The 72,089-nt window shown below is 42.3% G+C and overlaps 1 protein-coding gene across 1 annotated transcript; it reads left to right on the top strand.

The window, feature by feature from the left end:
• The first annotated feature begins 59,695 nt into the window (after positions 1 to 59,695).
• On the top strand, positions 59,696 to 60,283 carry LOC121996631 (RING-H2 finger protein ATL52-like). The gene has a single exon (XM_042550657.1). The coding sequence runs from the start codon at positions 59,696 to 59,698 to the stop codon at positions 60,281 to 60,283; it is 588 nt and encodes a 195-aa protein (XP_042406591.1).
• Positions 60,284 to 72,089: the final 11,806 nt, after the last annotated feature.

Below are 72,089 nucleotides of genomic sequence, written 5' to 3'. Positions count from 1 at the left end.
TCTTCTACCTTTTTGATTCTTTTTATTCTGCATTTTAAATTTATTAGATTTAAAAAACTTTTTAAAGTTTCTTACCATGTACGCTTCTTGATCGTCTTCGGAGTCTGACTCAGGTTCATCCTTGTTGGTTGCGTTCAGCGCCATAGTCTGGGTTGTGTCCTTTGATATCTCCGCATATCTAGTTTCGTGTAATTCAAGGGTAGAAAACAACTCTTCTAAAGTACTTACCTCCAGGTCTTTTGAGATGTAGTAAGCATCGATGATTGATGTCCACTCCGGAGTTCTTGGAAATGCGTTGAGCGCGTAGCGTATAGTGTCCCGGTTTGTTACCGTTTCACAAAGGTTTTCGAGACCAGTAACTAGTTCTTTTACCTTTGCATGTAGACCGGCTACTTTCTCACCTTTCTCCAGACGGATGTTCATCAGTTTGTTGCGGAGGATGTCCCTTCTAGCGAGCTTCGCTTCGGACGTGCCTTCGTGGAGTTCCAAGAACTTCTCCCAAAGTTCTTTAACAGATAAATAATTTCTGATGCGGTTGACCTCTTGAGGCGGTAAAACGCTCAGCAGGTGATGTTCCGCACGACAGTTTGCTACCGACTCATTCTGCTCCTTCTTTGTCCAATCGCTCTCTTCTTTTTCTTTTCCATCTTTATCTATTGGAGCTACAAAACCATATTTCATAATAAACCGAATTTCAAAATCTGTTTTTAGGAATACCTCCATACGACACTTCCAGTCTGCGAAGTTCCCCTCAAATTTTGGTGGAACAATGCTTGGTCCGGCCATCTTTGTTGCTTCGATCGGCGGTTAGTCCTCCTGAAGCACCTTGCTCTGATACCACTTGTAGGTCCCTTTGCAGGCCGGCAAGAGGGGAGGGGTGAATTGCCCTACAAAATAAAACTCGAACCTTTCTCGGATTTCAACTATATAATGAACACTTGTAATAAATAAATAAAAGAGACTAAGTAAAGAAAAGCAGACACCAGAGTTTTACTTGGTTTGCAATCAGGGGATTGCTAATCCAAGGAATGTAAGCGCACTATCTGATTCTCCTCTGGGCGGAGTAGCCTCTTTACAACGTTGACAGCACAAATGAAAAGAACAGAATTGAAAGCACAGAAGGAATTGATTACAAGTTCGTGCTTTTGAATGTATGGATCAGTACTTTATTTATAGTACTGGTCCGGGCGCCTGGAAGGGGTTCCGGGCGCCATCGGGGGGATAAATTTTATCCCCCAACGGTCAGCTCGCGATTAGCTTCGATCTGGTCAAATATGAACCCCTGGGCGCCCGGAATTGATCCGAGCGCCCAGACCTGTCAAGTCAATAAAGTTGACTCTGGTCCAGGCTCTCTGCTCCGGTTCAACTCGTCTCAGTTCAGCTCATCTTGGTCCGGGTCTGTTCGCTCCGGCTCCGCTAGTTTGGGTGATCTCGGCCTTCCGGAATAGGGCTCACCCGAACCCATGTTCCGGCCTTCTCCTCGAGCAGCCTTCCTTCCCAGTTTCTCGTCCCTCGAGCGTCGCACACGCTCTTCTCATCCACCGGTGTACTCTTCCGCGGACACCTCGTCCCTCGGACGCACCGAGCCCGTCGGCTCTCTCCCGTGCCGTCCATCTCGCTAGCCACGTCTTCCGCTCGACTTCCTGTGTTCCTAAGCTCCTGCACACTTAGACACAAGGGTTAAACAAATGCAGGACCTAACTTAGCTTGTTTGATCACATCAAAACACCTTGGGGTTCCAACTGTTAGAATGTATACTAAATGCCTAGCTTTTGGTATAAAACATTTATCTAGAAATAAGAATCACATTGGTCAAATATCTGCATTTGTGATAAATGTAGTTGTTCAATTAATTTATATTGTAGATAACATGGTATGTGGTGTCACACACAAAAGATCATGTTATCAGTACCTTATAAATTATAAACAGTAGCTCACGACCAAGATGGAAAGGAACAAACCATTGGAAGGTCGTAGTGTAATTAGGTATTAGTTTATCTTAACTATATAATTACACTAGTACACTTAGAGTGTATTGAGTAGGATCATTAGAGGTCGTTTCTTTTATACTGACTTTATAAAGGAACAAAGACCTCAGTTATTATGGAAGTGTGTGCTCTTAATCCTAATATAATAACAAGCACATATATTTGATATTTATTTTTTAATTTATCAATGGGTGAGATTTAGTTCGATGAATCAATAAGCCCGATAGGTTGGGAAATGATATCACTTATAGTGTGTGTTGTTGATTATAGAAGGAAACTGTGTCCTAGTAATCTAGGTTGAGAATGCCTCCAAGAGGAGCTCATAAGGATTGTCATGTTAAACCCTGCAGGTGGACTTAGTCCGACATGACAATAAGGTTGAGTGGTACTACTCTTGGAGCTAGATATTAATTAAGTGAGTTGTCAGTAACTTACTTAATTAGTGGGCATTTGTTATCTTAAACACAGGGAGACTGACACACTCATAATAAGAAGGAGCCCAAAATGTAATTTGGGATTAGTGCGGTAGTTCAATAATAGTTCTCTAGTGGAATGAATTATTATTGATAAAATTAAGTTGTGTGTTCGGGGCGAACACGGGATGCTTAATTTTATCGGGAGACCAAAACCAATTCCTCCTCTCGGTCCCTATCGTAGCCTCTTAATTATAGAGTACTATACCCACCTATACCCACCTTCTTACCCATCCCATAGGGGCCGGCCAAGCTAGCTTGGAGACCAAGCTAGGGCCGGCCAAAGTTTGGTTTATGGGTGCTTCAAGGTGGCCGGCCCTAGCTTGGGTTCAAGCTTGGTGTGGCCGACCCAAATTAAAATAAAAGGTTTTTATTTTTAAAATTTTTCTAATGTGGATAACATGATTTAAAAGAGAGTTTAAAAATTTAAATCTTTCCTTTTATAAGATTCTACAAAAGATTAAGAGAAGAGCTAAATCTCTTTCCTTATTTGTAGATTAAAAGGTTGATTTTAATTTTGGTAAAAACTTTCCTTTTTAACCATGTTCATGATTTAAAAGAAAGTTTAAAAAATTAATAATTCTCTTTTATTAGTTTCTACAAAAGATTAAGAAAAGATTTGATATCTTTCCTTATTTGTAGATTAAAAGAGATTTTAATTTTTAGAGATAATTTTATTTTTATCCACATGTTTAAAAGAAAGATTTTAATTTATTAAATTTCCTTTTTATAAACCAATCATGAAGGGATTAAATTATTGGAGAAATTTTTATAAATTTCCAGAAACAAATTAGGAAGTTTTAATTCTTGTTTTAATTAAAACTTTCCTTGATTTGGGGCTTGAGGTGGCCGGCCATTGTATTTGAAAAAGAAAATTATTTTTAATTAAATAAATTTTCTTTTCAATGGAAAAAGAATTAAGGAAATTTTTATTAAATTTTTCTTATTTGCCAAGACCAAGGATTATAAAAGAGGGGGTAGAGGAGGCTTCAAGGTGAACGACTCTATTCTATTTTTCTTCCTCTTTTCCTTGGTGGTGTGGCCGACCCTTCCTTCTTCTCTTCTTCTTCTCTTTGTGGCCGAACCTCTTCATGCTTATGGAGTTTTAATTGGTGGCCGGATCTAGCTTGAGGAAGAAGGAGAGAAAGCCTACATCCCTTGGAGCTTGGTTGGTGGAAAAGATCTTCATCTTTTGGAAGCTTTGTGCTTGGCCGAAATTTGAAGAAAGGAGAAGGTGCTTTGGTGGTTTCTCATCTCGGAAGATCGTTTCCCACACAACGTCCGAGGTTAGAAGAGGAATACGGTAGAAGATCAAGAGGTTTTTCTAAAAGATATAACTAGTATTTTTTCTTTCCGCATCATACTAGTTATTTTTGGAAATAATACTAAATACAAGAGGCATACGATTCTAGAGTTTCGAATTTGTTTTCGATATAGTGTTCTTTTGTTTTTCTTTTCCTTGTGATTTGATTGTTCTTTTCGGTTAACCTAAAGTTATTTTAGGAAATTAAATATTAGCTTTCCATAAAAGGTTTTGTCTAGTCGGTGGTGGTTGCTCCCATATCCAAGAAGGCCATGTGCCTCACCACGTCAGTACTGGGAACCAATTATGGAAATTAATATTTAATGGAATTAATAACTTAAGGTGACTTGGGTCGAACGTGTTAAGTTCCGCAGGAGATCCAAGTCAAAACCTAAAAGAACAAATAGATTAAGTTTTGGATCAAACGTGTTAAGTTCCGCAGGCGATCCAAATTTTAATTTAAAAGAACACATGGTAGCTAGGAAAAGGTTCAGACCTTTGTACAAAATTTTTGTACAGTGGAACCTCTAGGTTTTCCGAGTAGCAACCAACACCAACACCCCCTTCTACCAACAAGCAGGAAAGAAGAATACCTCAACCACCCCCTCAACCTCTATCGTGCGCCCGGGAAGCCAGACCTGCTTTCCATCCTGGGCCGAAGATCAGACCCGTTCCTCGAGTTGCCGCTGTGCATACTCCCCGACCAGGACCGTGGAACAATCGGTATTGCACTTATCATCGGTCTCATACTCATGACACTAATCACTATTTTCAGTTTGCTCGGGACTCCAAACAGGCTGCCGAGATGGGCTTACTGTCGCCCGAGCAAGCCCCTCAGTTAATCAAGATGATGGAAGAGCAACGGGTCACCGCAGGACAAGCCGGGCAAGCTCGTCCTGACCTAGCAGGACCCAGTACTCATCAACCCGGTAGGGGGAAAGAGCCGGAAGAATCACAGGAAGCTGAGAACAGAGGTAATGCGGCCGTCAGGGAGATCGGCATGATCTCTGGTAGGCCAACTGATGGAGATTCAGGGAGAGCACGTAAATCACATGTGCGTAGGTTGGAGGTGCATACTGTCAGATGCAGTCAAGAGCAGGTTGTCGGCCCTGTTATCAGCTTCGGGCCTGCAGATCTGGAAGGTCTGGAGTTACCTCATGACGATGCCCTCATCATCAAAGCCATCATTGCCAATAGCCGAGTGGCTCGGGTTTTTGTTGATACCGGGAGCTCGGTCAATATTCTATTCAAGACCACATTCGAAGAGATGCAGATTGATGCTACTGAACTCCAGCCGGTGGCCACATCTCTATATGGGTTTACAGGCAACGAGGTGAAGCCAATGGGTCAAATTAAGCTGGCCATATCTTTGGGCACCGAGCCGTTGGTGCGCACAAGGAGGAGCACTTTTATAGTGGTGGACTCCCCTTCTTATAATGTCATTTTGGGAAGGCCCGCATTGCATGAGTTTAGGGCCGCTGTTTCGACCTTCCACCAGAAAATCAAGTTTCCTGTTGGCGAGCAGGTCGGGGAGGTTAAAGGCGAGCAAAGGGTCTCTCACCGGTGCTATATTGATATGGTCCGGGTGGAAGCTCAGAAAAATCAAAGGATGCATGACAGAGTTGTCCACGCTATTCAGGAAGAGCCTTCACCTATGGCTGAAGAGCCTATTCCCTGGGAAGAGGTACAACTATATGCTGAGCGACTCGAAAGTCTGACCCATGTGGCAAGCGACCTTCCTTCTCCCCTCAAGGAAGAATTAATTCAATACTTGATTCGTAACCGGGACGTCTTTGCCTGGTCTACGGAGGAGTTACCGGGGGTCAGGCCGGAGGTAGCCGAGAATAAATTACATCTGCTACCGGACTCCAGACCTGTCAAGCAAAAGAAAAGGAACTTCTCGGCCGACCAGAACAAAATAATCATAGCCAAAGTGGATCATCTCAGAAAGACAGGCCATGTTCGAGAAGTGCAGTTCCCGTCTTGGCTCTCGAATGTGGTTTTAGTAAAGAAACCCAACAATAAATGGAGGGTATGTATAGATTTCCGAGACCTCAACCGAGCTAGTCCCAAAGACTGCTATCCTCTATCCCGGATTGATCAAATGGTGGACTCCACGGCCGGCTGCGAGAGGATCTGCATGCTGGATGCATATCAAGGGTATCATCAGATACCTTTAGCGGTGGAGGACCAAGAAAAGGTTAGCTTCATTACGGCTGACGGTACTTTCTGTTATACTATCATGCCCTTTGGTCTCAGGAACGCCGGAGCCACATACCAAAGAATGATGGATAAAATCTTCTGGGAGCATATCGGGCGAAATATGGAGGTCTATGTAGATGATATACTCATCAAATCCCCGTTGGCCGTGAACCTGATCAAAGATGTGGAAGAAACATGTAGGACTCTCCGACAATATGGGCTGAAGATGAACCCCTTGAAATGCCTATTTGGAGCTAAGGGAGGAAAATTCTTGGGTTACCTGGTGACTGAGCGAGGGATAGAAGCCAATCCAAAAAAAGTTCAAGCCCTAAAGAATATGAAACCTCCTCAGAATTTGAAGGAAACTCAAAAGTTGGTCGGTAGAATAACATCCCTGTCAAGATTCATTTCCAGGTCTGCAGATCGGGTTGTTCCTTTCTTTAAGGTGCTCAGGAAGGCCTCCAAATTCCAATGGGATGAGGACTGCACTCGAGCTTTTGAGGAACTGAAGAAGTACTTGGAGGCTTTGCCTGTTGGGGTTGCAAGGTTGCAAACATAGTCCCATATTGGAAACACATGGGAAAGATCATGAGTTTATAAGAGAAAAGATATCTCCATGGGTTAATTTCAAAATTCTTTTAAAAATCTTTCAAAATTATTTCAAAATCTTTAAAAACTTAATTTCAAAATTCTTTTAAAAATCTTTTCAAAATTTTTTAAAAATCTTTTCAAAATTATTTTAAAAATCTTTAAAAACTTAATTTCAAAATTCTTTTAAAAATCTTTTCAAAATTATTTTAAAAATCTTTAAAAACTTAATTTCAAAATTATTTTTAAAATTATTTTAAAAATTATTTCAAAATCTTTAAAAACTTAATTTCAAAATTCTTTTAAAAATCTTTTCAAAATTATTTTAAAAATCTTTAAAAACTTAATTTCAAAATTATTTTAAAAATTATTTCAAAATCTTTAAAAACTTAATTTCAAAATTCTTTTACAAAACTTTTCAAAATTATTTTAAAAATCTTTAAAACTTAATTTCAAAATTCTTTTAAAAATATTTTCAAAATTATTTTAAAAATCTTTAAAAATTTAATTTCAAAATTCTTTTAAAAATCTTTTCAAAATTATTTTAAAAATCTTTAAAAACTTGATTTCAAAATTCTTTTAAAAAATCTTTTTAAAATCATTTTAAAAATCATTAAAACTTCATTTCAAAATTTATTTGAAAAATCTTTTCAAAATCTTAAAACTTCATTTCAAAATTTATTTGAAAAATCTTTTCAAAATCATTTGAAAATCTTAAAACTTTACTTCAAAATTATTTGAAAAATCATTTGAAATATCCTCTGAAAAATTAATTTCAAAACCCTTTTTAGAAGTTATTAAATTCTTTGAAATTCTAAACTCAATTAATTTTTAAATCTTCAAAATAATGGTCACACACTCATAATTTTTAAATCTTCAAAATAATGGTCACACACTCATAATTTTTAAATCTTCAAAACTGATATTTTCAATATTGTAAATTAAAGTAAACTCCATCTCACACTCACTCATAAGCTAAACATGCCTGAAACCTAGAATGAGTGAGATGGAAAATTAGACAAAATATAAAAGACCTAGTATATTTTATACATGCTTGGACTCTAGGACCCTAGGGATTTATGTTTGCATTAATTAAGGGGGAGTGAACGGAATCAAGCTAATTATCAAGTAACTTTTGAAGAGCTTTTCAAATTTAATTAAATATCTTTCGAAAAACTTTTCAAATGAAGATTGTAAGATTGAGCATGCTTTAGGGTTCTGATACCTGATCAAAACAATTTGGATAACTTAACATCTATTTAACCTGACTCATGCTTGGACTTAAGGACCAACTGAATTTGATTAAATAAACTAAATCAAACATTTAGTTTCCCCCTCTTCGTCCTAAAAATTAACAAGTTCTTACTCCTAATTTTTCAACAATAAGTATTGTTAAGCTAAGTGTCATTTTAACTTAAGATATATTTTCAAAATTCAATGTTTGCAAAAGACTAAGCTAAGTAGTTCATATAAAAACCTTCAAACTTTTGCAAACATAGTCCCATATTAGAAACACATGGGAAAGATCATGGGTTTATAAGAGAAAAGATATCTCCATTGGTATGAGGCCTTTTGGGGAGGGCCCAAGAGCAAAGCCATGAGGGCTTAGGCCCAAAGTGGACAATATCATGCTATTGTGGAGATATCTAAATTCTTTTCGATCCTACAATTGGTATCAGAGTCTGGACTGCCAGAAGGTTTAACCGCCGACTGTGCACAAAAGCTATGGTCTGATTGAGCCATGTGAGTACAATATTGACCACGAACAAAGAAAGTGGGGGTTCCTATGTTCGGATCAAGAGGACCAGACACCAGGCAGGAAGTCCTAGTTGCGACTAGGCAAGGAAGTCCTAGTAGGTCGGGTGGACCGAGGTGCAGGAAGACCTGGTGGGTCGAGGATCAGACGTGGGAAACCTATGGTCCTTTGTTTGAGGGGGGGGGGGGATTGTTGGGGTTGCAAACATAATCCCATATTGGAAACACATGGGAAAGATCATGGGTTTATAAGAGAAAAGATATCTCCATTGGTATGAGGCCTTTTGGGGAGGACCCAAGAGCAAAGCCATGAGGGCTTAGGCCCAAAGTGGACAATATCATGCTATTGTGGAGATATCTAAATTCTTTTCGATTCTACATTGCCATCTTTATTTAAGCCAGTTGTTGGGGAACCCTTATGGGTCTACTTATCGGCCCCCCCCCCCCCCCCCCCGCGAGGTCGTAGGGGCTATGCTTGTTAAGGAGCATGACAATGTACAACGGCCAGTGTATTTCTTCAGTCATCTATTAAAAGGGGCCGAGGCTCGGTACACGGCCCTAGAGAAGTTGGTTTACGGATTGGTCCTTATGGCTCAGTGGTTAATACCCTATTTCTTATCGCATCCTATCATGGTTCTGACCAATAGCACAATGGGAAGAGCGTTAACTAATGTAGAAGTTGCAGGCTAGCTTATTAAGTGGGCAACGGAGTTGGGAGAATATGACATATACTATCAGCCGCGCACTGCCATTAAGGCGCAGGCCTTAGTAGATTTCTTAACAGAAATTCATCAGACCAACTCCGAGGAAACCTGGAAGGTCTACGTGGATGGATCGGCTAATCACCAGGGAAGCGGGGTTGGGGTCTTGGTAATATCTCCCCAAGGGGATATACTCCAATTGGCGGTTCGATTGAATTTCCGAGCCAAGAACAATGAAGCAGAATACGAGGTTTTGTTGGCAGGACTGCAAGCAGCCCGACACGTAGGGGCAGCCCGGGTAATCATTTATTCAGATTCATAGCTAGTAACTCAGCAAGTGACTGGCAACTTTATGATAATTTGTGATAAATTACAAGTGTACCGGGAAGCCTATGAGAAGATGAAGGAGGAATTCACAGAGGTCACTGTAACCAAGATACCCAGGTCGAAAAATGAGAGGACAGATGAGCTAGCAAAGATGGCCAGTTCCTTAACCACTTGGGTGTTGGACCGGTCAACGGTGTAAACTTTTCTGATAGCTCAGATAGATCTGCAAAATAATAGAGAAGCAACTATTGATTGGCGGGCGCCCATGATCAACTATCTCAGGCAAGGTATCTTACCGACCAATCCAGAAGAGTCACGGTTGATCAGGAAGCAAGTTCATGCTTATGTCATGATCGGAGATCAGCTCTACAAGAGGTCCTTCTCTAGACCCTTACTCAAATGCTTGGGTATAGAGGAGGCCGACCAGGCCTTGTGAGAAATACATCTGGGATGTTGTGGCAGTCATGTAGGCGGGTGGACCCTATCTCGCAAAGTACTCCTGGCCGGGTATTTTTGGCCTACCTTACAAAGAGATGCTCACAAATTGGTAAATACTTGCTTGTCCTGCCAGAGACATCAAAATTTAACACATCGACCCACAACTATATTGAGAATGTCCATAGTCTCATGTCCTTTCGATCAATGGGGCATAGATATTGTGAGACCATTTCCCATGGCACTAGGTCAAAGACGTTTCTTATTGGTGGCAGTGGATTATTTTTTTAAGTGGGTAGAAGTAGAAGCCTTGGCCCGAATTACAGAAGATGTCGTCATTCAATTTCTATGGAAGAACATTCTTTGCCGATTTGCACAAACTGGTGTCAGATAATGGAAGACAATTTCAAGGACAAAAAATCCAGGCCTGGTGCAAGGGGTTTGGAATAATGCAAGCCTTCACTTCAGTAGCATATCCACAGAGAAATGGTCAGACCGAGGTGGTTAATAGAGAAATAGTACGAGGTCTGAAGATCAAGTTAGATCATGTGGGAGGCAATTGGGTGGAGGAGCTGCCAAGCATTCTGTGGGCTTATTGTACAACACCACGAGAAAGTACATGTCTGACACCATTCCACCTGGTTTATGACAATGAAGCGTGGTACCCATAGAAATAGGAGTGCCATTAGTCAGAAAGACCTTATATGATGAAGGAAACACAAAGCGGCGGTTAGCTGAGCTGGATCTTATTAGCAAAACCCGTGACAGAACGACGGCTCGGCTGGAGGCTTATCGACAAAGAATGAGGCAAAATTATAATAGAAGAGTGATTCCTCGATTCTTTGGGGAAGGAGATCTGGTCTGGAAGCAAATCAAGCCTGTGGGAGATGTAACCAAGCTAGCACTGCAGTGGGATGGGCCTTACAAAGTCATCAAAAAATTGGCATCCGAGGCTTATTACTTACAAGATGAATGAGGCAAAAAGCTAGACCGACCTTGGAGCGCTAATTACTTGCAACCTTATCGGTTCTAAAGGAGCACGCCAAGAAGAGTAAGCCGGGTGGTAAGCCGAGCTGTCACTCACCCGACAAACCAGGGTAGCAGATTGGGGGGAAAGCAGATTGGAAAAAGCAGAAGAGAATAAGAAAGCTGAAATTGTATGTCCTAACACTAATTTTAGCAAAAGTAAGCCTTAAATGCCAAAGGAAAAAATAGCAAAGAACTTTACAAGAAATTGTTAAGTTGTTATATACAAATAGCCAAGAAAGATCATTGGAAAGGAGCAAAAACTTCATCGGGAATCTCTTTAAGGATCCTATCATGATCTAAAAATTCAGGAGGGGGAGCTGAGTTCAGATAGCCTTGTTCATAAAGTTGACGCAGAGCCCCAGCCGCCCCGTAGATAACAGACGTGGAGAAACGCTGTCCAACCTGTGTATAAAATTTCGGAGAACGCAGGTACAGAGCACGGTTCTGTTGACAACGATCGTTCTCTCCCTCTTTGTAAATAGCTAGAGCTGTTGATGCCCCTTCTGCAGTAGCCTGAGCCTAAGACAATTCATTTCGAGCGGCTAATAGTTCTGCTGCTTGGGACGTCAATTGAGCCTCTTGAGATTTCAACTTCTTGTCTTGCTCTTGCGCTAGAGTCTCGCCGGCACACAACTTTTGAGTCAATTGGTCCATAGCTCGTTGATGCTCTAAAGCTTGCTGGTCCATGAGTTGTTGGTGCACAACCTCAACTTGGTTTTTTTCTTCCCTGAGCTCCTTAAGGTTTTAATCGGCTATTGTCAGGGATACTTCAAGACTTTCTTCTTTTTTGTTAGAGCTTTTATTTCAGCCCTCAGGGCGTGATTGGCCTACGCTGGGTTACTTAGTTGAAGTTCCAGCTCGGCTACCTTGTCTTGCAGCATCTTATTTTGATGATGAGCTGCGTGAAAGGATTGATTTATCGTCAAGGATTCTGCATAGGCCTGGGATATAGAAGAAACATCTGATAAGAATGGGGAAGATAATAGTTACAGTAAGCCATCATGGAAGCTGACCTTGATGTATAGCTCAGAAAATCTGTCCATCTGGGCAAGGGGCAGCAAAAGTTCCATCTGACGCCTGCTCTCTTCCCACACAGTGGCTAGGCGACCTTTCATGGTCAAGGAGCTGGTGGGAACGTCATGCCTTGATTGTAGTCCAGCCTCTGCAGGAGTGGTGGTAAGATAATAAAGAGGGACAGGTGGAGGCGGCTGTGAAGGTCCCGCAGCGGAGGTAGAAGGCCCAGCAACTGATCCAGAAGAAGCCGAGGGAGGCACAGGAGATGGCTCTAGAGGCGAGGTGGCTGGCGGAGAGTGACGCGAGGGATCGGCGTCGGTGCTCTGGTGCTACAGTGACGTAGAAGGTTAAGCAGGAGGTTGAGTTGAAGGAGAAGGTTGAGCAGTGGGAGGCTCAACTGGAATTGCGGTGGGATCCGGCGAAACATCTGCTTGGCTCGGGATAGGAGGTGGAGTCACAATAAGAGGTGGAGGAGAGGCAGCTGTAACTGGAGGAGGAGAAGGGACAGAGGACGGGACTGAGTCGGACACAGGACGAGGGGCTCGGCGTCGACGTCTCTGAGATAACGGCTGGCTATCCGAGTCAGAATCATCGGAATGTGGCCAAGCCCTACATCTAGTGGAAGAAGGGGCATCCTGGCCCAAGCGGTCATTTGTGGAGCGGGCCTGGCGAGCTGCCTGAGAAGCTTCTCTGAATGCAGAGCTTGCCTAAGGAACATTGGTGAATCTTCTACTGAGGCCGCGACCAGGAATATAAATTGGTCGGGGAGGATCCATGGACTGAAGAGGTGTTGGGGTGGCTGGCCGGGTTGTATCTGCAGGTCGGGGATGAATAGTAGGCGTAGCCCGTGACCTAACAGGGCCGACAGGCCGGGGTGGAGGCGCAGTCCGCGGGCGAGTAGGGAGAGCCAAGGGGGCAGGTCGGACACCAGAAGACCCTCGTCGAGCAGGTCGGGGTGGAGGATTGGCCGGGGAAGCCCCACCAATTGAAGTCGAAGATGAGTGGGGGAGTGCTCTTCTCTGCAAGACAACTCGACCACGCCTCATTATTTCTATATCGCTCAGAGGAAGAGGCTGAACCTCTAAAGCATGGGTTAAGACTTCAGCTAGACAGGATAGAGTAGGAAATCAACTACAGTATGAAAAAACAAATGCTTATGAAATAATAACAGAACTAAAAGGGAAGCTTACCCAGGGAACGAGGTGTCTCAGGAGTAAGATAACTTAGGCGGAAATAGGATAGCAATTCTTCAGATAACAGACATGTCAAATTCAGCTGCCAGCCAGCTAAACGAGACGAAGCTTCTATGTAGGAGGTATCAAGGTGAAATTCCTCTAGTTCTGGAGATGGAGGAAGTAACAGTTGCCATCGCAAGGGCCACTCCACCTCGTGAGGAAATCTAATGAAGAAAAATTTGTTCCTCCAGTTCGGGTCGGAAGGTGGTAGGGATGAGAAAAAAGTAGTTCGAAGACGAGGTTGAAAGCGGAATGTGCCCTCTTCCTGGCGCCGGAGGGTGAAGAAGCAATGGAATAAGTGGGCAGACCAGGATAGTTCACACACATCGCTCAACACTACAAAGCCATAGAGGATCCTTATAGAGTTTGGTGTTAGTTGCCCCAGGGGAATCCGGAAGTGGCGGCATACGTCGGAAAAGAAAGGATGAAGAGGAAGACGAAGGCCAGCCACGAAGTGCTCTTTAAAGAAAGTGCAATATCCATGGGGAGGATCAAAAAATCGATGTATCCCGGTAGGAATGACCACATGCGCATTATCCCCGACTCTGTAGGTATAGCGCAGGTCATCCCGATCTGATTCATCGAAAGTGGATGAACCAGGGTAGTACACCGCCGCCAAAGAAGGAAGAAAAGAGGGGGACGCCATGAGAAAAGAAATGGAAGGAAAGAAAAAAGATCAAGCGGGGAGCTAACAACGCAAAAGCAGAAGTTTGGGAATGATACTGGAATTCAGTGGAAGGAAGTGGAAGACGGGCCAAGCCTAGAGGCGAAACTTAAGGAGATTATTTATAGCCGCTAGGCAGAGGGGCAGTTTCGTCATACTATCATCCATCGGAGCAAAATAATTGGCGGGAACAAAGAGAATCGATGGATATTCCTTGAAAATAATGCCCAAGGGTATATTTGGAAAAGTACTGGCATGAAGTACGAGGAGACGGATCTCAGGAAAAGCCGCAACAGTTGCCTTATAGAAAAATACCTTCACATTCCCGGTCTGGGCTTAACCGTTAACTAATTTCCCAGTCTGAAGTTATCCTGACCCGGAGTATAGATGAAAGCATAGATTGGAAAGTATGATCGAGCCGGGGCTGTCAGCAAAGGAGAGCAAGTTGAACAGGTCAGGATATAAACGCAGATCGGGCAAGTGGTTAAGCTAAGTTAAGTGGTCCACAGAAGAAAGTAAGGAAGATAGGTTGGAGTAAGAGGGGGATTCCTGACTGGGGTCCAATAAGACAATATGGATAGCTAAAGCACATGTTTTCTTGGTCGTGGGTCATATTGGTCGGGTAATATACAATGCAACTGAGAAGAGGGTTAACATAACGTATCATAAGAGAATCAAGAACCAAGGGTCATGCCATATCATAAGGGTGATAAACAGTTCACAAAAAAGGCAAATCCATGATTACACAGCAAATAGTTCGAGTTAAAGTTTAACAGCTTCAGGTGTACATTAAAAATTCAGCATTAAGAGCCACATCCAGGATCATTGTTAGTAGGGGGCTCAGGGGGGCAAGACGTAGAATCGGCCGGAGGCTCAGGAAGGAGGAATAAGTCGTCATCGTCTTTGAAGGTGGGAAGCAACCCGTCCGGAATTTCTCTCATCAGTCGAGCGGTATCTAAGAAATCTTCAGAGGGAGCAGCGCAAAGCAAATTCTACACGAACATTTGTCGAGCCCTGCCGCTCGCGCCGCAACAGAGCATGAAATTCATCAAATCCCCTATCTTCCTCAAGAAGAAGGGGGAGGAGACGTATGCTTGCCTGTATGCTCGTAGACGCCCCACTTCTCCCGCCTGGTACTCAGTCAACTCTGCCTGGACCTTCTTCGTATCAGCTCGGGCCTTTTCTGCATCAGCTCGGGCCAAAGTCAAATTTTGTTGACCCTGAGAAACATTCTCTTGAGCTTTCAGAAGGTCGGCCTGCATTGATTTAAGGGTCGCTTGGCTGGCCTCCCACTGACTGCGAAGGGACTTCTCCCGGTCTGAACTGGAGGCCAATTGACCCTGGACCTCAGTTAAGGTCTTCTGAAGAGCCTCCCGGGGTTCCTGCAGACTTGCCAACCTGGTATCCTTTTCATCCATCTCCACCACCAGCGAGCGATGCCTCTTTGCCTTAGAAGCTAATTTAGACTCGCTTGTCCGCAGAGCCGCTTCCAAAGTTTTAATCTTGTCGAAAGCCGCATGAGAAATGTTGCGGGCAGACTCTGCAGACTCCCCAATCAGTCGAAGATAACTCGCTAAATCCCCAGGGGGTGGATTGAGGGGATCGCGAGGAGTTAGCGGCAACTCTAACTCCTGAAGACAAGCCTTCAATACTTCATTCTCCTTCTGCAAGCAAGTGGCGTATTGAATGGCACTCAGATTGGCAGAACAGGCCTGTGTTAGATAAAGGAAGAAAGATTACAAAAGATTTCAGCAGAGGAGCATTGAGACAAGAAGACTTACAGAAACAATCTGGCAAGCCGCTTGATCTAGCCCCATCATTGGGGGATTCTTCCAAAACTTTCGATTGTCTGAGCGCCAGGACGTCGCTAAATCGCCCTCTAATTCAACCAGGGCAACCGGGGGAGGAGCCTCTTCTGCAGTTCCTTCGGCGGCACCAGGCTCTGTGGAAGAAGGCAGGCGTCAAGAGTCAGTAAACAAATACTTCTTGCGAATTTTCCTTCGAGACCTAGAAGTAGAGGCGGGAGCAGCTAAAGGAAGGGAGGCAGATTGAGTTGCAGAACTCCCGGGCTGATCCATTAAAGGAAGGGGTAGCTGCCTGGGAGAGGAGGCTGTAGCAGGAAAAGAGGCCTGATCGGAAGTTATAGCCTGACCGGGGGTCGGGGCAGATTTCTTGGGCAACATAACGGGAACCTCCGGCCCCAAATTAATCTCCCGGTCGGGAGTAGCGGCTCTAATTTCCAAAGAGGGAAAGGCGGCAGATGAGCGACGGCAGGAAGGAAGAGGTGGAGGTGACACCTGAGTCACTGGAGTAACCTTCTTCCTTTTACGCTGGAGCTTTAGACGTTTGGCCGGCGGGGGAGAGGCAACCCGCTCTTCCTCGACCTGCTCTACAGTGGCTAGGTCTTCTACCACAATGGCCAGGTCCTCTACAGGAGCCACATTCAGAGAGAGGGCCGAGGAAGTTTCCTCCTGGATCGGTGCAAGGGGGGCTAGCTGTGAAGCAGGAGCAGACTGTGAGGCAGAAGGGCCAGACTGGGAAGAAGCTGCCAAACCCTATTTCAGCTCTGCACTTAAAGCTCTCAAATAGGAGACAGATTGGCGTTTTACGTCTGAGAAGTACGCTCGGAGCATGGCAGCCTCTGTAATAAGAAAGAAAGAAACCTCAATTAGCGAAGAGTAGCAGAGAGGAAAACGGGGTCTTACCAAACGGAGCCCCTATGTCCGCCTGAATGGGGCTGAGCCCAAACAAATACAAAAAGCCTTCCAACAGTAATATAGAAAAGCTAACGCCCACGCCTTGAAGTTTTTCTGAAGCGGTGTTACAGGAAGGCTGGTGTTGATGTACAGGAAGGTTGGAAGGAATGTCCGAGCTCCACTGGGTCAGCCTGACCAGGGGCTCAGGGAATCTAACAAAGAAGAAACGGAATTTCCACCCCTTATTGGAAGAGGGCATGTCAGAAAAAAACTTATAGTCAGGCTTAGCCTGTACCATAAACACTCCTAACTCTGAACGTTTGAAAGAATAAAAATGATGGAAGAGTTGAACAGTCAGGGGAAGTTGGTATATGCGACAAAGGATGACAATGCCGCAAACCGCTCTGAAGAAGTTGGGAGCAAATTGAGAGATGCAGATGCCGAAGTATTCGCTCAGGGAGGAAGTGAAAGGATGGATGGGAAAACAAAGGCCTCCTAAAATCTGGTCTTTAAAACGGTTATGAAGCCTTCCGGAGGGCTGGCGGGGTGTTCACAGGGCGTAGGAACTCTGAGTTCATAAGCATCACTAGGTTGCAGGTCTGATTGAATCACAGATAGGTCATGATCATTTATATCAGAAATGAAGCACGAATACCAAAGGGCGGTCTTATCGTCAGCCATTATCAAGGTAAGGGAAGTTGGAGAAGAGATCAGTCGAGGGGGAGAGGAGCACCAGGCGGGAGGAGTCTAGAAGGGGAAGGGTGGAGACGCCGGAGAAGTCGAAACAACAAGAAGAGGAAGACAGTCAAAACGTGCAAGGCAATGACTGCGGACTGCATTTAGGGTTTATAAGGGGAGTTTTCCTAGGGATTATCGAAAAGGTGTCGAGTATCTTTTTGGGTGAAGCGTCTAAAGCCGTCTGATCGCAGAGGGACGTGCTCTTATGGGAAATCGTGTACGAAAAGGAGTGGCGTCGGCGACGTCATACTACATAAGCAATAAAAGCATGGGACAGGTGTCAAGCCCCTAGGAAGCGTATTAATGATGAACGTGATAAGGAAATCATGAGATGAGGTGGGAGTACGATAACTTTTACCACGCGATTTTCTCGGGAAATGGCAAAGAAAAGTGGCGGGAAAGAAATTTGAATGTGACGATGCCACAAGACATCCTTTTCGCTGGTTAAGTGGGATTTTGATGTTTCTATCTTCACAATATATCTGATACTATGTATCTTTGGCCTGCAGATGAAACAGAAGCGGTCCCTTCACACAAGCCCCGGGTGGAAATTCACCCCCGGGTCGGCAACATTTATCTGGGTTGGGGAGTCACCCCTATGGCGGCAATATTTAGCCTGGTCGGAAAATTACCTCCAGGTCAGCAATATCTATAGCTGAATGGGTTTTCGTAAGACATCCCGGTCGGCTGTCCCAAACTCTCGCCCCAGTGCGAGTTATAAGTGAGCAAGGCTCTCACACCCAACGACCTCCTCGGTCAGTTATTCCGGACTCTCACCCCAGTGCGAGTTATAAGTGAGCAAGGCTCTCATGCCCAACGACCTTCCCAGTCGGTTGTCCCAGACTCTCGCCCCAGTGCGAGTTATAAGTGAGCATGACTCTCACTCCCAACGACCTTCTCGGTCGGCTATTCCAGACTCTCACCACAGTGCGAGTTATAAGTGAGCAAGGCTCTCACGCCCAACGACCTTCTCGGTCGGTTGTCCCAGACTCTCGCCCCAGTGCGAGTTATAAGTGAGCAAGGCTCTCACGCCCAACGACTTCCCCGGTCGGCTATTCCAGACTCTCGCCCCAGTGCGAGTTATAAGTGAGCAAGGCTCTCACGCCCAATGACCTTTCCGGTCGGTTGTCCCAGACTCTCGCCCCAGTGCGAGTTATAAGTGAGCATAGCTCTCACGTCCAACGACCTTCCCGGTTGATTGTCCCAGACTCTCGCCCTAGTGCGAGTTATAAGTGAGCATGACTCTCACGCCCAACGACCTTCTCGGTCGGTTGTCCCAGACTCTCGCCCCAGTGCGAGTTATAAGTGAGCAAGACTCTCACGCCCAACGACCTTCCCGGTCAGCTGTCCCAGACTCTCGCCCCAGTGCGAGTTATAAGTGAGCATGGCTCTCACGCCCAACGACCTTCCCGGTCGGCTGCCCCAGACTCTCATCCCAGTGCGAGTTATAAGTGAGCAAGACTCTCACGCCTCCCAGACTCTTGCCCGAGTCACAGGTTATAAGTGAGCAAGGCTCTCACGCCCAACGACCTTCCAGGTCGGCAGTCCCAGACTCTCGCCCTAGTGCGAGTTATAAGTGAGCAAGGCTCTCACGCCCAACGACCTTCCCGGTCGGTTGTCCCGGACTCTCGCCCCAGTGCGAGTTATAAGTGAGCATGGATCTCACGCCCAACGACCTTCCCGGTTAGCTGTCCCAGACTTTCGCCCCAGTGCGAGTTATAAGTGAGCAAGGCTCTCACGCCCAACAACCTTCCAGGTCGGCTGTGTTGGTGCAATTTCCAGTAGGTCAAGGTTGACCTAGTTGACCAAGCGTAAACCTTGGTCAGGGTTTCGATGTTTGACAATACAGAAAGACATGTAGACATGGACAATGCAGGTGCAGTTGTCCATGCGGAGAGATACTGATCAGGGTCTGATCAGGTTGGATGAAGAAGAGTCAAGTAGGTCAAGGATGACCGGATACTTGACTGGGAAGTCCTAACTGGGATGTTAGGCAGTTTGGAAAGTCCTGGTAAGTGAAACCAGACAGTTCGGAAAGTCCTGGTGAGTGAAGCCAGGCAGTTCGGAAAGTCCTGGTAAGTGAAACCAGGCAGTTCGGAAAGTCCTGGTGAGTGAAGCCAGGCAGTTCGAAAAGTCCTGGTGAGTGAAGCCAGGCAGTCGGGAAATCCTGGTGAGTAAAGCCAGGTGAAAATCCTAGTGAGTGAAGCTAGGTGAAAGTGAAAGTCCTGGTGAGTGAAGCTAGGCAGGGGAAAGACCTAGTGGGTGAAGCTAGGCAGATGGAAAGTCCTGGTGAGTGAAGCCAGGCAGTTGGAAAGTCCTGGTGAGTGAAGCCAGGCAGTTGGAAAGTCCTGGTGAGTGAAGCCAGGCAGTTGGAAAGTCCTGGTGAGTGAAGCCAGGCAAGGGAAATCCAGATAGGTCAAGGTTGACCAGACATCTGGTGAAAAGTCCAAGCAGGGAGCTTGTCACGAGAAAAGTCCAAGTATGGAGACTTGGCACGGAAAAGTCCAAGCAGGGAGCTTGGCACGGGAGAAGTCCAAGTATGGAAGCTTGGCATGGGAAGTCAGAGAGGGCTCGGTAGCTCGGTAGCTCGGTAGCTCGGTAGCTCGGCAGCTCGCTCTCCGGGCTAGGTCAGAGAGGGCTCGGTAGCTCGTTCTATGGACCGGATGGAGTCGAAGAGGGCTCGGTAGCTCGTTCTCTGGACAGGACGTAGCTCGGAGAGGGCTCGACAGCTCGCTCTCCGGACTAGGTCAGAGAGGGCTCGGTAGCTCGTTCTCTGGACCGGATGGAGTCGGAGAGGGCTCGGTAGCTCGTAGCTTGGTAGCTCGGTAGCTCGGTAGCTCATTCTCTGGACCGAACGAAGTCGAAGAGGACTCGGCAGCTCGTTCTCCGGACTAGGTCAGAGAGGGCTCGGTAGCTCGGTAGCTCGGTAGCTCGGCTGATCGGTCTGGTGACCGATCAGTAACCAAACAGAATGCTTCTGTGGATTATCTGATCGGTCTGGAGACCGATCAGAAAGCAAACAGAAGAAGAAGAAGGAGAAAGGCTGATCGGTCCAGGGACCGATCAGACTCCTCCTGGACCGATCAGGACATAGCCTGATCGGTCCAGGCTTAGCCTGATCGGTCCCCAATGTTGGAGCAATCTAGGTGCCCTAAGTTTTGATGTTTGGGCAAAGGTTTAAGTTAGGTTTATTGTTGTATTTGATATGCATTGTGAGTGTGCAGGATACAGGTACAACAAGGAAAGTCCAAGGGTGAGTCTTGGCGGTGTAAGTCCAAGCATGTAGTCTTGGCAACGTAAGTCCAAGTGTGATCTTGGAAAAGGAGGAAAGTCCAAGGATGAGTCTTGGCGGTGTAAGTCCAAGCATGTAGTCTTGGCAACGTAAGTCCAAGTGTGACTTGGCAATGGATGAAGTCCCGGAGGCGCGACCTCTTGGCAAAGGAAGACCCGACAACAATGACAAGGCCGATGGAAGCTCCAGAAGGCAAGACGTGAAGGATGGGGAGGCATCCGAGGGACGCAAGGCTGATGGAGGAGGCTAGAAGGCTAGGTCTAGGTTGGTCGGGCGAGAACGAGTGCTGAGTGAATGTACTCGAGGTAAAATCCTAGAATTAGGGTTTACTGTAGCAGTACTGTAGCGTTACTGTAGCAGTACTGTAGCAGTCGACTGGTGACTGTAGCAGTCGACTGATGCACTGTAGCAGAGCCGTTGAGATAGCCGTTGGGCTGGCACCAGTCGACTGGTGCAAGGACCAGTCGACTGGTAACGGGCAAATCAGGTTCTGATTTGTTCCAAGCTCTATAAGAAGGAGCTTGGTATGACCGGCCAAGGTGACGAAATTAGACTTGGTTAAGGTCTAATTAGTAGTCTACAAGTGCTCAAGAGTTTTCCTTGTGTCCAAGAGGTCTTGGTGAGTTTGTGGTGAGGTTTCTCCACCCACAAGGAGTTTTGAGCTAGCCGGAGGTCTTCCGGGGAGTAATCCACCGACGGATAGGGATCGTCCACCTTACGGACACGCCGTGGAGTAGGAGCTTTATCTCCGAACCACGTAAATGATCGTGTAGCTTGGTTTGCATTCTTTCTTGTCTTGTATTTTGTTTAGATTGTTTATTTTTGTATTATTCCGCTGCGCAAGCTAACAACGTAGGAAGCGAACGATTTGGGTGAGCCGCTATTCACCCCCCTCTAGCGGACGTCAAGGTCCCAACAAGTGGTATCAGAGCGAGGGCGCTCTTCTACGGACTAACCGCCAAGAGAGCAAGAAGCTAGAGGAAGAAGAAGATGGAGTCCGAAGGACCACTCGGATGGGATATCCGAATTCCACCTCCATACGAAAACTTCAATTATTGGAGGAAGCGGTTGGAGACATGGTTCCAAATGGATTGGAACCAATGGGTTGTCTTGAGTGACCCATTTGAAGCTCCTACGGACAAGAAGGGTAAACGCCTCGACCTCGGATTGGACCAAGAGCAACGAGAGCAATCGGAGGCAGACAAGGAGGTAACGAGAATTTTGAATAATTTACTACCTTCTAATATTTTGTTGAGTGTAGGTGAAATCACAAATGCAAGTGATCTTTGGAAAAAGATCATTGCCTATCATGAAGACCCTATAAAAATCCAAGAAGTGGAAGAGCCCAAGGAAAATGGCTCATTGGTCCAAGAAGAGAAGGACCAATCCGATGTTGACAAGAGGTCAACATTCGAGGAGGAAAAGGAAGAGGAGGAAGAGAAAGAGAAGGAAGAGGTGGAAGAGGAGAGATCTTCCACATCCTCAAGAGATGAAGAAGTGGAAGAGTCCACATCTTCAAGTGAAGAGGAAGAAGAGAAATCCGAGGAAGAGGAGATCTTGGAAGTTCAACCCTCTAGTTCAACTACCAAGAAGAGCACAAAGGACCACATCAAATGTTTTGAGTGTGGTAAGATGGGGCACTACAAGAGTAGGTGTCCTTCGCTCAAGAAGGTAAACCCTAAACTCACTAAAGTTAATTTAGAAACTAATGTGAGTTGTAGGAAGAAGAAGAAGGAGAAGCACATTAGGTGCTTTACATGTGGTGAGTGGGGTCACTACCACACAAAGTGCCCAAGGAGAGGAGAGCTCAAGAAATTGGCGCACTTGAAGAAGTGGGAGAAGAAGGGAGCTTCCAAGGTAAAAACCAAGGTATCATTTAATGAATCCATTCCGTTGACATATGATAAAAAGCATGCTAGAAATAACTCTTATCATCTTAATGCTATTTATCATGAGAATAGGAGGCATGATAACCTTACGGATAAATATATTCCTCCTTATGCTAGATTTACCACACCTAAGGTTAGGAAGGTAAATAACAACTTAGGCAATAACACCAAGGATTTTAGATATATGCCTAAAAATAGAAATGCTCAAGGATTCAATGAAAAACCAAAATCTAGAGATTTATGGGGAGAAAATCAAGTCTTGAGGACAAGACTTGATAATTTAGAAAGGACCTTAACAAGAATGGAAAATATTCTTAGGGGTCAAAATGAGCATAACCTAGGAAAAGCTAGACAAGAGCCATCCAATGGCTATAGAGGTTTGGGATACAAACCTAAAGCCAAGAAGGATGTGACTTCCTTTCATAGGGTTCCATATAGTTATGGGACCAACCCTAGGTTTAGAGGTCAAGTTAAAGATACTAGGGAAGGAATCCCTAAGAGTATTTTTGGCAAGACCAATGTGACTAAGACTTCTAAGAAGTCCAACAAAGTCACAAAGAAGGTCACAAGGGAGGCCATCCCTAAAGTTGATCTAATAAAGGTGACTAAGGCTCCAAAAAGGCCTAATAAAGTCACAAATAAGGTTACAAAGGGAGTTAACCCTAGAAGTGACCTAGTGGAAGTGACCAAGGCTTCTAAGAAGCCAAGAAAGGTCCTTAGGAAGGTATCTAGGGAAGTCATCCCTAGTGAGTACCTAGAGCATCCAAGGAGCACCAATAGGTATTGGGTTCCTAGGAACATATTCTCTACACCCTAGATGGGTTTAGAGAGTGTCAACTCCAATTGGAAAGGTAGTTAACCCAACCTTGGGAAAGTTGACACTTGAGAGCATTTTCAAGGTGATTGTTAACCTTTGAAAATGAAAAGGATGATAAGTGTTACTCTTTGAAAGAGTAAAATGTGTCAAAATTTGAGGAGTTAAATCTAATTTAAATTGACACATTTAGAAAAGGATAAGAAATGCCAAGTTGGGGTTTTGATATTTTCTTAAAAGGTAAAAGGCAAATCTAAGTTTTAATGTGATTTCATTTACTCTTGGAAAGAGTAAAATATGCCATACTTTGAGAAATTTGTTTAAGTTAAAATGACACAAATTTAGAAAGGAAAAATAAATGTCAAAATTGGGTTTTGGCATTTTCATGGAAAATCATGGGCAATTTAGGGTTAAATTTTGAGTTAGCTAGGGTTAAGAATACTTAGATAGGTAATCTAGGTAAATTTTATTTATGCTAACTTGCCATGTTTTGTTGGCCTATCATATGTCATGACATCATATTTATATTTAGCATTCATATTTTATTATGAAAAATATAAAAATACCATGTCATATCATACATACATCATGTAACTATAGCTTGCTTTTCATTTTGAAAATTGCTTATTTTGATGTATGTCATGTAACATCATGCATTACTTTAATTCCCTTGTTATTTAAGGATAGATGGCATCTATTATAAATGGTAAATATCCCAACAAGAGGGATTATATCAAGTGGCATCCTAGATGGATGATCATGATTTTTACAATGCCTAGATAGAGATGCATGATCCCTTAGTTTAGGGCAAGACCAAATATACATCTCACAAAGAACTATAAGGTGACTTGTATGTGTTTTAATACACGTTAGATACAAGTGAGATGTTAAGATGGTGAACTAAACTCAAGATGTTGATCTAGTGCATCTTGTTGAGTTTTAGGTTCATCAAAACACATAGTTATGTGTCTTCCAATCATTGGGAAAGCTAATGTACAAGTCATGTGCATTGAGCCCAAAGAACGTGGTTGGATATTGGTTTTGAAAATGATTTCAAAATACTTTTGAAAAACCTTGGTGAAGACTATCTTTTGATAGTAATCATCATTGAAAAGTTAGATACAAATTAGGAGAAAACATTGAATTTTTCAAGAGTTTTCAAATTTGTTTCAATCTTTGAAAATAGAAAGTATTTTCATAGAAAACTATTTTTCCCTGATAAAGTATACCCTAAATAATGTTTACATGAGTTTTCATGATGAAAACAAGTATGGATTGGTTAAGAAAAACTAAAGTGAAGTTTCGGTTGAGGTTTAGTTTCATTATTAAATTTTGAACCTCAAAACTTCGAGTTTTGGTTTTCCTAATTATTTAGAAACCCTAAGTCATTGTTGGTGCAATGATGGAAGTTTGACCATATTTTTAGGGGGAGTTACGCTTTGGAAACATAAAAATCTTTTCCAAGACCAAAAGGAGGTCAAGTGTTAAGGTAGCACATGACATTGGTATGAGAGGTGTTACCAAGGACAAGAGAGAGTCATCCAAGGCTAATAAGAAGGAATATGCTAGGGTAGCATATAATTATAGCAAGGATGAGGTGTCTAAGATTAAGGACAAGAAGAAATTAATCAAAGACAAGGTGTCTAAGGTTAAGAATGTGAGTTTAGTAGGCCAAGTGTCACCCGAGGTGCATCGAAGTGACCTAGCCATAGTGGATGAGTCACCAAGAGAGGTGACTAAGGTTAAGATTCCTAAGGATAGGAAGAACTTTTGGGACCCATGATAGATGGATTATCAAATGTGCCAAGTGATTAAGAGACAAACTTAAGTCTCTAACCTAGTGGGTTGGCACAATTGGGATGTGTTTCATGCATGAAAATATGACATTGGAGGTCATATTGCATAAAAATTAGCTTTTGATGTATAGATGTCATATAAACCCATGCTATGGAAGTATTGTGATTTAGTATGGGCAGATACATCAAGAGGAAGCCAAAACTAGGACTTTAGGTCAATATTCAATTGAACTTTTTAGCTAGTTTTGAATTTTGTGTCAATCTTGGGATCTGTGATAAATATATTTTTATATATATTTTTCCCAAGTATACAAGGGTACAATAGACCTCTCCACAATTTGGGGATTTTTGGAGGTCTAGGGAATTTCTGGTGCATTTCTGAAGTTGACCGAAAAGGTGATTTTTGCGAAATAGAGTGCCGATCGGTGCGTATACCGATCGGTAGTATGATTTTTGAGCAGAATGTTTCGTAAGCTCATTTTGTCGATACCATCGTGGTGCCGATACTGATCGGTAGAGATTTCGACCACGTAATGTACATGGTTACGTCGAAGGGGCGATCATGGTACCTAGTTCAGTCGACTGATACCAGCCTAAAAGTGTTTTTCAACGTTGTTCTTCACCGTGTCAACTCGTTTAAATGTATGAGATCTATGGGGGATAAATACATGAGTTTAGGGTCAATTTGGATGACATGTTTTCAATAATTGAGATATTGTTGGAGGTCTTTTTGATGTATGGCAAAGGGGGAGAAGTCTAGGTTTAAGTGGGAAACCTATACACCTTTGCGAGAAATCCTAACTCGAGGGAGATCTTAGGTGAAGGGGGAGCAATTGTTTAGGCAAAGGGGGAGAAGTTTACCTTTGCGAAAAATCCTAGCTCAAGGGGGAGCTTAGGTGAAGGGGGAGCCTAGGGATTTAGGTTCCATTATTTATGCATGAGTTGATTTGCATATTTATTTGCATATGTATTGCATTTATGTTTCCCTAACTTAAACAGGTTGCCAAACATCAAAAAGGGGGAGATTGTTGGAGCAATCTAGGTGCCCTAAGTTTTGATGTTTGGGCAAAGGTTTAAGTTAGGTTTATTGTTGTATTTGATATGCATTGTGAGTGTGCAGGATACAGGTACAACAAGGAAAGTCCAAGGGTGAGTCTTGGCGGTGTAAGTCCAAGCATGTAGTCTTGGCAACGTAAGTCCAAGTGTGATCTTGGCAAAGGAGGAAAGTCCAAGGATGAGTCTTGGCGGTGTAAGTCCAAGCATGTAGTCTTGGCAACGTAAGTCCAAGTGTGACTTGGCAATGGATGAAGTCCCGGAGGCGCGACCTCTTGGCAAAGGAAGACCCGACAACAATGACAAGGCCGATGGAAGCTCTAGAAGGCAAGACGTGAAGGATGGGGAGGCATCCGAGGGACGCAAGGCTGATGGAGGAGGCTAGAAGGCTAGGTCTAGGTTGGTCGGGCGAGAACGAGTGCTGAGTGAATGTACTCGGGGTAAAATCCTAGAATTAGGGTTTACTGTAGCAGACTGTAGCGTTACTGTAGCAGTCGACTGCATGTTTTAGCAGTCGACTGGTGCAGTCGACTGGGTGCGAACAGAATGCTTTTGTTCATTCGGTCGGTTGGCACCAGTCGACTGGTAACGGGCAAATCAGGTTCTGATTTGTTCCAAGCTCTATAAGAAGGAGCTTGGTATGACCGGCCAAGGTGACGAAATTAGACTTGGTTAAGGTCTAATTAGTAGTCTACAAGTGCTCAAGAGTTTTCCTTGTGTCCAAGAGGTCTTGGTGAGTTTGTGGTGAGGTTTCTCCACCCACAAGGAGTTTTGAGCTAGCCGGAGGTCTTCCGGGGAGTAATCCACCGACGGATAGGGATCGTCCACCTTACGGACACGCCGTGGAGTAGGAGCTTTATCTCCGAACCACGTAAATGATCGTGTAGCTTGGTTTGCATTCTTTCTTGTCTTGTATTTTGTTTAGATTGTTTATTTTTGTATTATTCCGCTGCGCAAGCTAACAACGTAGGAAGCGAACGATTTGGGTGAGCCGCTATTCACCCCCCTCTAGTGGACGTCAAGGTCCCAACACCCAAGACCGATCAGAACACTCCTGGACCGATCAGGAGTGTGCCTGATCGGTCCAGGCCCTAGCCGTTGCGACACAACGGCTAGTTTATGTGTCTTCTTCTTTGCAGGTTATATATTGAGATCGAGGGCCTCTACAGAAACAGTTCTTGCTCTTCCTCCTTACTGCGATTTGAGCTTTCCTGAGCTCTCGGTTTCCTGAGCTTCTAGCTGCTGGAGCTGTGAAGCTGCTGCTTCATCAACGGACTCCGACGAGAAGGCAAGCAAGTGTGTTTAGAATTTCTATTGTTCTTGTTTGTTTCCTCTATTGTTGTACTCCTCTGTTTTGCTGTTGCAAAGACTTTGTGGTGAGGTTTCTCCACCCAGAAGGAGTTCATATTAGCCGGTTATCCGGGGTTTCATCCACCGACGAATTGATAGGCTTCGTCCACCTTACGGACACGCCGAGGAGTAGGAGTTTCATCTCCGAACCTCGTTACATCGCTGCGTCTAAGGTTTGATCTTCTCGTTCTCGTTTCTATTATTGTATTTCCGCTGCGCTAACTAGATTTGTAGAAAGAAACGAGAATTTGGGGTCGGCTATTCACACCCCCCCTCTCTAGCCGCGTCCGTCGATCCTAACAAGTGGTATCAGAGCGAGGTTGCTCTTCGACGGATTAACATCCAGGGGAGCACAAGCTAGAGAATGGATGGACTTGGAGAAGACATCACGATTCCACCCTTCTACGATCGCGACGACTTCGCTTTTTGGAAGGTAAGGACGAAGTACTTTCTTATGACTAACCTAGTTCATTGGAGTTGTGTGCAAGTAGGGTTTACCCATCCGGTGGATAAAGACGGAAAAACCCTAGAGAAGAAAACGTGGACGAAGGAGCAAATCCACCAATCCACAATCAACGATGAGGTAACGAAAATTCTTGAATTTTCATTACCTAATGACATTTTGTGTAAGGTAGGTGGATATAACAATGCCAAGAAGTTGTGGAACAACTTGGCCAAGCTCTATGAGGGAAGCTCCATTTCAAGTCATGAAGAGGAGTCAAGTGAGCCAAGTAGCTCACATCATGGAGGAGTGGAATTAGAAGTTGAGGGCTACTCAACATCTAAGGAAGAAGAGGAGGAGAGTTCTTCTTCAAGAATGGAGCAAGAGGAAGAAGCTTTTACCTCCGGAAGGGATGAAGAAGAAAGTCTTCATCCATCCTCAACCCTAGGTAACTCAAGCATTTCATTTCAAATAAATTACACATAATGTGCTTTGAGTGTAGGGAGTATGGACATTACAAGAGTAAGTGTCCAAGGAGGATTAGGAAGACTCCACCGGCACCAAAAGTCAAGGAAGCCGGAGTCCCAACACGCAAGGGCAAGGAGCACGTGGTGTGCTTCCAATGCAAGCGAAGGGGACACTATAGGAGTCAATGTCCGAGGGGGAGGCAACCTCACAAGGACAAAAGACCGAGCACGTCAATAGGGGGTGCGAAGGCAAACCCTAAGGTAACATTTAAGTCTCACTCTTGCAATAAGACACATGCTAGTAGTTTTGTTGCAATTGTTAATAATGATAAGCATGTTAACTTTAGGAACCAATATATGTGCTTAGGTGCTAAACATGTTAGCCTAGGTAAGGACAACACTAGAAATGTCAATCCTAGGATTAACTCATCTAAGGTTAGGGAGAACCTAGGTAGAAATCCCAAATCAACTAGACACATGCCTAGGAATACCTCAAAGAAAAAGGATAAATTAAAGCTTGAGGTATTAGAGAAAGAAAATCTAGTCTTGAGGTCAAGACTTGGCTCTCTAGAAAGGCTCTTAAGGATTTGACTCTAGGGTCTAGGGGTCAAAAACCCAAGTCCAAGGACAAGAAAGGTTTGGGTCACAAACCTAAGTCCCAAGTGGTCAAGCCCACTTATCACAATGTTCCATTAGATTATGGAACAAAATCTAGGGCAAGGAAGACCATCACCAAGGTCACAAGGGGAGTCACCCCTAGAGTTGATCTTGATGAGTCCCAAATGACCAAGGCTTCAAAGCCTAGGAGGGTCATTAGGAGGGTTGCTAGGGAGGTCATCCCTAGTGAATATTTAGTGAACCCAATGGGCTCCAATAGGTATTGGGTTCCTAAGAGCGTGATTCCATCACGCTAGATGGTTTAGGGTGTGCCAACCTTACTTGAATAGGTAGTTAACCTAATCATGGCAAAAGGTGGTACTTTAGGAATTTTCAAGGTATAATCAAGCCTTGAAAATGAAAGGGAAAGTTATTCCTAAGGTGATTAGGGTGTGCCAACTACATTTGAGGAGTTCTCTTAGGTCAATCTAATTGGCACATAGTGATCTAAAAATCCTTAGTATATGATTTTAGGTCTAATACACTTAGGAATATGGATTTTATGGCAAAATGATCAAAAATGGCAACTAAGGCTAGAGTTAGGTATTTTCTATACCTTTACGTGTTATTTGCCATATATTGCTTGCCATATGCCATGTCATGACATCATATTTAATTTAGTATCATTTGAAATGTCATGATAATGCTTAGGTTATTTATATGTCATGCCTTTGTTAGAGTTTCACACTTTATGCCATGTCATCATGACAATGGCACATGTTCCATTTATGATACTATTTTATACCATGTCATCATCTTTTACATTTAAAATCAATTAATTTTATTTAAGGATAAAAATACAATTTGATATGGAGATCAAATTGTTGTTTAGAAAATGCATGAGAACTTAGCCTAAGATGACCTAAACCCATATCTCACATCAAAATTGACTTGGATGTGTTTGATACACCTTAGATGTGTGTGAGATATTAGGATCATGAGTTAGGATCAAGGTGCATAGTTCTTGTACCTAGATGAGCCTAGTTCGAAATTGGGGATCATAGGGAAAGCCTTTGTACAAGTCTTGTACATTTAGCCCTAAGATTATGATCCTAAATTGAAGGGTTTAAAATCATTTCAAAATTGATTTGAAAAACCTTGATGAAGCTTTTCTAGTGATAGCATTCATCATTGAACAAGGTGATACAAAGATGAGTTAACTTTGAGCTATTTCAAAGACTTGTGAACTTTATATCAAGATTGAAAAATGGAAGCTATTTTCATAGAAAACTATTTTTCCTTGATAGTATATGTTATGAGGAATGTATCCTCAAAGTTTTATAATTTCTGGAATTTTTTGGAATTTTGTAGGGGTTTCTGAATTTCGGAAGGAAATTCAGAAACTGATATCAGAGGTTGTGGACCGATCAGAAGGGAGTTTGAACGGTCCAGGCAATTGTGGATCGGTCACTGTGATCGATCCAGGGAAGACCTGATCGGTCTGGTGACCGATCAGGGCGTGCCAGTTTCGACTGTGCTGTCTGAAATTTCTTAAATTTCAGCAATGAAGTTGGAGTTTTGGATTTCTAAAGGGTTGAAACTCTCCAAGACATTGTTGGTGCAATGGTCAAGGGGGAGTTGACCTTTAGGGGGAGTTTTACCTATTGGTCAAGGGGAGTTGACCTTTAGGGGGAGTTGTCATGAGTGATATGGGATTATCACTAAATTGACTATTGACATTAGTATCAAGGGGGAAATTAAGGGTTTCAATGAAAGGTATGAGACTTTCATTAGAAAGAAACTCTTGACCTTGATTCACTCTTTTTGATGTGTGTCAAAAAGGGGGAGAATGGAGAATGTCTAGAGAATGTTCAAGAAAGAACATTGGAGTTAGTGGGAGAGTTTGTTGATCACAACGAGTGAAGTTGTGAACAACGGTAACTTACTCTTCAGGGGGAGAGTTTGTTGATGTGTGCCAATAGGGGGAGAATGAAGGGTTTAAGTTAGGTCTTCATTATCTAAAAAGGAGGTTGTCTTCTTAGAAGGAGAATGTAAGGTTGTAACTTATGTTTCATTACCTAGTGGCATGAATTAAGTTGAGGTTATTGGATTAGCCTAACTTAAAGGTATTTTCAAACATCAAAAAGGGGGAGATTGTTGATGCAATTTCCAGTAGGTCAAGGTTGACCTAGTTGACCAAGCGTAAACCTTGGTCAAGGTTTCTATGTTTGACAATACAGAAAGACATGTAGACATGGACAATGCAGGTGCAGTTGTCCATGCGGAGAGATACTGATCAGGGTCTGATCAGGTTGGATGAAGAAGAGTCAAGTAGGTCAAGGTTGACCGGATACTTGACTGGGAAGTCCTAACTGGGATGTTAGGCAGTTTGAAAAGTCCTGGTGAGTGAAACCAGGCAGTTCGGAAAGTCCTGGTGAGTGAAACCAGGCAGTTCGGAAAGTCCTGGTGAGTGAAACCAGGCAGTTCGGAAAGTCCTGGTGAGTGAGGCCAGGCAGTTCAGAAAGTCCTGGTGAGTGAAACCAGGCAGTTCGGAAAGTCCTGGTGAGTGAAGCCAGGCAGTTCGGAAAGTCTTGGTGAGTGAAGCCAGGCAGTCGGGAAATCCTGGTGAGTAAAGCCAGGTGAAAATCCTAGTGAGTGAAGCTAGGTGAAAGTGAAAGTCCTGGTGAGTGAAGCCAGGCAGGGGAAAGACCTAGTGAGTGAAGCTAGGCAGATGGAAAGTCCCGGTGAGTGAAGCCAGGCAGTTGGAAAGTCCTGGTGAGTGAAGCCAGGCAAGGGAAATCCAGATAGGTCAAGGTTGACCAGACATCTGGTGAAAAGTCCAAGCAGGGAGCTTGGCACGAGAAAAGTCCAAGTATGGAGACTTGGCACGGAAAAGTCCAAGCAGGGAGCTTGGCACGAGAGAAGTCCAAGTATGGAAGCTTGGCATGGGAAGTCAGAGAGGGCTCGGTAGCTCGGTAGCTCGGTAGCTCGTAGCTCGGTAGCTCGCTCTCCGGACTAGGTCAGAGAGGGCTCGGTAGCTCGTTCTCTGGACCGGATGGAGTCGGAGAGGGCTCGGTAGCTCGGTAGCTCGGTAGCCCGGTAGCTCGATAGCTCGGTAGCTCGGTAGCTCGTAGCTCGGCAGCTCGCTCTCTGGACTAGGTCAGAGAGGGCTCGGTAGCTCGTTCTCTGGACCGGATGGAGTCGGAGAGGGCTCGGTAGCTCGTAGCTAGGTAGCTCGGTAGCTCGGTAGCTCATTCTCTGGACCGGACGAAGTCGGAGAGGGCTCAGCAGCTCATTCTCCGGACTAGGTCAGAGAGGGCTCGGTAGCTCGGTAGCTCGGCTGATCGGTCTGGTGACCGATCAATAACCAAACAGAATGCTTCTGTGGATTATCTGATCGGTCTAGAGACCGATCAGAAAACAAACAGAAGAAGAAGAAGGAGAAAGGTTGATCGGTCCAGGGACCGATCAGGACATAGCTTGATCGGTCCAGGCTTAGCCTGATCGGTCCCCAAGACCGATCAGAACACTCCTGGACCGATCAGGAGTGTGCCTGATCGGTCCAGGCCCTAGCCGTTGCGACACAACGGCTAGTTTATGTGTCTTCTTCTTTGCAGGTTATATATCGAGATCGAGGGCCTCTACAGAAACAGTTCTTGCTCTTCCTCCTTACTGCGATTTGAGCTTTGCTGAGCTCTCGGTTTGCTGGTTTTCTAGCTGCTGGAGCTGTGAAGCTGCTGCTTCATCAACGGACTCCGACGAGAAGGCAAGCAAGTGTTTTTACAATTTCTATTGTTCTTGTTTGTTTCCTCTATTGTTGTACTCCTCTGTTTTGCTGTTGCAAAGACTTTGTGGTGAGGTTTCTCCACCCAGAAGGAGTTCATATTAGCCGGTTATCCGGGGTTTCATCCACCGACGGATTGATAGGCTTCGTCCACCTTACGGACACGCCGAGGAGTAGGAGTTTCATCTCCGAACCTCGTTACATCGCTGCGTCTAAGGTTTGATCTTCTCATTCTCGTTTCTATTATTGTATTTCCGCTGCGCTAACTAGATTTGTAGAAAGAAATGAGAATTTGGGGTCGGCTATTCACACCCCCCCTCTCTAGCCGCGTCCGTCGATCCTAACAGGCTGCCCCAGACTCTCGCCCTAGTGTGAGTTATAAGTGAGCAAGGCTCTCACGCCCAACGACCTTGCAGGTCGGTTGTCCCAGACTCTCGCCCCAGTGCGAGTTATAAGTGAGCAAGACTCTCACGTCTAACGACCTTCACGGTCGGTGCAATGATTTTTTCGGTCAGTATTCCGTATACTCGCAGACACAAAATGCAGCAAGCCAAGTTATCACGCCGGACTGGTTAGTAAGCCATATTGCAGGAATTCTAGCTAAACATGAAATTTTACAGGCATATTCGCAAATCACAGATATGTCTCAAGCGTCTCAATCGCGGCGGCCAAAGAATCATATGTTAGGAGGTGAGATGAAAAGGGGGTAAGTAGATTGTTTTTATTATTTTTGCTATGTTTAGATAGAAATATTAAAGGAACGCAGGAGTCCTATAAAAACACGATGATACATGAGCAATATAGTGAATAACTACAACAAGAATGGAATGCAGAAGACAAGTTTTGTTTCATTAAAATAGGAGGTACATTCTTCAGAGGTTTTAATTGCTGCCCGATACAGAGGTGGGACCCTTTTCTCCCAAATTGGCCTATGCTCGAATCAGTTCTGCCCGGACACTTTCAAGAGTGTGCCTCAATTGACAGATGGTCTCACCCTTTTGCCGGCTCTCTTCTTTCAGCAGAGCCAGTTCATCCTCATGCTTTATTTTCAAATACATGATATGATGGATTTGACTCTGGAAATCCGCTTGAGCTTTCATCTTGAGGGCTGTCTCGGCCCGAGTTCGGTATTTGGCTGCTTCCCAGAGCTCCTCCATTTCTCGACGAAGGGAGGTTTGCAGATCCCTGCTCAGGGTCATATCACGTAAGGCTTTTTCCTTAAGGGCTAGCTGGTGACGTACGGAAGATAGCTTAGCAGGCTCCATAGGTTAGAAAGGGGTCATAAGGGGACAGAAGAGACAGAGATACGGGTGTTGTGGCAAGGAGACATGAACCTTTTATAAGGAAGAAGAAGGTGAAGGAATTTCCTTGAAATTCGAGGCGGCGCTGGGAAAATCGAGTGGCATTTATAAGAGGCAAGTGCACTCAGAAGTTTAGGAGTCAACATAAGCATTAAAGGAAATCGTTCACCTCCTAGGAGGACATATCAGCAAAGGACGCGGGAACCAGGTCAGGTAACACAAAGATTGGGGTCTAGTAAGTCGGACTAGAACCTCCTTCGATTAGACTTGAGGGGGAGGCTTGTGATACAGTGCATGTCTTGTGGGGTCAGTATGATGATGTGGTTATGAGTCAATACCACAAGAGGGTCAGAAGTCAAGCTGACCTGGAGGTCAGGAAGGTCAGAAGTCAAGTCTCCGTGGCCGGTCAGTAGTCAAGCTGATGTGGAGAGAGGGAAGGTCAAAAGTCAAGCTTACGTGGCTAGGGTCAAAGTTTCAGCTAGCATAGTGGTCAGAAGAAGGAATCATAAATCGGACAAGGACCAACCCTAATAGCGGTCAAGGACCGGGCCCACGAGCCAGGTTGGAAAGTGCCAGCCCTGGAAAGCAGTCGATAGAAGCAGGTCTGGGCATAGACCTGGCGTGCAGGTTGGGATGCACCAACCATGGATAATAACAGATAGAAGCAGGTCTGGGCATAGACCTGACGTGCAGGTCGGGACGCACAAGCCATGGATAATAACAGATAGAAGCAGGTATGGGCATAGACCTGGCGTGCAGGTCGGGATGAACCAGCCATGGATAATAACAGATAGAAGCAGATCTGGGCATAAACCTGGCGTACAAGTCGGGACGAACAAGTCATGGATGATAACAGATAGAAGCAGGTTGGGATACAGACCTGGAGAGCAGGTTGGAACGTACAAGCCGAGGATTACGGGTATACAAGCAGGTCTGGACATAGACCTGGTGTGCAGGTCGGGACACACCAGCCATGGATAATAATAAGCATATGTGGGTCAGGATACAGACCTGGCGAGCAGGTTGGAACGTACAAGCCGAGGATTACGAGTATACAAGCAGGTCTGGACATAGACCTGGCGTGCAGGTCGGGACGCACCAGCCATGGATAATAACAGATAGAAGCAGGTCTCGGCATAGACCTGACGTGCAGGTCGGGACGCACAAGCCATAGATAATAACAGATAGAAGCAGGTCTGAGCATAGACCTGGCGTGTAGGTCGGGACGAACCAGCCATGGATAATAACAGATAGAAAGAGGTCTGGGCATAGACCTGGCGTGCAGGTCGGGACGAACAAGCCATGGATGATAACAGATAGAAGCAGGTCGGGATACAGACCTGGCGAGTAGGTTAGAACGTACAAGCCGAGGATTACGAGTATACAAGCAGGTCTGGACATAGACCTGGCGTGCATGTCGGGACGCACCAGCAATGGATAATAACAGATAGAAGCAGGTCTGGGCATAGACCTGGTGTGCAGGTCGGGACGCACAAGCCATGGATAATAACAGATAGAAGCAGGTCTGGGCATAGACCTGGCGTGCAGGTCGGGACGAACAAGCCATGGATAAAATCAAAATAATGGCTAGTGAAGAGCTGATCTGAATCCATCACCTAGGACTATTATTTCTTGTTGTCGAAGATCTTGCAAATGTAACGGAAGTTTTCCACAGGATTAAGCTAGCAACCCAAGATCCTTTTCAATGGGGGAGAAGAATCAAGAAAAAGAGAGCATGATTCAATATACCCTAAAATAAACCACATATCTTCTTTTATATATCTGACCCAATCTATGAGGACTATCCACTATAAAATCCATCTCTTATTAATAACCCATCAATATTAATGAATCGGGTTAATGGATCTATACATTGAATTCATATCCATTTAACCCAAATCCTTTTATATGAAATAAAGCATTAGATCACTTAATTGGGGTTTAGTTTCCTTAATAACAATTAGTTGTGTATGTGTTGATTAAGTGTAAGCTCACCTTATGAAGATTAAGCTCATCCATATGGACTTAATTAGATTTAGTTCACCCACGTGGACTTAATCCTATAACTTTTCACTTGGGTTATACTTGATTTCTTATATACCACACAACCCTTTAATTGAGCTCAACATTCCAAACTTTATGAGTTAAATATTCCTTTAAATAATCTGGTCCAATCAGTACAGGACTAAATAAGTCATAGCTACTATAACTATAATAAGACCCAAGCGTAATTAAAGTACTAATATCATTAATGACATAGATCAAATATGGATATATAGTACAAGAATGACATGAAATGTGATCTATAAGTGTCAATTCTTAATAAGTCCTCTTTATGACCCAAATCGAATCTAAATTATATTTACCAAAACCTTATGCTAAATCACAGTGGTAAATCATGATTCAACTTTATAACTCCAAATGGAGTCCACATCATATTTACAACAACCAAATACAAAATCACAACAGTAAATATGATATCCATATGTCAGAAAAAGTCAAAACCATACACACATATAGAAAATCTACATATATACAATGAGCCAAAATATGTTCATGAATATAGAGCATTACACAAAATACATATTCATATATAATAGGCACTTCATCAAAAGGAAGAACCCTCATATTCAGCACATGTTGATGAAACACCTTTGGTGACAAGCCCTTGGTGAGTAGATATGCTAACATGAATATGTTCTTATGTGCTTTATCATTATTTGACCATTTTGAACTCTTTCTTTAACCATCAAAATTTTATGTCAATGTGTTTAGATTTCAATGAACTGTGGTTATTCTTCGAATATAATTCTGCAATTTTATTATCACAGTTGATCATCAATGGTCTGCCATGTCCCGTGGTTTGAAGTTTCATAGTAAGCTATAAACTCTGCCTCCATTGTGGAAGTGGCTATTAGCGTCTGTTTGACATTTTCCCATGATATAGTCCCTCCTGCCATCATGAAGACATAATCTGAGGTGGATCTCCTGGTATCCAATTATCTAGCAAAATAGGAGTCTGAATATCCAATGATCTCTAGATAACTTGATATCCGATATGTGAGCATGTAATCTTTCATTATTTGCAAATATCACATAACCCTCTTTATAGTTTTCCAATACTTTAGTCCAGGGTTACTCAAATATCTACCCAACATCCCCATAATGTACCCAAGATCTAGACATGTACATACTAAGCATACATCAAACTCCCTACTGTCGATGCATAGGGGAATTGTTGCATTTTATTAATCTCAAGTTCATGACATGAATATTGTTGTAAACTAAGTTTATCACCCTTTGCCACCGGAGTGTCACTGGGAGCATAATTCTGCATGTGATAATGAATGAGCATCTTATTTATATAAGCCTTTTGTGATAGTCCAAATGTGTGCCTTGAATGATCACATATAATCTGTATGTCTAAGATAAAAGATACATCACCAAGATTCTTCATTTCAAATTCACAAGATAGAAATAACTTGATATCTAGCAGCAGACTCTTATCATTGCTTGCAAGTAATATATTATCTACATACAAAATTAGAATAATAAACTTGCTCCCATTGAACTTGATATACAAATATTGATCAACTAGATTTCCCTTAAATCCATATGAAGAAACCACTTGATCAAACTTCTAGTACCATTGACGAGATGCCTACTTTAAACCATCAATAGACTTCCTTAGTTTACATACTAGGTATTTTGAATCTCCCAACTCAAAATTCTCCAGTTGCACTATGTATATAATTTTCTCAATGTTTCTATTGGGAAACACAGTCTTAACATCCATTTGATATAGCTCTAGGTCATAATGAGATACAAGTGACATGATTACACTAAGGGAGTCTTTCGTTAAAATTGATGAAAAGGTCTCCTTGTAATTAATGCCCTTTTGAGTGAATTCCTTGGTGACTAGGTGTGCCTTAGACTTTCGACATTGCCATGTGAATCCCGTTTGGTTTTAAATATTCATTTACAACAAAAAAAAGTTTCACACTTTTAGGTAATTTGACAATTTCTCAAATGTCATTGTCCGTCATAGACTTCATCTCTTTCTTTATGGCTTCAATCCATTTTTCTGGATAAGGGCATTGCTTGACTTCTTGGAAGGATGTGAGATCATCTTCTAACCCAATGTCAAACTCATGCTTTTAAAGATATACATAATCACAAGACATCTTAGATCTACTTTCTCTAATTGATCTCCTTAGTGACACTTGATCTTAAGGTGGTTGGTGTAGGTCCCAGTAAGGCCGGCTAGAGAGAGAGGGGGGAGGGGTGAATATCCTGCAATAGAATTTTAGCACTTCTCTTGCTACTTACTTAGCAAGAAAACAACACATGTTAATTAAAAATAATAAAAAAAAACATGAATTAAAGAAGAGGCAGAGATTTACTTAGTTTGTAATAAGGAAGATTGCTAATCCAAAGCAATGAAAGCTTCAATAAAAAATCTCCTTCGAAGTAGGCGAAGTAGCCTCTTACAGATGTTGAAACATAGACTTAAAAATGAATAACGAAATGAAAAGTACAAGTATTGTTATAAAACTTTAGGGGCCAGAACTTTATTTATAGCCCATTAGTCAAAGTTGGATGTTGGCTGACGTGGCACCTCCTAGGCGCCTGAATGTGATCGACTCAATCCACTCCACAATGGTTTCTTTTCCAGAAGTTATCACTTCTTGGGCGCTTGGACTGCTCCGGACGCTTGGATTGCTCTGACGCCTGGACTCAGTCAACTTTTAGGTTGATCAATTTTTTTGTCTGGTCCTTGGGTGATATTTCGATCATCCAAAATTGAGCTCACCCAAACCCAACTCTGGCATTTTCCTATAGTAGTCTTCCTCCCCGACTTTTTGTTCGTCCGAAGCGCCACGTGTGTCCTTCTAGTTCGCCGGTGTACTCTTCCACAGCTCCTCGTCCCGCGAATACACAAAGCTCGTTGACTCACTTCCTGTGCCATCATTCTTGCTAGCTGCATCTTTCACTCGACTTCTTGTATTCCTAAGTCCTTGCACACTTAGACACAAGAGATCAAACTGTAGAGCCTAACTTAACTCGGTTAATCACATCAAAACTCACTCAGAGTACTTACAATCTCTCCCTTTTTTTATGTGCATCAACCCAAGTTAAGTTAAGATTAAATCAAAACAATAAAATAATTTTAATCAAAATAAATTTGTAATTATTAAAAAATTATAATTAATTCAATAACCTCCCCCTTAACTTAATATTTAATTTCTTCTCCTTTAATCACATAAAAACATGTTGGCAAAAATATAAAAAAAGTTAGAAAAATATTAAAACTTTTTCTAGCAGTTTTAAACAGAATTTTCAATTACATATCTTTTTACAGAAATTAATTTTTAAAAGGAATAATTTTTATCAATTAATCCATAGTTTTGACAAAAATAATTTTAAAGTTTCATAAAATCCTGAAAATTTTATCAATAGCTATCACAGACATTCGAAACATCATAAAAAAATTTATGCATAAAATATTTTTATTTTAACCATTATAAATATTTTGAATAGATAAACTTATTTTCAAAACTAAATATTTAAAAAAAGTTTTCAAGTCTTAAAAATCTGGCTAATTTTTCTATACATTAAAAATTCAACGGTGATCTTTTAGGCTCTTAAAAATCAATCTACCAAAAAAATTAAAAATTAAAAATTATATTTTTATTAAAAATTTATAAAATATCATATAATTATAAAAAAATCTCAAAAAATTTTAATCTACAAAAAAATCATTATGATAGAAAATTTATTTTTTTCAAAAATAAATTTTAAAACATTTTTAATCATTAAAATTATTTTTTGAAAGATTTTTTTTAAAAAAATAATATAATAGTAAAAAAAATTAAAAAAAAATCTTTTAGCATATAATATCTTCATATTTACAAAAAAAATTAATATAAAATATGAACAGTAGATATACAAAATAATTAATTTTACCTAACTATTAATAATTAAAGAAAATTCAATTTAAGCATGCATATAAAAATAATTTAACAGATTAAGCATGATTTAAAAATCCGAAATAAATTTCTATCTAATGAATTTATCTAGTATTTTTAGAATATAATTTCTAGCTACTTTTACAATTTTACCTCTATAATTCCTGATATACCAATTTAGCTCTCCATTATTTATAAAATTTAAAATTGGTGAAAAATTCGAGTATGAATCATTCTTTTTTCAATAATTCTATTTGCTCCTTTAGTTTTGCATTTTTAATTTTAATTTTTTCAAAATGTTCTAACAGACAAGCCGCTGCTAATTACTTTTAACTCATTGTTATCTTTTTTTAGATTAATACATTTAGTTCATAGTTTGTATAAGGATTTAGATAGCATTTTCACTGCTTCATAAAGTTGATCTGGAGGTAAGAGGCATACCTCACTTACCGTGTCAGACTCATAGTTCGAAGCTCCCCCTTCATCGATGCTCATCTCAAACTTGGTTTCGTTGTCTTTTTTTTCTTGGTGACTTGCCATTAGCACAAGTCTGACATATGCTTCGACTTCAAATTCTGATGATGCTTCGTACTATGTAGCTTTCAAGTTCTTGTGCTTTGATCGTCTGGGCCCTTTGTCTTTATCCTTTCCAATGCTTTTCAATTTTGCACAGTTGTCTCTTATTTGTCCTTTATTGCAATTGTAGCACCTTATTTTTCATTTACCTTGAAGAAGCTTCTTGGCCTGCAACTTGTTAAATTTGTTAGACTTAAAGAACTTTGAAATTTTTCTTACCATATATGCTCTTTAATCTCCGCCGAGGGATGAGTCTGAATCTAGTTCGTCCTTCTTGGCTTTCAGCATTAGATTTTGACTTAGCTCCTTTTCTTTTCTTAAACATGTACATCTAGACTTGTGTAATTCTAAAGTTGAATTTTATTTTCTAAATTACTTACCTCTAAGTTTTTAGAGATGTAGTAGGCATCTACTATTAATGTCCACTCTTGAGTTCTCGTAAAGGTGTTGAGAGTATATCAGATTGAGTCCCAATTTGTTACTGATATCGTGATGAAGAAGGGCCCCGCTAAAGATGGGTCAAAATAGGGAAGAACAACCGACGTGGATGTCAAAGTCAAAACAGTCAAAGGCCTAGGACCATAGATTGGGTGAAGTTGACCGAACGGGTCTCCCATGCCGGTTGGACGTGAACGACCATCCTTTGAAAGCTTGAAACTGGGGTTAAGAGACAAATAATAAGTCTCCTAGCCCACCATCCCTGTCGAGCAGACAATGTGTCCAATCGGACAAAATGCAACCCTTCGACAATAGGAAAGCCGAGTAAAGGAAAATAGCTCTGTTTAGTATGACTGAGCTGAGATGTCCCCGCCGAGCGACTTCCGATCAGCCTACAAGGGGATCCACCTACATATCTTATTGTTCTCTTTTGGAGGATTATGCCACCGATAGCAAAGCATGTCTAGCATGCAAATTGTACATTAAAAGCTTCTAGCCTACCACATTAGAGATTTGCGTATCTACTTAAGAAAAGGTGTCAGAGACACTTTTTGACTTGTCATTTTCTAGGATGCTTTGAAAAACATGCATATACTTTGAGATACGTGGGCAGACGCTACAGTGATACTATAAAGGGGATTTCCATCCATAGACGAATGTATGCGTTACTTTACTATTTAACACGCTCACTGCTACAGTCTTTCTACTATTCTTCTCCACTGAGTCGAGGACTGATTTGAGCATCGGAGAGCCAACGCCGGGAACCCCTTCCTGACCTGACACTAATGCTCCTTTTGTTGCAGGACCGCGTGAAGTCTTTATCCAGTCAATCGTAGAGCCACGTGCCTAGCCAACCATATTCTCCACTTCCAGACAAGATCATATTTAGCGCCGTCTATGGGAATCTCACCTGCATCTGAAATGTGAGGATGGATGACGCTGGATGACTCATCACCATGATGCTAACCCAAGAAGATATGCAAATAATGATAAATGCCCGAGCTGCGAGGATGGTGCAGCAACAACAAGAGATAGCGATTGACTGCCAAGTGTCGAATGACCCAGTCGTGTCGATGACAGGCCAACGAGCTGACTCGAGAGCTTGAGCAGAAGACCCCGTCGGCCAAGCCAAACAACAGGCCGACTGGTGCCCTCCGGGAAGCACTGAACACGTTGATCCCATATTACCGGACGTTATTCCACACGCCCTTAGAAGAGCAATGCCAAGCTGAAAGGACATAAGAATCCTCTTCCAAGAATGAACCTGTTCGGGATGGGCGGAAAGGTAAAGCACCCCGACTTGACGACTCTCTCGAGTGGATCAACAGGTAGTTCTCCCAAGAAATCCTTGATGATCAATTGCCACCTCACTATAGGCCTCTGATGATCGGAGAGTACACAAGGTCAACTAACCCCGAAGTCCATCTAATCAAGTTCGACAACATGGCCACACTCCACCAGTACTCCGATGGAGCCAAGTGTTGAGTATTCCTCACTACGTTCTCTGGATCGGTGCAGAGGTGGTTCAAATACTTGCCAATCAGATCCATCTGCAGCTTCAAAGACTTTCGAATGACTTTCCTACAATACTTTGCTAGCAATCGATACTACTAGAAGATGAATGTGAACCTATTCACGATCAAACAAGGGCCCAGGGAAGCATTGTAGGGCTACATTAAGAGATTCAACCAAGTGACCATGGAAGCCCCATCAACTACCTCAGAGATCTTGGTAAGTTCCTTTTCCTAAGGACTTACAGATGGTGACTTCTTTCGCTCATTCATTCGGAAGCTCCTGAGAGACTTCAACCAGCCACTCAGGCGAGCCACTAAGTACATCAACATCAAGGAGGCTCAGTCAGCTTGGAAGAAGGAAGTGATTCCGGAGCCGGTAGTCATCCTAGAGCTCTGAGTGGCCCACACCCACCAACTGCCAAAAGGGGCCCTGAGCAAGGGCAACTCAGTAACATCAGGAGCCCCTAGCCCATGCAATCCAGCATGTGGAGGTAGGGCGACCAAAATTTATCGAGCTGTGATAGTGAATTCCGCTCTTTTGCTCTTATCATCGCTCGACAACTCACAACATTAGAGATTATTACCATATCAAACCAAAGCCACGCCTACTAACTCCTCTAAGGTTTTGCCGTCAATCTCTATCTCCTGATCACCACCCTCACCGTCGATCGGGTGGACAACACAAGGAAGGTTAGCTGGTGACTAAACAACACCAAGTGTAACCCCAGCGAAGAGATTATCAGAGGTATGCTCGAGCATCTGTCGAGCGGTCGTGCTCGTAATCTTGGGAAGAAGAGAATTATAGCAACACCCCTCGGGGTGACATTGGCATGATCGCTGGAGACTCGATCGACAGTGATTCCAACTGGACCCAGAAGTCACATGTCTGACGATTAGAAATCCATGGTGTCGGAGTAGCAAAGAGAGAGCAGAGGGACTAGAGATCAGTTTTGGTCCTCAATATTTGGAGGGAGTAAAAGTCCCTCATGATGATGCCTTGATCTTCAAGGCAATAATTTCTAACTATAATATTCACTATACTTTTACAGATACAGGCAACTCAGTGAACATTGTATTCAAGAAAGTGTTTGATTAATTTCAGATTGATCGGAGTGAGCTCTAGCCCATGACGACTCTTTTATATGGCTTCACAGGCAATGACGTATTACCGATCGGCTAGGCGTGGCTAGCCATATCACTGGGAGAAGAGCCACTCAAAATGATAAGGATGATAAATTTCATTGTAGTGGATGCACTGTCTGCCTACAATGTTATATTGGACCAACTGATACTTAACGAGTTTCGAGCAGTCGTCTCCACGTTATGCCAAAAAATCAAGTTTCCTATGGATAACTTGGTCAGCAAGGTTAAGGGTGACCAGCTAGCAGCTTGCCGGTGCTACATGGAAATAATGAACACCAAATCATGAGCCGCTTGGAAGGCCCAACAGCTGGAGGTAAATGCGATTCTAGAGGAGCCTCCTATGCTAGTCTATGAAGAAAAAGAAGAAGTTCAAGTGCACCCCAGCTGACCAGAAGCCACACAACCTTTATCGCGACCGATCTGAGCACGGAAAAGAAGGCTGAGCTATTTTCTTGTATAAGGTAAAACCATGATATGTTCTCATGGGCAACTCATGAGCTCCCAGGTATCTCACCAATGATAGTGTAGAATGAACTGCACGTTCGACAAGACACCAAGCCAGTGAAGTAGAAGAAGAGGGATTTTATCTTGGAGCAAAATTAGATTATCTGAGTGGAGATGGAAAAACTGTTGGAGGCTAGGCATATCCGAGAGGTACAATTCATGAACTAACTCACCAATATTGTACTGGTCTCTAAGCTGGGTAACAAATGGAGAGTCTGCATCGACTTTAGATATCTGAACAAGACCTGCTTGAAGGACTATTACCCTTTACCATGTATCAATCAGATGGTGGACTCCACGGTAGGCAGTAAAATGATATGCATGCTAGATGCATATCAGGGCTACCATCAGGTCCCGCTCAGTAAGGAAGATCAAGAAAAGGTTAGCTTCATCACAGTCGACAGAACCAATGGAACCTTCCGCAATAATGTCTTGCCGTTAGGACTGAAGAACGTCAGAGCCACCTACTAAAGACTGATGAACAAGGCGTTTCGATGGCAGATCGACCAAAATATGGAGGTATATGTTAACGATATGTTGATAAAATCCTTCTAAGATGCTGACCTATGTACAAGTATAGAAGAGACCTGTTGGACCCTAAGAAAATATGGAGTCAAGCTCAACCCCGACAAGTGCCTTTTCAGAGTAAAGAGCAGACACTTCCTCAGTTACATAGTGACAAAGTGAGGGATTAAAGCTAATTCTAGCAAAGTAAAGGCATTATAGGACATGCCCCCTCTACGTAATTTAAAGGAAGGTTAGTGACTAACCGGACGGATCACAACTTTGTTAAGATTCATCTCCAAGTCGTTTGATTAGAGCCATCCATCCTTTAAAATTCGATGCCAAGCTACTAAGTTTCAATGAGACGCGGAATGCAACAAAGAACTGGAGAAATGATAACTATGATTTCGTTACACTATTTTGGTTCATACATGCATGATTTGATATCTTGTTCATAGGTTAAACTCATATTTACATCACATTTCATGCATTGCATTTGATGTTGGACTTAATTGTAAATTAACTATCATCATGGTATTTGATGGTAATATGTGATTATTATTTTGCAGACATCAAAAGAATTATGGACCCGATCAGATCAGACCAAATTTGTGCTCGAATCGGAGTTCAATCAAGACAATCAAGCCTTGGATCAATTAGGACTGTTCATCAAGAACAAGAAAGATCTGAATCATCCGTTGAAGATCTGATCCATCCAATTCAAGGGGAAGTAGATCACAACCATCAATCAAGATCTGAAGCTTTGATCTAGATCTGAATTTATCCAACCATTAGATGAGATCTGAAGAATTCTCAATCGTTGATTGAAATATGATGAGATTTAAAAGGATTGAGAATCTACAGTGATCGATGGAGCTCGGGCATTTTTATCTCCTCGTGATTTATCTACTGTTCATCATCGTCCCTACAGCTTCCTGTCCACATTCCAGATCCGAGAGCAATCTTCTTCACCGACGATGATCTATGAGTTGCTGGCGTTCATCCTTCGAGATCAGAGTGTGTCAGAGGGAGGTTCCCCAGCCCCAATTTGGATTTTTCTCTCCGCCGCGTTCCTGATCAAGGGAGGTTCCCGATCGGTGATCTTCGCATCCACCGGAGCTTGAAGGAAGGTACCCAAGAGTTTCCGACTCTATTTCCATCTTCAAACTCACCCGCGACTTCTGAATCGACTTGATCAGTCAATCAAAGCTTACGATTCCAGAATCCATACTCTGTTCTTCATGCATTGAGAGTTACAGCCGGTTGCGAGCTCAGAGGGTGTTCTCCAGAAGCTGTGAGCATCGGTTGCACTAGCTAGAAGCTTTGTAATTCATTGTCGATCGATCGAAGGGAGTTTCTAGAAGCGATTCTGCTTCACAGTAGAGAGGAGAAGTTTGATCTTAGGTTTGGTTGTAGAATGTTATTTTTCTTTCTTTACTTATGTTTTCAATTGTGACTGCTCAGATCATTAGATCTGACTTCTTACTTGCAATTTTGATCTTGTTGAACTTTTGCAATTCATATCTTGTTTAAGCTACATAATTAGTTTGCAATCTATGTTCTATTTTGAATTTGTAATTCCATTTACTGCTATTTTGTTAGTTTCGATTATTTAGTTAGCAAATCCTTGCTCTATACAATTGATCTTTGTGACTGTGATCATGCTTGAATGTTGAATGCTTAACTTGAGCTTTTGATTGTTACCTCTGTTCAACGTTATTTTGTTTGAGCTTTTGAGTTTAATTGTTTAATTTGACTGTGATCATGAATTGAATGCTATTTCGGGTTCTACAAGTTTGTTTGAGCTTTGAGTTTAATTATTGTTGTGATTATGAATTGAAGATATGATAATTGAGTTAATTGATTCAATGATGCATTAGAACCGAACTTAATTGATACCGATTTGATGAAATGAAGTGGATCATGTTTAGATGAGATTAACCTTTCTTTGATCCTATTCTTGATTTTACTAGTGCACTATTGAGAATTAGATGAATTCAATTTGTAATGTGAATCAAATGGAAATGCCTAATTGACCTTGTTGATGTAAGAATTTAATTTGAATCCAGTCTAGAGAACTCACACATTTATTAGTTATACTTTGAAAAAAATATGATTTGGGACTCCTTACTACAACTCTTATCTTTAGTTTTAATGAGTTCTAATCTTTATTAATTTTGAAGTGTCACGTGACATGTAAAAATGACAACATCAAGGAACTCAAGACTTGTTTAACTTCTTTACCTATACTGACAAAGCACATCACCGATGAGCCGCTCTGGATGTACCTGTCATCCACAAAGCGAACGATCAGATCGGCGTTATGTGACAGAATGCCACTAAAAAACAACCGGTATACTTCTTGAGTCACTTATTAAAAGATGTTGAATGTTGCTACACTTGTCTTGAAAGTTGGCATATGGGTTGGTCCTCGTCGTTCAGAGGTTACACCCTTATTTTTTCTCGTATCCCATAATTATGTTAACTAACAACACATTAGGGAGGGTTCTCCTCAACCCAGAAGCGTCCGAACGCTAATCAAGTGGACTATAGAGCTGAGAGAATTCAATGTACAATATCAGCCTAGATCAACGATCAAGGTGCAAGTCTTAGCCGATTTTGTGATCGAAATACAAAACACTAAGCCGAAGATAACTTGGAGAATATATGTGGATGGGTCGTCCACCCAGCAGGGTAGCAGAGTAGACATACTTTTAATATCACCATGCGAAAATAGGATGCAACTCTCAGTCCGGTTGGACTATCGGGTTACAAATAATGAAGTAGAAATAAAGCTCTTATCGTCGGTCTGCAAGCAGCTCGACATGTGGGGGCCACAAGAGTTCTTATCCACTCAGATTATCAATTTGGCAGCTTAGCAAGTTTCAGGTACTTTCAAAATGCCAGACTAAAATTATATGCCGAGGCTTTCGAAAAGTTGAAGACGAGATTTCAAAAGGTGGTCGTACAAAAAATCCCTTAGGCGAACAACCAGTATGCGGATGAGCTGACCAAGTTAGCAAGTTTTTAAAGCCCTATAATTTTGGATAAGCCAATCAAACAGGTGATGCTAGTAGCTCATACCAAGAGAATAGTTGAGATAGGAGCCCCAAGTAATTGGAGGACACCTTTGATTAAGTTCTTCCGATCAAGAAGCATGCCGGCCGACTAGGAATAAGCTCGGTTGATAAAAGGGAGAGCCGGGTGGTTCCCATTAATAGGAGATCATTTATATAAGAGAGCTTTCTCGAGGTCATTACTCAAATGTATCTGATTTGAGGACGTTCAATATATCTTGCAGGAAATATACCAAGGCTCTTATAACAGTCATTTAGGCGGCCAGTCACTGGCTCAAAAAATCTTATTAGTTGGATATTTTTAACCTACCTTGTAAGCAGATGCCGCCCAAACAGTGACAACTTACCTATCATGTCAGAAATATCAGAACATACTGCACCGACCTACTGAAGAGCTGAAGGCATCCATCATGTCTTGTTCATTCAACCAGTTGAGCATGGACAGTGTTAGACCTTTCCCTATAACGACCAGTCAGAGAAAATTTCTTCTTATAACTGTGGGCTACTTCTATAAATGAGTGGAGGAAGAACCACCCGCCAAGATAACAGGGCAAATGGTTATCAAATTCTTATGGCAGAATATTATGTGCTGGTTCGACGTCCCTCACAAGCTTGTCTCTGATAATGGAAGGTAATTTCAAGGACCGAGGCTGAGAGAGTGGTGTGTCGGCTATGGTATTATGTAGGCTTTCACTTCAATGGTTTACCCCAGAGCAATGATCAAGCGAATTCACCAATAGAGAAATCCTCAGAGGACTTAGAGCTCGGCTCGATCACATTGGAGGAAGCTGGGTTGATGAACTACCGAGCGTGTTGTGGGTGTACCGCACCACCCCTCGAGAAGCCACTAGAATAACTCCATTCCACTTGGTGTATGGAGGAGAAGCGGTAGTGCCGGTCAAAATTGAGATGAAATCCAATCGAAGACAGCTATACGACGATGATAATCCCAAGCAACGTTTTATAGAATTAGACTTGATAGATGAAATCAGAGATAAAGCTATCGTTTGACTAATGACATACCACTAAAGGATGAAGCAAAACTACAATCGGAGAGTGAATTCCAAATCATTCCAGGTTGGCGACTTAGTTTGAAAAAGAGTCAAGTGGGTCGACAACGTTAGCAAGCTGAAGGCCCCATGGGGTGGATCATATAAAGTGATTCAAAAGCTTAGCTTGAGATCTTATTACCTACAAGATGGAAATGGAAGGAATCTGTACTAGCCTTGGAGCGCAAACCATCTACAACCCTATCGGGTCGGGTAGTATGTGTACAATTGAATGCGTGTGAATTGTAAAAATAGTTGTTCTATGAATGCATGAGAATTTATATGAAAAATCGCTAAGTGTCCAAGACTCATGCGCCGCTTGGAAGTGTTATAAGCAGCAAAGCCCTTGCACTAAAGGTGTCAAAGACTCTTGAGCGGACAACCAAGTTATAAGTGAGCAAAAACCTCATGCTAAATGTGTCCAAGACTCCCGAGCAGACAGTCGGGTTATAAGTGAGCAAAGCCCTCGAGCTAAGTGTCAAAAACTCACGCTCCACTTGGCCGAGTTATAAGCCAGAAAAACCCTCGTGCTAAAGGTATTAAAGACTCTAGAGCAGACAACTGGGTTATAAGCGAGCAAAGCCCTCACGCTATGTATCAAAGACTCACGTGCCACTCGACCGTGTTATAAGTGAGTAAAGCCCTCGCGCTAAAGGTGTCAAAGACTCCCGAGTAGACAGCTAGGTTACAAGCGAGCAAAGCCTTTATGCTAAGTGTCAAAGACTCATGCTTCGCTCAACCATATTATAAGTGAGCAAAGCCCTCACGCTAAATGTCAAAGACTCTCAAACAAATAGTCAAGTTATAAGCGAGTAAAGCCCTCATGCTAAAAGTGTTAAAGACTGTCGAGCAGACTGCTGGATTATAAGCAAACAAAGCCCTCGCGCTAAAAGTGTCAAAGACTCCCGAGCAGACAATCGGATTATAAGTGAGCAAAGCCCTTGCACTAAGTGTCAAAGACTCACGCGTCGCTCGACCATGTTATAAGCGAGCAAAATGCTCGCGCTAAAGGTGTCAAAGACTCCTAAGCAGCCAGTCAGGTTATAAGCGAGTAAATCCCTCATGATAAGTGTCCAAGACACTTGACCCTTTCAGGCAAGCTATAAGTGAGCTGAGCTCTCATGCCTCCAGTCTCTTGTGTCGTTCAGCTAAGTTATAAGTGAGCAAAGCCCTTGCGCCTAAGTGTCAATGACTCTCGATCCATTCGGGCGAGTTATAAGTGAGCTGAGCTCTCACACCTCTAGACTCTTGAGTCGTTCGACCAAGTTATAAGTGAGCAAGGCCCTTGCGCTAAGTGTCCTAGACTCTTGCACCATTCGGGCGAGTTATGAGTGAGCTGAGCTCTCACGCCTCCAGACTCTCAAGTCATTCGACTGAGTTATAAGCGAGCAAAGACCTTGCGTCTAAGTATCAAAGACTCTTACACCGTTCAAGCAAGTTATAAGTAAGCACGCTCTCACGTTTAGTAAGTTCTAAGAACGGAACGTAAAGGTTAGAGGGAACGAGAACTCTAAAATATCGAATGGGTGCACATCAAATTTGACTTAGAAAATTTTTACAGAAGTTACTGAGTGGTTACAAAAGGTTGTTGATAAATAAAGCTAGGTCAGATCAACGGTTACATCGTCTTGTAGTGAATCCACGATCTTCTTTGTCTGGATGAACTTGTTTGAGACCTCGGCAGAGAGGTAGCCGCCTTCCTTTAGCTGTTGAAGGGTTCCATCAATGCCATAGTCGAACAGTCGGAAGGATCGATCAATTAACATCTCATTGAAGCCCTCCGAATGGAGATACTCAACTCCAAAGGCTTCCAATTGGGCGAGTTCATCTTCTTGAACTTGGTGAATTAGGCCTTGGATGCCTCAAGCTTGGTGATGTGTACAATATTACATGTCACGTGGTGCTTCAAATTGATTAAAATTGAAAATCCTTACAATTCATAGAATAAAGTTGTAGTAAAGAGCCTTCAAGTCGTATTTTTCTAAGGATAGCTAACAAATATGTGTGAATTCTAGATTTAAAACTAATTTTGAGTTTTCTAATGAAAATGGGTGTTTAAGTTTTGATTTATACAAAAGAAAGCAATAAAAAGTTAAATAAATAAGGCATATCTGATCACGCTAGCTCAATTAAAGAATAGAAATGATCTTCAATTCAAATTAAGAAACTTAAATCACTCATAGAAGATTGTATAGATTGATAAAGAAATACAAATTTGAACTCAATATGATCACTTATTTGACTAAAAACCTAACTGTAGTTTGCTTACACAATTCAAATTGCAACGAACCAAAGGTAGGATCAAGGGATTCAGATACAGTAAAGTAATGGATAAAATGCAACAAACAAATTGCAGAGATTCTAAACTGAAATGAAATTATAGATAAAAGAAATCAGATCATCAGATTTGAACAAATAAATGGAAAAATAAAAAATAAAGAAAACATTCCTCAACTCAAATTGTTGATCGAGCTCCTTCTTCTCGTTGTCAAATAGAAATGCTCTTGGAGAACACCCTTGAAGCAATCAACGAAGCAATTCTGAACTACCAGCTAATTCAGAAGATGCTAGTAGCTCCTGGGAACCGCTCTTCAAGCTCGCGATCAACTGAAATTCTCGACGCTCGAAGAATAGAGGAAGTGGAATCCGGAATCGTTTGTCCCGATCAATTGATTGGATCGATCCAAAAATCACAGATGAATTTGAAGATGAAGTGGAATAAAAAATATCGAGAAAACACCGCTGGCACCTCCATTGGATGATGGAAAATTCATATCAGGGAAACACCCTCTGATCTGTGCTCGCTTGGGGAACGCGAAAGCTAAAATCATGGATAGGAAAAACACCGTCTATCGCACTCTAATTCTCGAACGCTAATCACCGATTGCTCAGGACTCTCCATCGACGAAGATCTCATATCTGAGTCAGGGAATGGAGCTTGAGCCCACACTTGGAGATGAAGATGGCACGGTGAACCGTAGAGCAAGCCACTATTCACCGTGTTGAAGCTGGGCTTATAAATCCCTGTTTGAACTCGGTTCAACAGTGGCTAATCAAATGGCTTGAGTCACTTGGCTTAGGTTGGGTTTAGTTGGTTTGCATGGTTTTAGCTACTCTTCTTGGTTACACGAACCCAACTCCTTCTCAAATAGCTTGAATCCCTTGCTCAATAAATCCCATTGGTTTCCTACAAAATGAGGCAAAAAATCATGAATATAGAGCAATCAACGAAATCAACTTCAAATATTCCTTGCTTTGTAAATCCACCTAATAAATTGATTTATAAAAACATTAGTTCCCAAAAATCATACCATAGCCATCAAAATGATATGCCCAATAAACCAACTATCACTCGACCTTTAATGATTGTAGCTCAGCTTCCTTTTCAGCAATTATTTGTTGGTGTGCCTCGATTTGGAGCTCGTTGGCCATCTATTCAGTCGTTCGGCTAACTTGCTCCAAAGCCAGAGCTGCCTACACCTCTTTAAGTTTTTTGGGTAGGACCCATGCTTCTTTGTTCTTTATTTTTAAGTCCTCGATGGCTCAGAGCTTCCTAGCATTCGCTAAGTTAATCTTGGCATCAAAGTTGTAAGCCTGCTTGGCCAGCCGGTCGAGCTGGAGGACCTGATCATGATTTTTATTCATCTCAACTATCAGCGCCTGCTCATACCCTAGGGGATGTTCAGAGGTTGTATCCAAGTCTTTTTTTCAGCTAGGCCACCTCAACGGTAAGTTGATCGACTGAGGCCTGAGAGGCGCCTGTCTCTCTGACTGGGGCTTGTAGTTGTTTATTTTCATGCTCCAAGAAGGTCAACCTCTAGCACATAGTCAGACTTTCCACCCAAAACTGTGAATAAAAGAAATTAGGTATGGGTGATCGGATAAAACGAGTAAGAAACTCCAGAAAACTTACCCTAATGGAATTCTTGCTGAAACTGTCTGCAAGTTCACCGGGTGGAATGGTGGCTGCTCTATCCCTAACATCCACCCAGGTTTGGGCCAGGGGACCCTATATGCTGATCTTATGTTCGAGGGAGCATGGCTCGGTGTCGCCCGGGTGGCGCCAGGTGTTAGTAGGCAGTTTGATAATGGTCGTAATATGCCTACGACCGTTCGGTTGGAGGATTCTGAAGTCACTTGGCCCCTGGACTTGGATAGAGGGGTGGAATGGATGATTGATGTAGGGACCACTAGTTATATTGATGGGGCCATCAAGTAGGAGATCGATTGTGCTATGGTTGCCTCGACTGGCAGCTTGGATAAAGAGGGGGTCCGATCGGAAGACAGAAAAGTCGACAAATCAGCCATCCTTTCAGTGATGACGGTGGAAGAGCTCTCGCCTCGCTCAGACAGAGGACAAGGAGTCGATGCGGCCGTAGAGGTCTACGGAATAGAGGCCTTCGAGTAGGAGGAAGCCTTTGACCGGAGCCTTTTTTGGCGCTAGCGCTAGATCAGTGGCTCACCGGAGGTAGCCAACTCAGAAGGAACTACCACTGGGACCATGGAGGGCCAGGCAGGTGGAAGCTCACCTATGGTAGCCACGGTGCTGCTTCCCATCGTTTGGCTTGCTTCTCCGGTCTACTCCTCTGATGCATCGACCGACAAGTGCCCATGACTTTCCAGCTCAACAACCCGCTGGCGTTGATCTTGGCATCGGTCAGCTTACCCTTACTGCTCATCAACGACTTAAACATGACTTGGGCTGCAAAAGAGAAAAAAAATCAATTAGATTTAAAAATGATAGAAAGAGAATGACTTACCAAATGAGCCAGGTAGCCAGGCTCGGATGAGACTCAGCCCAAACATATATAGAACACCCTCTAGCAATAACTTATGGATGTGATATTTTTGAATGGCCAAGTGTGTGGCCTCTTGGAGGTATGTTGATTCCCATCGATATTTGTCCAGCATGGGGGATTTCGGTAGCTCCATTTGCTAGTCGATCAAGAAAGCTGGTCGGTTGGGAAGTCAGATGTAGAAATAGTGATCCTTTTAGCCCTTATTTGAGGAGGGCATTTTTCAAAGTAAACAGTGTCTACTCAAGCTTGAAAAAAGAAGGTGTCTGGCTCAGACAGTTTTGGATAGTAAAAATAATAGAAAATACGGGGTAAAAGAAGAATTCTGTACATGCGAAATAATATAATAATCCCACACAGTAATCTAAAGGAGTTAGGTACCAATTGATGCACGAAAATGTGAAAATACCTACAGACTTCAGGAAAGAAGGGATAAATAGGAAATCATAAACTGACATAGAATTGGTATTTGAAGAAAGGAAAGAAGTCATCCGAAGGCATATGACGGTGAGCATAGGCAGAAGGGATTGCAATTTTGTAATCGTCGGGGATATGGTAGGTCATCTTCATTTGGTCAACCTCATCACCTTTAAAATCGGATGTGGTGGAGGTATACCACAACTCGGGGACAACCGCGGGGAGGGGGGAGGAGATCGTGCCATGGGATAGAAGGGGGAAATCGAAAATCGAAAAGGAGGAAGGCAAAAGAACTTAATGGAGAAAGATCCTTGGTGAGGAGCAGAGGGCGACGAGCAATGGAGAAGGAGACGAGAACGAAGAATATGATAAGGTAAAGGAATAAATTAAGGGTTTAAAAAGCCCTATTGACGATTGGCCCGATACATCCGATCAAGGGCTTTAGAAAATGAGACTTAATCTTGACCGTTGAATTCGAAAAGGTAGTCGTCACATTAAATCCCAACAGTCGCCTGTCACATCATACATGCGGTGGCAGAGGATCACAACATGTGACACTTAATGAGGAATGGAAGTGTATGATTAAAAAGAATGGTTAGCGTGCTCTACATTAATGGCTAGGGATTTGAACGATTTCCAAGAAATCATGGTGATACCAATAGCGATTAAAAGACACTAAGTGGGGGTGGTCGCTTGGAAAAGAGATTAGAAAGAAGTTAAAAAAACAGCTATGTGTTGTCTGTGTTCCATCCGAGCGGCATCAACCTCAAGGTATGAGTGGTTGCTCAAGAAAGAGGCCAAAAAGGAGTTAAAAAAATAGCTAAGTATCATCCACGACAGATTTGAGCAACATCAACCTCGGAGTATGATTGGCCAATCAGAGTAGAATCAGCTTCCTAGAAAGTAGTAGGAACAGTGATGATCACAGCTGAGCGGCAACTTTAAACCCTAGTATGCCTGATCGGGGTGAAGTCAGCCTCTTGACAAATAGCAGGAACAGTGAATGTTATAGCCAAGCAAGGACTCTAAACCCTAGAACACCCGATCGAGAAGAAGAGTTGTGGAACATACTAATTGTCCAGTCAGTTGAACTTGCAGCCTCCTTCGACTAGACTTGAGTAGAAGTCTTGTGATACAGTGATGACGAGGGGCCCCACTAAAGATGGGTCAAAGCAGGGAAGAACGGCTAACATAGAGGTCAAAGTCAAAACAGTCAAAGGTCCAGGACCATAGATCGGGCGAAGTTGGCTAAACGGGCCTCCCATGGCAGTCGGACGTGACCTTTCCGGATGACCACCCTCTGAAAGCTTGCAACTGAGATTAAGAGACAAACAGTAAATCTCCCGGCCCACCATCCCTATCGAGTGGATGGCAAGTTTGGTCGGACAAAAGACAACCCTTTGACAACAGGAAAGCCGAGTGAAGGAAAATAGTTTTGCTCAATATGACTGAGTTGGGGCGTCCCCGCCGAGAGACTTCTAATTGGCCAAAGGGGAATCCGCCTACATATCTCATTGTACTCTTTTAGAGTTTTGTGCCGCTGACAGCAGAACATGTCTAGCATGCAAATCGTACTTTAGAAGCTTTATCCTGTTATATCAAAGATTTATGTGTTTACTTAAGGAAAGGTCTCAAGGATATTTGTTGACTTGTCTTTTCCTAAAATGTTTTAGAAAATGTGCATATGCTTTGAGATACATGTACAGATACTACAGTGACACTATAAAAGGGGGTTTTCATCCACAGGCGAAAGTATGTGTTACTTTACTATTCAACATGCTCACTACTACAGCCTTTCTACTATTCTTCTCTACTGAGTTGAGGACTGACTTGAGCGTTGAAGGACTAATGCTGGGAACCCCTTCTAGGCCTGACATTGACTCTCCTTGTGTTGCAGGACCACGCGGAGTCTTCATCCAGTCAACCACAGAGCCACGTGCCCAACCAACCGTCTTCTCCGATTTCGGACAAGATCAATTACCATTTCTTTGAGGTTCGTTAATCTGGTGATAAACTCCTTGATCTTTCCATGTAATTAGGCTAGCATTTCTCTTTTTTCCATTCAAAGGTTCGTCAGCTGATTTCTAAGCAAGCCTCATCTCACTAGCTTAGCCTCCGAGGTCTCTTCGTGAAGTTTCAAGAATTTCTCACGGAGTTCTTTAGTGGAGTCATAAGCACTGATTCGGTTAACTTCTTGTGGAGGTAGAATGTTGAGCACATGAAATTCTTTTTTGTTGTTTGCCATAAAGTCGACTTGCTCTTTTTTGCTCCATAAGTGCTCTTCCTTTTCAACTCCATGTTAATCTATGAGTGCTATAAAACTAAATTTAATTGTAAGCATGATATCAAAATTTGTTTTAAAAAATAACTCTATTTTCTTTTTCCAAATCACGAAATCTCCCTCTAACTTCAGTAGATGAATGCTCGTTCCGACCATCTCCTTGTTACTTCAGTTGGTGATTAGTTCTTGTAAAATGCATCTTGCTTTGATACCACTTGTAAGTCCCGGTAAGGCTTGCTAGAGGGAGGGGGGATAGCCTGCAATAGAATTTTATTACTTTTTATTGGTGTAGGAAGCACCAGACGATCGAACCTGTATTTTAATTATGACAAAGAGATTCAAAGTTAAGCTATCTTGTGATCTAACATGTGTGACTGAGTTTTCAGGAATGTCCTAAGTGATCTTAGGTAAAGAAAAAGTCCTAGTTGAGGCTAGGCAGGTGGAAAGTCCTAGCTACGATTAGACAATGAAGTTCTGGTCCAAAGAACTGGGCAAAATCTTGGTCGATCGAGGACTTTGAGCCCAACGTATGGGGACTATCCACCATAATGTCCATCCATCATTAACAGCCCATCAATATTAATTAATCGAGTTAATGGATCTACATATTAAATCTATATTCATTTAATTCAAACCCTCTTTATATGCAATAAAAATATCAGATTACTTAATTGAGGTTTATTTTCTTAATGACAATTAATTTTGTGTACGTTAATTAAATGTAAGTCCATCTTATGAAGATTACACTCATCTAGTTAGATTATTCTATCCATATAGACTTACTCATAAACAATTTCTCTGACTAAACGATCAATCAAATATTCCAAAACAATAACCACCAATAAAGAAAGAGCAAGAGAAAGTTATATATTTACTGCTACTGAATTTCTAGAAGAGAGTAGTGAACTTGGAGACTTTCGAAAAAGAAAAGAGTCACGGTTGCAATTCCAGCAGCCGGAATATGCTAGAGCAGTCATTCTTGAAAATCTGTTGTTTGATGCTAAGCAAAACTTTTAAAAAAACTTACTATTTGGTCTGTTAAGAAGATGGCTAAAAAGAGGCAACATCTGAGGAAGGAGAGACAGCTATAACGCGGCTGTAGTTGTAGAGGAGAGGAGGAAAAGAAGGAGAAGATTTGCTAGCTCTAACATTGGTAAAAAGGTGGAACCGTCACCCTAGCGGCCCCCGGTCTCGGCCCCATAAGATTTCAGAGAGTAAATCAAGGTTAATGTTGAAAGAATAGGAAGAGGGAGAAGGAGAAAAAAAGGGAGAGGAAAATAAAGTGAGGGAAGAAGCTTTATTGTCCTTGAAATTAAGGAGAAGGAAAGAGATGTTAATTATATTTTGCTAGGAAAAAAATGGGGAGAAGAAGAAAAAGAAGAGGTGGAATGTGCTACTGCTATTGAGAAGAGAAGTTATTTGAATTGATGTTGAAAGAACAATTGCTACTGTGAGGAGCGACTGAAGCTTGCTACTTTTGATGGAGCAAATTTCAACGGTACTTATTTGGTTTAGATGTAGTGGTTTTACAATTGATTTGAAGGAAGACAAACGATGCCAAAGGTGTTGAGGATCTTAGAAAGAAGGGAAGAGTGGCGAGGCGAAGGATTTGAGAAGCTCAATTAAATAGGTGAAAGAAATAGTAGCAGAGAATAATTAAAAGTAGAAAAAGAAAGAAAAAAATGAGAATTAAACCAAAATTAGAAGAGCATAGGACAATCCAAAACAAAGTAGAGGAAAGAAACAGAGAATAGAGGTTTTTTTTTTGGTGGCTTCGGTGGCTCAAAGGAGAGAAACAGCAACAAGCTTTGCTGCATGCTCGAAGAAAAAAAGGGAGAAAAGGAGAGGAAGAAAATGAGGTTGGGAAGCGATTGAAATTGAGGAAGAAGGAAGTTGGTGGCGAGATGTTGTTGCTGGAAAACTTAAGGGAGAAAAAGATGAGCAAGACATAAGGAAGTTGGAAGTTGGTGGGCAAATGTTGTTGCTGAAAAAAAAAGGCAAATAAATAGATCAGACTGCCGTGAAGAAGAGAAGAAAAAGACGGGGAACTGTTGTTCCCATTACTGGCCGGAGAATTGCGTTTGTGTTGCTTGTTGGAAATGGAGAAAGGAGAAGGGCTTACTGCTCATATTGCTAGAAAATCGGAAGAGGAGAGGAGAGAGTTGTAGGCAAGAGGAACAGGTAGTACATTGAGAAAAAAGAGAGAACATGATTTTGAATATTGCGACCGATATTGGTGGACAGGCTTCGGTAACAATGGGGCTAGGGCACCGTGACCTTTATGAGCTAGGATTATGATGAGAGAAATGGCTGCGACAAGGAATGCACAAGCAAACATCTACGGCCCAACCATGATGAAGGACTCATGGCAATGAAAGAAGAAATTAAGAAGAGGAAGGAGGGGAAGACAATTGTCTGTTTTTTTAATCTTTAAGAGGGGAAAAAAAATGACAGTGTTCTAAAAAAAAATATAGAATCGTCACATCAATAATTTTCTAAGTTAGTCATATAAATATAAAAAGAGATAAATATAGATAAAAAATTATAATGTTATAAGGCACTATGGAAAGGAGGATAACATCCATCATTTATTTTCTTAAATACATAATTTCTCTTTAATTTTATATTTTATATAAAAAATTATATATAAAAAATATTATAGAAAAATTGATGTGGATACTTTTATATCCTATTTATTTGATAGAGCGGAAAGTAAAATTAAAAAAAAAAATTATGTAGTGGAAAAGTTTTTGTTGTTTATTTTATTAAAATTTTCAGATAGAAGAAAAATGTAATCCATCGTCAAATAATTTTAGAGTCAAAATCGATCAATTCAAGAGCAGCGGATAGAAAAAATGACGTATGTATCCCTTTTCATTCATAAAATTACATCATATTCTTAAAAAAATGACGTATGTATCATTTTTAACTCACAAAATTACGTCATGTATCGAAAAAATAACATATATATCTTTTTTTATTTATAAAATTACGTCACATAGATATACCTTCTTCTATCAAGATAAATAAATATACAAATTAAGAGATTTCTTAGTCTTTCCCTTTTTTTTCCTCTAAAGATATTTTTCTTTTTACTTTTTCATCCACGCTTTAAGGTAAACATAGCACGAGGGAGAATTGAAAAGAAACTGAAAGTTATAAGGGAGGATGTTTAACTTAGTATTATGGCAATGGACCTTCTACTGCATGGGTAGGTGAGAAAAGGGGATAAAAAAACAAAAAAGGGAAAGAAAGCAGAAAAGGGGGAAAAAGATAATTACTTATTATTGATAATTAATAAGTACATATAATTAAAATAATATATAAAATATAATAATAAATATGGTAATATTACTATAAATATGATAATATATTTTCATATAATATTAAATATAGAAATAATTTGCAATCCGGTAAGACAATTGCTTAGTATTAATATCCTCTACCGGTCATCACCACCCTCCCTTCCGCCGCCTCCGCCGCCGCCGTCCACGATGGGCCCCCCCGGCTTCAAGAAGTGCTCATCCCCCATCGGCTGCTCCGCCGCCAACGGAGCTGTCTCCTCTCGCGTAGATAGCATCTTCCTCATGCTCTTCGCCTTCTCCGCCGCCGTCGTTGCCCTGTACCTTGCCTACTTCGTCAGCCGTCTCGTCCTACGCGTCCTCCGCCTCTACCTTGCTAAGGCCGCCATCGGTGCGATCTCCGCCACGGAATTCAAAGCCAGCGATGGCTCATTCCTCGACGGCGCCGACTTTGCCGTCGATTGCGTGGTCTGCCTCTCCGAGATCCGAGACGGAGAGCTCGTCCGGGTGCTCCCCAAGTGCCGACATGTCTTCCACGTCCCCTGCATCGATCCATGGCTCAAGTTCCACGCCAACTGCCCCATTTGCCGGGCTAATTTAGCCGGCGACGCCGCAAATGACGATGACGTCGACGTGGAGAGTGGCGCCTCGGCCGTCTCCCTTGCTCCCGCAGGAAATGGAGAAATGGAGAATGGCGTAGGAACTGGAATGAACTCGACGCAAGCAATTGATCCTCCATCGATCGAGACATCTGCATTCATCGAGATCGACGTGAGATGATTTGGAAGGAACAATGTGCAGTGCAGACAGATCATTTGCATGCTTGATCGATTTTGGGTGTTTATTTCTGTTTCTAAATATCATAGACTACCACAGGGTTTAAGAGTATACTTGCACATAATATCACATTAATTCAAACTTATCAAGCACCAATTGATTGGAATTTTTAGATATTTTTTGAATCGTATTATCTTTGTTAGTATATTCGTAATTCATATAGTTTGTTTAAGTTGATATATTGGCTTTTTTCCCATCTTATTTTTTTTTTCATTGAAATCTTTGGGGACGCATCTCCCTTAATTGAACACGTAGCCAACTAAATCTCCCTTAATGGAACACGTAGCCAAGTAGTTTATCCTTTCCAATTTTGCTTCTCTTTCGTGCATCAGAAGCATAAGTATTATTAGAAAATAGGGTTTTAAAACATAATTAAAATTTATTTCAGATTTAAATAAATCTGAGACGGATTTAAATAAATTAATTTCTATGAAAACTTTTATTTAAATTTACTGGAAAATTTAAAACAGATAAAAATCTATTTCAAATTATATAAATCAAAGACGGATTTGATTTAAAATTATTAATCTATTTTTATTAAGATTAAATTAATAGGTAAAAATAAAATTAGAACTTTGATCAAAATTTCTATTTAAATAAATTCATCAATCCAAATTAATTAACTAATTCATCCAACACAATTAATTAATTAGTCAATAAAAGACCTGTATTTTTTGCCTTTAGGTTATTAATTAAATCTAAGTTTTGTTTTTCTTTTTGTCCATGTCTACCTCCTAATACCACTCCTTTCCCTCTCCGCGCTCCCGCCTCCCTATTCCCTGCCGCCTGCTGCCTTCCCCGTTCCTTGGCATGAGCCTTCCACCGCCTACCTCCTCACCACCGCCTAGATCAACCTGATTAGATGTGGAAGAAGTTTCCATCCTCTCCTGCCTCACCGTTGAAACCCCCTTCTGAGCCCTCTTCCTGCAGAACCCTACGTTGCTCGGACCCACACCGCATCCCACCCTAATCGTTTTCCTTGCTTCGACCCCACCCCTTACCACCAAACTCTTCCCCTTCTTCCTCCCCACCTCAACTGAGCTGCTGCTACAAGCTCATCTCCGATCGGGACCTCTTCCCTTGATCGTTTAAATTCAAGGTTTGGGGAGAGCTCTCACACCCCAAAGTTCCTTTTTCTGGCTATCGTTTAGGATTTTGGGGTTGTTGAATGGCGATAGAGGATGCAACAAAGAGCTGAGACAGTTGGGATGCGACAGATTTAGTTCACATGCATACTTGGCAGAAACTACTTGTATAACTATGTCCTTAGCTATCACCATCTTTACTCCATTACCTGCACCAACTTCACGTTGTGTTGCTGTTGTGCCACGAAGTTACCACCTGCATCATAGTTGCCTATGCTATTGCTTCCTATAGTCACTTAAGTTTAGTATATGGAAAATTCCAATGAGTAATTTTTCTATAGAACTTTCTAAAGGTAAAATTGCACCTTGAAATGACTAATCCAAGGATCCATAAATTTTAAACACTCCACTACGAAAAACATCCATTCTTGGAAACTATTCGGAGGTGGAGAAATCTCATACAAACTCAAATACAAGAAATATAAACAAAAACCGCAACCAGGTTACAAAGAAATTGAAAATGATTTACAACATGGACTTTTGCTTAGCTTGCTTGCTTCTTGCTTGGAATAAAATTTTGGTGGTGGAAAATGCAACAACACTTGTTCTCCTAAACATCCAAGAATCGGTGATGAATAGCGGAGAAGAAGAAGTTCATTTGAATCATTGTGAACGCCTTTATATCCACAGATTAGGGCTTCATTTGAATCATTTGAACCAAGTATTGTCCTTCTTGATCCACTTGGATTTTCTTCTTGCCTAACTACAATTAGGGTTTTCCCTTTGCCATCATACAGTCTTCCTTGACTTACTTAAACTTTCCTTTGTCTAACCATAGTTAGGACATCCCTTTGCCAATGTATGGTCCTCCTTAATCCACTTAGATTTTACTTTTCCTAACAGTAACTAGGACTTCTCCCTTGCCTAACCCTTGAGTTAAGGCTTTTCCAGTTAAGTATCTGGTCCTTCATGATCTACTTGACTTCTCTTTCATATATTGTCAAGTATCCGGTCAACCTTGACTTACTTGACCTCTTCTCACATATTATCTAAACATCAAAATTCAAACTCGAATCCACTCAAACTTAGTCAACCTGGTCAACCTTGATCCGAGGACGATTGCACCAACAATCTCCCAACACTATGCAGCAAGATATTCATCTTTTTATTGACATATTTTTAATTAGAAACAATTTCATAGAATTGTTGTTCATAGGATGTGGACGCAGTATGATACTGTGAGGCCTAAAATAATTTTAGTATAGTTTTTCAAGGCTTGGAATAACTGTAGTATGATCATTAAATATAATTTTTTTTAAGGGTGTGGTCCAATATGCAAGTTATAATTTAATAGTCATTCTCAAATCTTAGTTTATTTCATATTTTTATTTTATATGACATCCACATTGTCAAGTGGATAAGGATACTTATGCGGGAGCAATATATAAGTCATAAATTATTTTATTTTATTTTACATTTTGGAATGATACATTTTTTCATCAAATGCACTAAATACTATGATTATTTAAGTAGCTACTTTTGATTCCAAAAAATTGATAATTTTCCATTTTCTTTCTACTTTTAATTATGACTATTCGATGTTCAAATTTCAATTCAAATGCTTCTTATGTATTTAATACCTTTGCATATGGGGTTTTCCAGGTTTTACTTGAAATGCAAGGTAGTTTCTTTGAATTGGTGTTGTTGATAAGATTGAGTAATGCCTTGAGGTGATTAATAAAGTATTTGATAACATTCAGAACCATCTTTTAATCGTTTACTTAGTACTATTTGCTTATATCTATTATAGTTTACTTTACTAATGTTGCAAAATTATTTCTTAGTAGTGTTTAGAGTTCAGATGGTATTGTGTTTGTGGATATTAAGCTTTTTTAGTTTGTGTTGTTAATTAATCAATGTGTAGTAAGAAGACCAACAAACCTCTTGTATTGTCTTGTATTCCATTTTGTTATTTATACGTAGAGATTTTTGGATTCAGATTCAAAGAAAATTCTACCTAAATATTTATCCACACTGACCTAATGTTCATGGTTTTGTGATGGTATTGTTTTAGAGTCAAAATAGTTTTCATGAATAGATTTGTTGATTCTTTAGCATTGACACCTAACTATGAATTAATCAACAGATAAACATTAATGTTGATTATGACTTTTGTACAATATCAATTTATTTGTATTTAAAATTTGGGAGTGTACGACTTACTCATTTTATATTTTAATTTTCTAGATTGTCTCAACAAACTTGATTGGTTTGTTAATTTGTACCAGATAAACAATTCATCTCATGGAGTTCGAAGGCATGCATGCTTCTAGCAAGAGAATGGAGGAAGAAATTATTGAATGTAAACAAATTTGGAGCTCGTTATCACATAAAGTAGGAGAGAGAAGAAAAGCTTGTCAAGGAAGGTAGATAAAGAGAAGAAAATCTTAAAAAGATGATTTGTAAAATGATTCAAAAGGTGGAATATACAAATCAGTTTTATCTAGGAGGAACGGGTCCCATGAGCATTATGATAGACAATGTAAACATTAAATTACTTATGGTGAGATTTAAAAATCTATACAATTACTTATAGTTTGAGTATTAATTAAATTTGCTTAGATAGGATAGCTTCGTCTAAAGTTGCTAGTTAGGATTATCAACACCCCCGAGGTTATGGTGCCACAGTAGGATATCTAGATTATCATCCAGGTACCTATAATTTGATTCCCAACTATGGTATATTTGTAGAATTTTTTTTCTCTAAATGAGCCATGCAACCAAAGGATGTTAGACTTCTGAACTAAAACTTTTTCATACATCGTGTGCCTAGACAATAAACTTCACCCAATGCATGGTGCTATAGACATTTTGGTAATGTCCAAATCACTTAACTTTTCATGGATTAAATTTTCATTTTACCCTTCTGAAAAAAAAAAGACCTTTTCGAATTACAAAGGTATTTTCTCAAAGAAAATGGCATGCGTCCTAAGCAAAGGCAACGGTCGACAAATAGTGCAAGTAAAATTTTGGGGAATGGTGCAAGTAATTTTTTGATGAACGATGATTCTCTGTTGTGTGAAAAGGTCAAACAGAGAGGAGGTGACAAACGTTAAGCTGGTGGAGAATATTTTTTCGACGAATGGTGCAAATAAATTTTCGTGGAATGGTGCAACTTTTTGTCATAGAAAACATGGAATGGAGCATAGGTAAAAATCATTGCTTTAGTGGAGTATCATTCTTGTTGAACTTTACGGTTGATTGTACATGGAAAAGAAAAGGTGATCGGAGAAAACCTATCAAATATAGCTTCGGTGCATGTTCTTCTCTAGTGAACAATGTAGTGTATAGCTTTGTCGGTCATTGTGAGCTAGCTACTCCGGACCACATGGCACCCTCATTACCATGTAGTTGAAAGCGACGAAATCTGACTCCAAGCAATGACTTTGGCAATTCTTTGTTCTTGTATTAGAGAAGAGTTGAAGGGAGGCAAAAGCAAGTGTAATGCGAGGTTCAAATAATTAAAGTAGTTGTTAAATACTTTGAACAAACCTTCAAGAGATGCTATAAACCTGATTAGGCTACAGGAACATTTCAAATTGCCTTACCATTATTGTAGGCTTGGAAATCTTCATTATATTTATCTAGTAATTATTTTGGTCATTGTAGAAAAACCAATCACAATAGGAGTGATAGTTGATACTGTGGTGTGGATGAAGTTTTATGCTCTGAACAATCTTGTGAATAACATGTAAGTGATATTCTACTAATGTGTAAATGAATTAATATGATCTATAGATTTGTATTATATGTAGCAAAAGACGATTCACTAGCTCCCATCGCCCCCGCCAACCCGTCCCTAGGCCAACACGGAGGAGGTAAATCTCGGGTGACTTCTAGTCATTAGTGCAGGTGGCCAAAACATGGGGGAAGGCATTCCCAAACACACTGAGTTTCAATCCCAATACCTCAAGTGGCAATACTCCATACCTTAACTACCACATCACCCCGAGGTGACTAGATTTGCATTATATGGAACCTTGGCAACGTGGTTTAGTAAATTGACAATTATCTTGTGTTCTTAATGCTATGCATGTGGACTTTAATGTATTCCCTTTTACTCTTGAGAGTTATACCCTCAATCAATCTAATAAACGTATGGTTACGAGATTAAAGTTGCTTGTATGTGAAATTTCAAAATTTGAAATGGGTAACTACAAATTTAGGAACATTTATTGTCTTTCTTCACTTGGCTAGTGTGTTATAGAAATAGTCACATATTTAATAGAAGTGAATATTATTTATAGTTGCATTAATGTAGGGAAACAATTTCTAATGAAGTTTTGTCACATAAGATGGAATCAATTGATTCAAAAAAAGAAGACCGACTCAGTGATGATACACTAAACATAAATACCAGTGATAGTAAGATGTTATCTTCCATTTTTGCTAGTGTTGTGGTGAGTACCGGAGAGAGTACAAATTGTATATACAATTTGAGAGAAGCTATTAGTATTGATGATGTCATAGGCTAGAATTGTTTGGAAGAATTGTTTGAAGATACGTGAACTCAACAAGAAAAATACTACATTAGAATGTTAGAAGAAATTGAAAGAGATGTCTATAGAAATGAATTTATAGTGAATGATATAAACTATTTAATAGATCCAGCAAGCATAATGATTAAGTATAGTAACCTTGAAGATGTGTTTCCATTAGCTGAAGATGGGCATGTAATGAACTCAAAATTGACTATGTTGCAAAGGATGATACCATATGGGAGGGATGATTTTTATGCTAGTAAGGTAATATAAAATTTAATATGTAATAAGAAACTTATTATTTAAAATTGAAACACTAGTGTAATGACATTTTTTTACCTTTCATAATATAATAGGCACTCAATTGAAGTAGATGTATCAATCTTTAAATTTTATATTTCTCACTACACTTTTTTGCCAGTATTAGTAACTAAAAATATTATGGATTCTTGTGTAGGCAACCCCAATCTAGAAACAATTTAAAGATGCACTTGTTGTGTATACTATATACAAGTGATTCATTTACAAAATAAAGGACTCCAGGAAAACGAGAGTTAAGGCAATATGTGTTGGAGAAAACTCCACATGAGCAATACGTGCTAGGGGAAAAATAGAGTTGATTGTTATAAAATATTTAGAAGAACACTAGTGCAGGCTTTGCTTAGAAAAGGTTGATTATCTTGCAACCACAACTTCTTTTATAGCTTCTCAGATCCAAAGTCAATTTATGTCTACAGATGAATATAAATCCAAAAATATTCAGCGAGATATGAGAGGATGATTTATAGTAGATATATCATATCGAAAGGTCTTCAATGTGTTGGGGATCGGTGGCCGACTTGAAGGAGGGTTGGATAGCTAGGTCACCCCCAAATCGATTACTCCTCCTACAAAGTTAGTGCGCAAGCGGAAATACAACTAACTAATGAAAATAATAAAGAAAGAATACCAAATCGCTAACAAGCTCGATGTAACGTGGTTCAGAGATTGCTTGCTCCTACTCCACGACGTGTCCTTGAGGTGGATGAACCCTTGATCCTTCGGTGGATCAATCCCCGACAATCTCCAGCTAGAGCTTTCTCTTTCTCGGTGGAGCAAACCTCTCACAAAGGATCTCTTCCTCTTTACAATGATGAAGTTTAAATTTGGGAGGAAGAGAGAAGACTTGGAAGCTTTGGGCAAAGACTATGAGTTATTCAAGAAGCATGAGTTACCTCCTTCAAACCCCAAAGTTTCTTATAAATAAGAGAAGAGAGTTGATCATCATATCAACTCATCTCGGCACCAGTCGACTGGCAAAACCATCAGTTGACTGGTGCTACCGCTGGAGGTAGCCAACGGCTACTTCGCAGCACCAACAGTTTGCCAACGGTCATTTATCAATCGACTGGTAAAACTGTTGGTGCAATCGACCTAGGTTTTGATCGGTACGATCATAGTTTTGATGTGTGTGTCAAAGAGTTTAAGTTAGGTTTACCCTTGTATTTGATATGTGTATTTGAGTTGTGCAGGTTTGTAGGATACACATGCGACTTAGGTTGATGGCTTCGGGTCCGATGAAAGATGAAGCATCCGAGGGACCGTGGACAAGGCAGCGAGGACAAGGGCCAAGGGAAGCGACTTCGAGGCATACATGAAGGATGACATTGGGGGCGAGCCACGGGCTTGAATGCATCCGAGGGACGAGAGCCAAAGGAGTAGGCTTGAAGGCAAGAGGTTAAAGCTGCAAAGGAAGTGTCAAATGAGTCATAAGGGTGAGAGTACGAGTGCATGAGAAATTGTACTCGAAGTAAAATCCTAGTTTTAGGATTTTACTGTAACAGCACTGTAGCAGTATTGTAGCAGTCGACTGCATGTTTTAGCAGTCGACTGGTACAGTCGACCGCGCAGTCGACTGGGTGCGAACAGAATGGTTCTGTTCGTTCGATCAGTGTGGATTAGTCGATTGCATGTTTTAGCAGTTGACTAGTAAATGACCGTTGACATAGTATTGGTGCTGCGAAGTAGCCATTGGCTACCTCCAACGGTAACACCAGTCGACTGATGGTTTTGCCAGTCGACTGGTGCGGAGATGAGTTGATATGATAATCAACTCTCTCCTCTTATTTATAGGAAGCTTTGGGGCTTGAAGGAGGTTACTCATGCTTGTTGAATAACTCCTTAGCAATTGTCCAAAGCTTCCAAGCCATTCTCTTCCTCCTAATCTATGTGTTCATCTTGTAAGAGGAAGAGAGCTTTGTGAGAGGTTGTACTCCACCGAGAAGGAGTAAGAGCTAGCCGAAGATTGTCGGGGATTGATCCACCGAAGGATCAAGGGTTCGTCCACCTCAAGGACACGCCGTGGAGTAGGAGCAAGCAATCTCCGAACCACGTAAAGGATTTGTGTTAGCATTTGCTCTTACTTGTTTATTTTCATTGTTTAGTTTTCGTATTCCGCTTGCGTAACTAACCTTGTAGAGAAGAATCGAAATTGGGGATGACCTAGCTATCCAACCCCCCTTCTAGTCGGCCACCGAACCCTTACAAAAACTACCAATCGACTGGTAGCTGCTGGCTGAGTGAACAGAATGCTTCTGTTCGCTCCCAGTCAACTGCACCAGTCGACTAGTCCCAGTTACACACTCACACACATCCTCTCCGGAGTCGCACTTGAAGCCCTCTTCCTTTGGCCTTCGTCTCTCAAATGCACCTGAGCCCGCGAATCCTCTCCATGTCATCTGATCCGGTAGTAAGAACAGGGGACCCCACCCTGTGGAGTCAACGCCACGTGGAAATCACAGTGGCAGTTGTCCATCCAAAGAGGGCCGGATCCGACCGGACGGCTGGCCTACCGTCCGGTGGAATCAAACGTCCGGAGAGGGATGGGTCCGATCGGCTGGCCGACCGGACGATATTCGGCTGATGGTTAAAGGCGCCCTGTCGAAATCAGGGTTCCGGCGCTCAGTGGAAAAGGTCGCAAGGCCGAGCGGACTTCACGCTCGGCCAAAGCCATAAGGTAACACTGCTAATAGTCTCCATAAAGCACGTGATGGAGGATCTCCCTAAGTAAACCACCGCATATGTCCGGCCGGATGTTGAGGGAGTTGTCCGCCCGGAAGCCAGATCTGGAGCAAATTGGAAAAGGACAAGGAACGTCTTTTTCTGACAGCAGGTATGTTTCACGTGCGGGCCATGCTCCAAATCTTGTGACAGGGGATTCCGCTGTCCCATCGAGGACATGCTGAGACTGTAGCAGTATGGGTTAGGGAAGCTCACTGACAAGTCCTTACTGGAGTATGGGCCATGGACACGTGTACACCTCGGTAGGTGTACACTCACTTCTTCGCTGCCCTATATAAAGGCCCTCATTTTTCGCCGGAGGTATGCATTCTACGCGTTTTGAAGCCACTGTTTCTTTCTTGAGCTTCGCCTGACTTGAGCGTCGGAGGGTCGCCGCCGGGAACCCCTTCCCGGCCCGACTTCTGTGCAGGTCCGTCGGAGCTTCGTGCCACCAGTCGAAGATCCACGATAGCAGTAGAAGAGCGCCCCGTGCCTAGCGTCCGTTGATTCAGCATTCGGACAGGATCAATTTGGCGCCGTCTGTGGGAACGCTCCTGCATCCGAACGGAAACAATGGACGAGACTGGACGACAACACACGGTGACGCTTTCGACGGAGGAACTCGACGCCCTGCTCGAGATAAGGGCCGCCAAGCTTGTGGAGCAAAAACAGAAAGCCACAGCCGAGCGGCCGGAGAAGCAAGCAACGTCAGCGTCTGGTGGTCAAGCGGGAACACCACCGGCTACCGTTCTATTCCGTCGGACCCTATTCCAGACGCCTCCTGATGCTGTAGCGGTGAATCGTAATCGGGGATCTTCGTCAGATGAAATACCAATACGGGACAACAGAAAAGGCAAAACCCTCCGAGCGGACGCTTCTCCCGAGCGGAAGCACCGACTGCCACAGTTCCATTTCTCTCAAAAGCATATACTTTATCTCCCGAATTCGACTTATAGCAAGCCCCTCCTTCTGGAACCTCAAGAGCGGGAGTTTGATGTCAGGCGATGAATCGACCGCATACGAGGAAGTTGGGTGGACGAGCCGCCGAGCGGATGAAGATGAATTGGCACTTGGATCCACCATGAAGCGCAAATTATCTCCAGCCTGTCCGGGGCAGGGCGAGAGGTGCACCAATAGAATATGTGCTGTATATTTTCCGTTTGGTTGTATATTTGAAATGCAGAAGGCAAAATGTTATAATGTGCGCAATTGGTATTATCGGCCGAGCGGCCTATCTTCATGGTGTATAAGATCCGAGCCAAGCGCTCTTGGCTCGATGAAGAAGGCCTCGAGCCGTTCGGCTGGAGGTATAGTATCCGAGCCAGGCGCTCGATGACGAAGGCTCGTGGAGCAATGGGAGCAGAAGGCTCAAGTAAAAGGATAAAGCAGCAGGCCGCCTCCACCTCTGGTAGGCCGAGCGGCCATGGAGGACCGACCGGGAAGTTTCGCCATCCTCCTGGCCTTGATAAATTTCGACGAAGTACATTGTATCCACCTCACTCCACGGGTATTTGGGAGTTGAGAAATTGCGTTAGATCTTATGCTGATCGTAATGTTAGTTTTTCAGATATAGTTTCTTTCGGGCATAGAATTCATCGTAATTTTCCGAAAGAAAGCCCGTGTCGTTCGGCCGGGTGTATAGTATCCGAGCCAAACGCTCGAGGATGAAGGCCCCCGAGTCGTTCGGCCGGAGGTATAGTATCCGAGCCAAGCGCTCGAGAACGAAGGCCCCAAGCCGTTCGGCCAAAGGTATAATATTCGAGTCAAGCTCTCGACGAAGAAGACCCCGAGCCGTTCGGCCGGGAGTACGTTATCCGAGTTGGGAGAGAGATATCGTTGCCGAGCGGCTGTATTGAAGTTAGCCTTAAAAGGTCGTCGAGCTCCGACGTTAAATATCGAGAGACGAGCCGGCGTCTATAAACCCTCCGAGCGGAAGATCGTCGAGCTCCGACGTTAAATATCGAGAGACGAGCCGGCGTCTATAAACCCTCCGACCGGAAGACCGTCGAGCTCCGACGTTAAATATCGAGAGACAAGCCGGCGTCTATAAACGTCTGAGCGGAAGACCGTCGAGCTCCGACATTAAATATCGAGAGACAAGCCGGCGTCTATAAACGCTCCGAGCGGAAGGCCGTCAAGCTCCGACGTTAAATATCGAGAGACGAGTCGGCGTCTATAAACCCTCCGAGCGGAAGACCGTCGAGCTCCGACGTTAAATATCGAGAGACGAGCCGGCGTCTATAAACCTTCCGAGCGGAAGACCGTCTACCTCCAACGTTAAATATCGAGAGACGAGCCGACGTCTATAAACCTTCCGAGCGGAAGACCGTCGAGCTCCGACGTTAAATATCGAGAGACGAGCCGGCGTCTATAAACCCTCCGAGCGGAAGACCGTCGAGCTCCGACGTTAAATATCGAGAGACGAGCGGGCGTCTATAAACGTCTGAGCGGAAGACCGTCGAGCTCCGACGTTAAATATCGAGAGACGAGCCGGCATCTATAAACCCTCCGAGCGGAAGACCGTCGAGCTCCGACGTTAAATATCGAGAGACGAGCCGACGTCTATAAACCCTTCGAGCGGGGAATGCCTATAAAGAGAATACAATTGCCCCAGAAACTCACCCTCAATATCATTAAATCGTCTCTACGTTCCGCTCGGCCCATAGCCAAAAATTACTTGCTCGATACATAGCGAAGGATCTCTCCTATCAGAGCGGAAAATTAAGTAGGCGAAGTATTACATGTTTAGCCGAACGGCAGGGCAATGCCTGACACTTGGTAAAAATCCCTTTCGAATACTAGAGGGGTGATAATGGGAGAGCGGATGAACACATATTTTGGTTATGTAAAAAGAAAGCAAATATAAGGAAAACATATCATTAAAGTTAAAGCTTTAAGCCGAGCGGCCCAATTACAAAAAAGGATGATATCCTGGCGAGTGGCCGAATTACAAAAAGCTACTCAATATAATCATAAAGGCCCCTGGGAATGTTATTCAGAAGCGCCACCTGATCGTCGGCCGGAATAGCAGTAGACTCAGGGAGAAGACCCTTAGACTTCAGATAAGTGACGGTGGCGGTCATA

This window comes from Zingiber officinale, chromosome 1A, assembly GCF_018446385.1.
Source record: "Zingiber officinale cultivar Zhangliang chromosome 1A, Zo_v1.1, whole genome shotgun sequence".
In the NCBI taxonomy this organism is placed as follows: Eukaryota; Viridiplantae; Streptophyta; class Magnoliopsida; order Zingiberales; family Zingiberaceae; genus Zingiber; species Zingiber officinale.
Note: the sequence above shows the minus strand (reverse complement) of the source record. Positions and strands in the feature narration are given on the sequence as shown.

Excerpts from the sequence above, each read along its gene's own strand:
- LOC121996631 (XM_042550657.1), top strand. The coding sequence starts at position 59,696 with ATGGGCCCCCCCGGCTTCAAGAAGTGCTCATCCCCCATCGGCTGCTCC.